The sequence below is a fragment of the Maylandia zebra genome, linkage group LG2, assembly GCF_041146795.1.
Source record: "Maylandia zebra isolate NMK-2024a linkage group LG2, Mzebra_GT3a, whole genome shotgun sequence".
Classification (NCBI taxonomy): Eukaryota; Metazoa; Chordata; class Actinopteri; order Cichliformes; family Cichlidae; genus Maylandia; species Maylandia zebra.
The window spans coordinates 13309631-13377743 of record NC_135168.1 but is presented as its reverse complement, the minus strand read 5'-3'; the positions used below and the strand labels follow the sequence as shown (position 1 = coordinate 13377743).

The window sequence follows — 68113 nt, the reverse complement described above, 5'->3', positions numbered from 1 at the left end:
AAAAAACTAATGAAAATTGCAAAACTATTACAACCCTAGTCCAGATTAAGATGGCGTTGGACATCTTCAGGGCAGAAAAGGGTTGGTGTGACCAAGGTGTGTTTTGGCTTGTTGTATGTACATTTCAAAATGTTACAGCTCTGGATGGACCAGTTACCAGGGCATGGAAGGATGACAGACTTCATTACATGAGGAGAAGGGAAATTTCCGGGATTGAGGATCCTCTGGGATGACGAGGCTGGAGCAACGCTTCAATGAATTGACACATGGGAGTGTGTCAAAAAGGGGGGAGTTGAGTCCGAACATCAAACAATGGTTTTATGAACATTTTATGACTTCATTTGTGTGTTTAATAATTTAGCTATGGTAAAACTTAAGCTTATAATGTGGTAGACTTAGAAATGGTTCATTAATTTTTGATTTTTTTCACACACACATAGATTATGATTAGAATAAGTCCTGAACATATTTTAAACCAAATTTGAATCATTAAAAGAACAATGGATAACAATATTAGATTATCAAGCTTAGGGAGAGAGGTGTTTTGGTTTTCTGTCTCTTGCAGAGAAAGGAGCAGACACCAGACGGGGACTCTGAGATATGAGGACCCTTCACAGCAGAGACAGATGTAGGGACTGCCGAGACAGCAACTGGGGTCAAGTGTTATGACGTTTGGGCTCCTGGAGAAGATGGATCCCACAAACACAGCAATAACCATGAAGGGGTTGGCGAGAACCAGGAACACCATACCAACGAGGTTCGAGAGTCTCTTGGCAAAAAGGGGGACACGGCGGTGATCCCAAAACACACAGATCTTTGGTTGAAATCAGGGCAGAATAATCCCCAGATCTGTGCAACGACTAAAGGGTGGTCTAACCCCGGAGGTCGAAGAAAGAATTTGAGAATCACCCAACTGGAAGATACTGGTAGCTGCAGCAATAAAAATAAAGGTTAAAAGCTCCTTAGACATAGGTTCTAGTCTAAGTACATTTGAAAGGTATAAGGGGGCATTAAAATGGGAGTGGAAAACTGGAACACCAAAATAAAGCTGTGGGAAAATTGGGAGTGATGGGAGTGTCATCTGTAACTGCTGTTATGGTTGTAACTCTAACTTTGCTTGCATCTGAACTGCGTGAACACAGAGGTCATCCCACATATGGTCCACCCGTTAAAGGGGGACAGAGGGCCTCAGGACCAAGAAGACCTGGACCTTGCAATGCTGGAGTGTATGTTATAAGTGATCTCTTTCATAGATCAAAAGGGGGAATTGTGAGATTATTCTGTTATTATATGTTACCTTATATATGTAATCAAAATAGTTGAATTATGTTAACTGCTGTAGATCATATTATACCCTTTAATATAGAGTGTGTGATTAGTATGTAGTGTTAGGTGTCCGCTGTGTGCAGGCAGGAATAGGACCCAAAGTGCAGACTCCGGAGACAGAACTTAAACCAAAAACAGCTTTAATGCTGAACTCAAACATAACATAACTGGAAAAAAGGTCAAAAATAAACTAACACCGGCAGATTGACAAAACACACAGCAAAGAAAACGGTAGATCGCGACACAGACACTAAGAAACACAGGGCTTAAATACACAGAGGGAGCAATCAGGGAATGGGTAACAGGAATGAAACACAGCTGGGGCAAATCAGGCCTAACGAGACAAGGGGAAGCAAAACCAGACACATTAACATCAGACATGGACTTTCAAAGTAAAACAGGAAACATAACACAGACTCACGGGCAGGCACTATAACAAAGGGAACAGAGACGTGGGACCAGGGCAGACACAGACACTGACTGGATGTGGGGATACAGCAGAAAGGGGAGACAGCAACATGGAACACAGACAGAAAACCAGAACACTAAAACTCTAACCAAACCCCACCCAGAGAACCTAAACTAAGAATAATCCTAAAACCCATACAGCAAAGCTAGAATATAATGAAATAACAAAATCAAAGAACCAAAAACACAAAACACTGGGTCAACGACCCAGGGACCCTAACATGTAGTTTTAGTTTGCATTATACTTCTGACTTAAAAGAGTGTGAAAATCATTCGATCTATTTGTTTGACCTGTATTACTCTTTTGAATGTATTACACTGTTTCTTGACATGTTTTACTTCTGAATCATGAAGAGAATGTTGTGTGCAGAGGACCTTGTCCAGATAATAGAAGAAACAGACCACATTCCTTTGGTGAAGAGCAGAAAGACAGGGAGCCGAGGTCATAATTTAGGCGCTGTAAAATAGAATGAATGTGAATGTTTAGGCTTTTACAACCAGGTGGGGGCCACTAGAGAGTATAAAAATCTGTGTAACCCGTCACCATTTTGAGACATGCTGCTGACCCTCTGCAGGCATCGCTCCCCATCATGATGGCTTAAATGCTCATATGTGTTGAATTATATGAAAATAAATGATTGTTGATTGAGCATTTATACACCGAGTATTGTCCTTCCTTCAGCCCAAAGATTCAAAGAATTGGGAGATTTCAACAATACACAGCTACGCATTCACACCAGACATGATGTGTACTGCTGTGAACAGTGTGGCAAACAGTTTACAACAGACGCACAGTTGCAACAACACATGTTTACCCACACTGAGGAGAGACCTTATCAATGTGACCTGTGTGAGAAGACTTTTAAATCTCCACGTCACCTGAGACGACACCAACAGATCCACACCAGAAAGAGACTCTACAAGTGCAGCTACTGTGAGGTATGTATTTATATTGTTATCTTGTCATTTTAGCCTGACTGTTTGGAACAACTCTGCTCATTAAACTGTGTTAGCATGTTAGCAATTCTACTGCATGGAAAAGCAGCTCTGAGTGATTATTCAGATTTTCCTTTCAGTTATGATTTTAGTATTACTGTAGTATTATGTTGGTAGTATTGTAGTTATTGCAGCCCAGTAAACTGAGTGTGTTAACTGAAACAGTCAAATGTAGTTGGACGTCTGCAGAGATGCTCTTTATTTCAGGCGACGTTCAGGATACAAATGTTGAAGGACTGACTTACACTGTCTTTGTGTCTTTGTTTAGAAGCAGAGCGACACAGATGGATCCAGTTCTCAACCCTGTCATCACTGTGGTGGTGGGAAAGACTTTCATTGTGACCTCTGTGGAAAAACTTTCAGTCAGCAAAAGACCCTAAAAGTACATCAATGTAAACACACTGGAGACCAACGGAAATACTGCAAAGAATGTGGGAGAAGCTTCACCACACCAAGTGATTTAAAACGACATGAACTGATTCACAGTGGGGTTAAAAAGCACCTCTGTGATCAGTGTGGGTCATCCTTCACCACTGCATGGAAGCTTAAATCACACAAACGAGTCCACACAGGAGAGAAACCACACAAGTGCAGACACTGTGAGAGAAGCTTCTCACAGTCAAGTAATCGTAACATTCATGAACGTGCACACATGGAAGGAAACTACAGCTGTGACCAGTGTGACAAGAGCTTCAGGAATCTCAGATCATACTCTGCACACAAACGATCCCACGTTACTAATAAACTGTTTCACTGTTACCAATGTGCCCAAACATTCACCTCATTGTCTGCTCTGTGCAAACATCAGCACGATCACTCAGGGCTGAAATCACTCCCATCACTGGATCACAGTGAATCTGAAGACACAGAAAGATCCTCTGGTTTCTGTGTCAGACTCAAAAAGCTTGAGATCAGGCTCCACAGAGTTCAGATAGAATCATTTAAACTTGTGTTGAACTGAACTGGTTGCTGGGCTGAACTTCTACATAATACAGATCTACATGGGATCTTCTTTTCTGTTGTTTTACTGAGTCAGTTTTGTCCTTTTTTCTCTGTCCTGGTTTTGCTCGTCTGTAAATGATTGAAACTCAGTCAAATAGTTCATTGTTCTCCAGCAAAACGTTTTTTGGAAACTCATGTTTAACCTTTAAAACTCTGACATGTTTTAGCACACAAGGCTTCATCGGGGAGTTCACTCATGATTGGACCATGAGAACAAAGGTTTTTAGTTCTTTCAAAGAGAGTCTTGGAGATGTTTGATGTTTCTGTTTTTCTGAAACCACCTGAAAGAAAAACTATTTTTCTTGCTTTATGTAGTGTGGAAGTTTTTAATGTTTCTTCATCTGTGATGTTCTTGAATGTGTTCACGTGAAGATGGTACAAATAAACTGTCCTTTCAGCTTTAGCTCCTAATTTATTCATTATTTATGGATGTAGCACAGCAGCCGTCTCTTGATTAACACATGGAGGGCTCGGGATCTGATGGTGTCGTCTCCCTAATTTGCCCACTCAGTAAATCTCACTCATGGCCAAGAAATTGAAATAAACCTTGTTTCCCTGCTGGATAGTGATCCACTGTAACTCTTCTCCTCCTTCCTGTTTAGGATTTCTGTGGCTGAAGTAAAATTCCCTCCATCCATCACTTATCCCAGCTAACCCAAAGTGAAATAAAGTTTTGCTGGTCTTAAAAAAGCATTACAATAATGGGCATTACCAATGCAAACTGAATGATACAGAAGATGAAAGAAGAGACTTTGATCAGTTAATAAAGCTCATGATCTGGATTCATTGTGGCTGCTACACAGATACTTCTGGGTCACTTCTCTCAGTTAGGAACCTTCCTCACCAAACTGACTGTTGGACCACACCCCTGGTTTCATGAGAAATTGTTTCAGCCATGATTTCTCTTCCTGTATTTCAGAGTAAAGACTGAAGTGACAAATGGAAGCATGTTTAAAAAACACAATGTGAGAGAGACGTTGAGGTCCTTAGAAGTTACCCTGGGTTTTTCTGTCACCCTGCTAGATGTTACACACCTTGTTATTGGACTGATTTCTACTGCTGGACTATTCCTGCGGAGAGTAACAATACTCTTACTAATTAGCTCCCTTTCACACCTTTGGGGATATTTATTTTTGTGTTTGCAGCGCTGTGAGCCAGAACAGCGAGAGAAAAATCTGCAACAGCGACGAGCCGAATGCTTACGTGAATCGCAGCAGCTGCACATGTGCTACGCTGAATTAGAGGATATCTTTGCTCTGGATTTCTATTTCTACTTTTTCATTTCTATATGATTCTTCTTGCATCTAAACAAAGATGATTCAATTTGCTAAATGTTGATGGCTCTTCGTGCTCAGGTGTAAATGAGACGTAATATTTGCTCTTGGTTTGGTTCTCCTGTACAGAACCTTGCAGTACAACAGAAACCTAAAAACATTATTTGTAGTTGTTATTCTTAGTTGTTCTGCTGCCTAAATACCACAGGGTCTGATTATGAAGTTATTGAGCTGCACATACTTTACGACCTGCTTAAGTTCGAGGTCACAGCGTCTGTAGAGCAGCTGGAACATAATGAAGTCTACAAGGTTAAAGTTTTCTCTTCAGTTATTGTTCTTTCTGCTGCTTGGTTTGATGGATCTGAGAGCTTTTGTTTTTATTATTGTTATTATAATTATCATTAATATTTTACTCTCTAGAAGCTTTAAAATAGTGTTTGTGTTTGAAAAAATTGATTTAAGAATTGAACAGAAACATCTGTCCTTCTGAAAATCGCCCAAAGGCACGGAGACAAAGTCAAAGGATGCAACCTGTAACTTTCTCTTCCTTCATGTCAGGACCATCATCCATGATTTATATAAAATGCATATAGCAACAGTAGCACTTTAGTTTGGACTTTATGATTTCTGTAACTGGAAAATATTATTTTGTTTAAAGACAGAAGTGACCGCATAGTTGCAACATCAAAGGGAAATATTAATTAATTAGCATCAAGTATATTTGTTGCTTAAGCGTTTGCACTATAACTTAAGTAGGATTATAACTTTTAAGGAAGGAAAGATTTCAGATATTTAGTTCACTGTTTCAGTTATTTTATATGAAATTAAAACATTTACGTTGGTCAAATATGATGCTCTAAATCAAGTAAAAGTTTGAAAATAAATGATGTATTTTTAAATGCTGCAACAAATGTTCACAAAAAGTAACTATAATTAAAACCAGTTAAACAAAATCAAATGTTTGAATCATGCTTAACCAAATGCCAGGCTGGAGAGCTGAACCTAAAGTATACGTAGAAAGATTTCAACATCTGAGCAGTTTTTAATGTTTTTATCACATATAAATGTCACAGCAGTGGGTCCTGGCCCAATGCTTTGTGTTTTTGGTTTTCTTTGACTCTTGTTTTTCTTGGTTTTTGTTCTTCTTATTTATCAGGCTCTCAGTAATCTTAGTTCTCCCTCCCTCAGTGTTCATTTCAGCCTGTGTTTAGTTTCTGTTCCCGTGTCCCACGTTTCATCGTTTCATGTCGAGTCAGCCCTGTCTCTCTGTTTCCTGTGTCTCCCCAGTCAGCCCCGCCTCCCTCGGGCACTCATGTGTGATACAGAGTAATAAACCTGACTACATTTGCTACACTCTCTTTATTACCTGTTACTTTAAAATTCATACACTAATTATGTCTGCCCATCTCTCTAATGTGAAGGTCAAAGGTCAACATCCCAGTGACATAAGAATAATCCCAAAGGGGCAAAGGCAGCGGTTAATTTAGCACATTTAGCATTAAGGGTACAGCAAGGATATACTTTTACTTATTGTGGCAGGGGTGTGGTCTCTGGCCTGCTGCAGTGGAGGCTGGTGGCGGGACGTTGGACGGCACAGGTGAGGGTGATGGAGCTCATGACTCTCCCCTTTATAGTGACGGAGGAGACTGGCGTGGGGGAAGCGTGTAGTGGAGGAAGCCGAGGAGAGAGCTGGTTTCTGGCTACAAAGACGGCGTCAAACCAGAAAAGATTGCTCGTGGTCAAATAATGTGTCAATCACCTGTGAATCAAACTGTGTGTGGCTCAGTTCATGTCACAGTGTTGTTTAGTATATCTTCACTTGTCTCACTCTCCTTCTGTTCTGTCCATCAGGACGATCCTCAGCGCTTACACAGATCCTCCATCGATGTTTTGGATCCAATCAGTGATCAGTTCTACGAGGAGGCCTGGATGTTCACCAGCGCTCGCTACACCTCCATCTACCAGAAGGTGAGTGTACTCCTTTGTACTCAGATTAACATTTTACTACTTAAAATACATTTTCATATATGAGCTTTCTACTATTTCATGGGCCATTTAATCAATATTAAAATTACAAGCATATCAACAAAGGTGAAGCTGGTTTTTTCCACTTGCTGTCACACAGTCATGGAGGAATACAATAAATACATAATCAGTCATAGATCCTGAACAATGACATTAAAAGAAAGTCTGTGGCTCTAAAAACTAAACAGTATAAAGACATGCTCCAATCTGCTGTTTCTCTCCTACTCCTCTAGGTTTTCCACTGTCGGCCATCCAGCGATGCTGGAGGGCTACCTGGCCAATGCTGGCCTACACAAAGAGGTCCCGGCTCGGAGGAGCTGAAGAAGATCCTTGCCTTCCTCGTCAGTTTCCTCTTCAGTTCCTATCCCAACAAAACCTTCTTGCACCTATTAGCTCCAAAGAGGCTATGGTGCCCGTGGAGGTCTGGACCTGAGGCCTGTGCTCATCACGTGGATAGAAAACACTCTGACACCATTCTGGAGGTCTGATGGGACTCTGACCAAAACACAGATGAAATAAAACTTGTGGCTGGAGCTTTTAAAATTACTTTTTCACCTCATAGATTAATGCTCATGATTGCATGTTAGCAAGACAGCATCTCCCCAAGGTGAAACTCTCAGGAGACATTTACTCTTAAACTGTAATCTGGTTGAGACTACTTGAGGAGATCTTAGTAGCGAGTATGTGGATTTAGTCTCTTCACCAACAGCAGACAGACCCATGCCAAGAAAGCAGACATGTTCTCAAAGAAAGCCGAGAGCAGAGATTGGAAAAAGCTAAAAAGAAAAAGCTGCAGCTTCAGACGACTATCTGCCTGTAAGGCTGAAAAAGTCCAGTTACGCTCTATTTTGGAAAAGCTCCCAGTTTTGGTAACCTGGACTTTTATTACCCCTCTTCTGCTACAGATGTTGACTGTGACCTCAGAGGCCAACTGGACCACACAGCTGCAGCAGGAGGGAGGGAGAGGAGTCTTCATCCAGCTTCAAAGAAAACATCCAGGTAAAGTGACGTGGATCAGCGAATAAAGCCGTCTCCACTTTCAAAGGAGATCCTCTGAGAGAGAGACTCTCTGAGCCATTTTAGCCTCAAATTATAGGACTTTATAGTACAGCAACACTTTTAAAGGACAAAAATAAGATAAACTGTGACTGTAATACAAACAAAGTATTGCATGTGTTTTTAAAAGTGTTCCTCCGATGGGCAGGATATCACTATTAGACTGTCCCACCAGCCAACTTCAACAAGAGACCACAGCAGCATTCAGTGATCAGCACAGATGTTCCTCTAACACTCAGCATCTGATCCCTGTTGGTCTGTGTGCTTCTGCTTTTGCTCAGTTAGAAACCCTGCAGCAACCCGACCCAAAACTGTGTCTTCTTGTTGGCCTCAACGTTGAAGTGTCAAACGTCCAACATCTGGAAAGGAAACCACGCCAGTGTACTGTGATGTTTCACCAACATGTGGCAGACGCTGGTCCTGCCTTTCATGCTGACATCAGCAGAGAGCCCCGCCTACCTCAAAGCCTCCCCTGTCATGTATTGATCAGGATGATTATGAAGATGAGCGAGTGCAAATAAGACTGTAAAAGTCCACGAGCAGAATGTTTGGATGCTTTCTAATGATTCATGAATATCATGAGAGTGTTTGTGTGTTTTGTCTTTTCTTTGCTGACGTTTGTTACTAACAAAGACAATTTACGCTCTGTGTGTGTTTTCATCCTTACCAGCCGCACTCTAACTGCAATGAAGGAAACAAACTGTAGAAATGGTCGACTCAGTGACTTCATAAAATATTGAAGTGGTTCAGGTAGAGCCAGTTTTTAAATGACCATGAACACTGAGCGTATTGTATCTGTACAGCATGTTTTTCTATTAGACAGATTTGTAACAGAGGCCTTGCTCTCAGTAAGTTTGAAATCCTTTTCTGATTTCTTTTGTAATCTCTGATCTTTGTGTATCCTGCTCAGTTTGCATGCTGCCTGTAGGAGTTTCTGTCTTTGTATTTGAAGATAATTCATTGAATATATTCAGCTGCTTCCCTTTGGTGCCTCACACATCACTGAAGTTTTTCAGTGTCCAGTTATTTGTTTTTAATAGCTGTTTGAATTCTCTGTATGTTTGACCCTGTAGACTGTTTAATGGACTGCTCGTCTTCCTGTTTGTAACCACTGCCTGTTTAGGACTAAAGATTTGGATTTTTGACTTTAACACAGCCTCTGCGTGTCGTCCCTTTGTGTCCTCGTCCTCTGTGAATGTGTCACAGATGTTTCCATGATAATAACACAGCTTTCCCACAGTGGCTTGCAGCAGCATTTATTCACAGCACATTTGAGAAAGGTTCAGATTAACTCGATGAGTTTATATTCAGAATGATTCTGACAGTGGGCCACTGTGAATTGTGATCTTTCATCAGGTCAATGTTTAAGTTCAGTATTTCAAAGCAGGAGCTATGAACAGTCATCATGTTGGCATTAGAATTATTATTATTAATCATTATTAATAATGTCGTTACTCATGTATAACTTTGATTAGTATACATGAATTTTATCAATAGTAAAAATAATGAATAATTCATGTATAACTTTTATTGTGTTTTGTATATTAATTATATTTAAATAGAGATGTTGACCCTGTCTCTACAGTAGCATCAGTGTAACAGACATTATTGGTCCAAGCTGTCATAAATGGGGAGCCTGATCCTTTATTATGAAAACATGACGAGTATTTTTCTTGTCAGTTGGGAAGAAGTTGGTCTTTTTTTCCTTCTTTTTGCTCAGTTTGTCTTTTCTTTGATAATTGAAACTCTGATCAAACCTACTCATGTTCACAGCATGTAAAAGCAGCTGACAGTCCGTGGCATTGTTGTTTGTAGAGGTGCAGTGTAGTGGGAGCATAAATCAAAAGAAAACAGTAACATTTATGTAATAAAACATCTGAATGAAAATGAACAGGCCCTTTATGAACTTCAAAGGGATCTGAAAACAACACTTTTTAAAAGAGTATCTTGGGGTGTAGGTGGTCAAAATAGAAAACTGAGCTGAGACTCTAAGTTCAATCCATCCATTGGTTTTTACTTAGGAGGAAGAAATGTCAGGCTGGTGCAGGCTGGTTAGGTGCATGTGGTTATCTTTACCTAAATGAGTTCACTTTGTGGCTGCCAGGTTGGGCAGAAGTACCTGTCCCCTGTTAGGCTTAGCAAGGTTCTCCAGGAGTTTCTCCATGGGTAGAGCTTCTAGCTCCTCCAGCACATCTGTGGCCGTGCAGGCTGCCACTTTCTTGGTTGCTCTTTTTACCCCACTGGTGGATGAGCTGCAATGGTCTCCATTTGTCCCATATGTCTTTACTTCTTCTTCTTCTTTTGCATATTAAACACATTATTCTGTTTCTATGTATTTGCTATGATTTGCTATTTGTTAAGTAACATTGCTTCACTCACTATGCCGGGTTTGTGTGTGGAAGCATTCAGTTGCTGGCAAATCAAACATTCTGCAAATGAAGCTGAATACTCAGTTACATGTTTCTTTACATTTTATTATGTTACAGATTAAGTCATTTGTTCTTACTTTGTTTGTCTTTTCAGTCTTCATGAGGGTCAGGTGTGGGGAAACGCCCGCCCGGCATTTCCTCATTTTAAAGTCCTGCTGATGTCATGTGTGACATCAGCAGGTCAAACCAAGTGGAGGGGTTTGTTTGTCCATAGAGATGCTTCCTTTTGTTTGTTTTAAGGTTTAAATGGATTTGTTGAATGTGTTTCTTTTCATCAATACTGCCATTTAGTTGTGTAAATGTGCATGTTAGAAGTGTGAAGAGGTTTTGTGTTTAGAAATTGTTAGCAGAGCTGCCCTGTGCAGCATTTATGGCATAATACTTTTAAGGGAGAATAAAAAGTCGACACATACATCTCATTCCTGACGGAGGACTCTACCACAACCCCTCTCCAGTCCATTCACAGAGTCATTGCATGATAAGACATGGATAGGATATGGGCGGGGCCTTTTACCGTCATTTTATTAAGGCACAAAGTACAAACACCTGTGGACACATAATCCAACACCCCCACTTGTACACAGGTTGGGGGGAAAAACAATCCTCCAAAAAAAACATCTTATATTCCAAACACGAATCCAGAGAATTTGTCTAACTTAGACTTTGAGACTGGTTTCGTCATCATATCTGCTACCATTGACTCAGTTGGACAGTAATCAATGAGCACTTTTCTTTCATGTACAGCTGACCTTATAAAATGATATTTCACATCAATGTGTTTACGTCTTGTCTGTTCACTGGATTCTTTGACAAAGCGATTGTTCCCTGATTGTCCTCCAAAATCATAGGTATTTCATACTCAAACTCATCAAGATCTTGAATCAAATATAAATACCTCAAAACATGTTTCACTGCTGTCCAATCATCAACAGTTGGCGCATTGAAATGTTGTGACAGTTTGCTGACAACATAGCTTAAATCAGGTCGCGTACAATGGCTCAGATAGATAAGACATCCTACCGCTTCACGATATCTCCTCACATCTGGTAATGTCTCGAATTTATCAGAATGAGTCCATTTCTGTTCACAGGGTGTTAACCGTGGCTTACAGTTTTGCATGTTAAATCTCTTTAAAATGTTCTCAATATATACTTTCTGTGACATTGTGACACATTCTTTTTCTTGAAGAAAATCTATTCCTAGAAAATGGTTAAGTTTCCCCAGATCTTTCATTTGGAATTTAGAAGAGAGCATTTCTTTCACGCCTGAAAGCACATTTTCATTGTTAGCTGCAATGAGTAAATCATCCACCCACACTATGATGATTACCTTTTCACTTTCAGTCTCTTTTGAATACACACAATGATCAGCAATATTTTGTCTAAATCCACAATTGCTTAAATAGTCATGTAAGGTTTGATTCCAGTTACGACCCGATTGCTTCAGCCCATAAAGTGATTTCTTTAGTCTATACACCAGTTTATTAGTCTCACTTGATTCTATCTCAAAACCTTCTGGTTGTTGTATATATATTTCTTCATTTATTGGTGCGTGTAGATAGGCGGTTTTTACATCCAGCTGGTGAACCAACATATCATCCTGAACCACTTTCTGCATCAAAACTCTCACACTCGATAAGTTAGCAGTCGGTGAAAAAGTCTCCTCATAATCAACTCCTTTTGTTTGACTAAAACCTTTAGCCACAAATCGAGCTTTATATCTGTCTGATCCGTCTGAGTTCTTTTTAACGGCATAAACCCATTTACCCCCCACTGCTTTCTTACCCTCTGGTAAAGTGGTTAAAGTAAATGTGTCATTCTCCTTAAGGGATTGGATTTCTTCATTCATCGCTTTTTCCCCATTCTTTTGACTCACTTGACACAATAGCTTCGCTAAATGATGTGGGTATTTCACACAACAATCTGTAGCAATAATCAACACTGGTTTGCATCTGTTCATTTTCACACTCTTTCACATCCGTGATATAATCACTCAAATAATCAGGTCTCTTTCTGATTCTGGATGGATAACGTGTAGCTCCAGCATCTACTTTATCATCAGTTTTAACCTCAGACTCAGTTTGACTGCTTTCACTACCATCCTGAACATCCTCATCCTTCGTCTGTTTGGACCCACCATCTTTTCTGGATTCATAAACCTCATCTTCACACATCTGATCACTCTGTGTTTGTTGATCCATTGTCACGGGATTTAGTATTTTTATCAATCTGTGCTTTTCAACTTTCCCGGTTTTTGGGAAATAGATCAAATATGCTGGACTGTTTTTGTCATATCCCAAGAAAACACCTTTGTCGCATCTTGGATCCAGTTTTCCCCTATTTTGTTTATAAGCATAGCACAATGATCCGAATTTCTTCATTCTAGAAAGAGCAGGTCTTTTTCCAGTTAACATCTTATACGCTGTCTGACCTGTGCGTTTATTAAAACACCGGTTCCGAATCACTCCCGCGGTTTGTACTGCATATGGCCATAAAGACTTTGGCAATTCGCTCTCAACTAACATGCATCTCGCCATGTCAAAAAGTGTACGCCAGTTCCTCTCTGCTGTTCCGTTTTGATGAGGCGAATATGGCGCCGAAGTTTCCTGCCTAATGCCGTGTCTACTTAACAAATCTCTGAACTGTCTACTTGTAAATTCAGTTCCATTATCAGAACGAATGCACTTGATTTTCCCATACGATGCCACCTCTGCAATAAATCTTTCAGTTGCTTGTGTTGTATCACTTTTGTGTTTCAGATTATATACAAATGTTGCACCTGAATAATCATCAACAAACGACAAAACATACTTAAACCCTTCTTTAGAGTTCGGCGTAATCGGACCAGCTAAATCCGTATGTACCAACTCTAATGCTGTCCTGGCCTTTTCATCGGGTTCTCGGTTCCTAGTTTGGATAAACTTCCCTTGTATACAGGCTTCACATTGCATATTTTTGTTGATTTTACCCTTAATTTCCATTCCATCGGCGACATTTTGCAAATTTTGAACATCCTCATAATTACAGTGCCCTAGGATTTCATGCCACGTTTGCATATCAAAACATCCATTACATTTCTCTTCAAACTCTTGCACAGTATTTATAAAGAACAGTCTCTCATGTTCACATATAGGGAATTTTGTTCCATCAACATGTTTAAGAAAACTGTCCCCGTGTTTGAAAACCACAGTGGCTCCGTTACTAGTAGCTGCTTTTACTGACAAAATGTCCTGTGGAAACGATGGAATGTAGAGTGCTTGTTTCAATGTTACCTTGTGGCTGCGTCCTTTACTGTCGATCATACTTATCTCAGCATCTCCTCGCCGCTTTGCAGCTCCTCTGCTCCGCCTTCCGTCAGCCAACTCTACACAATGAGCCTCGGGTCGAAATGTATCATCAAACGTCTTAAAACTCTCGAGCTTCGTAAAGATATGTGACGTCGCTCCCGTATCCACCAGTAGCTGGTTATTCAGCATCTCTTGGCCGCCGTCCGGGACCCTCTGGGGTTCGGAGCCCGTCTTGAACGCGTAGTCCTTCTCCATAACCCCTCTCGCTTCATCCCGTCTCAGCTTCCTTCTACAGGTCGCATCTTTGTGTGTACTACTCCGGCAAAAACTGCACCATACTCTGGATCGGCACGTTCTTGCAGTGTGTCCCTTTAGTCCACATTTAAAACACACAATCTCATTATTCTTTGATCTTCGGTCGTCTGCTCGCCAAAAAGTAGAATCCTGATCTAATTGCACTTTTGTCCTCATTACGTTGTCATCTGTTACAGCCGCACACATTCTCTCGGTTTCTTCATAACTTCTGAGTTTTACTTTAAACTCTGAAAATGTGATTTTTGCTTCGCTCTGTGTAACGTGCACAATCAGGGGTTTAAATGTCTCTGGTAGTCCTTTCATTATCATTGCGATCAGAAGTCCATCAGTTAATGACTCACCCGCATTTTTTAACGCTGTGATAATTGCTTCTGCTCGGATAATATAGTCCGTCACACTTTCATTCCTTTCATTTGTGAGAGAAGTAAGTTCGGTGTACAGACTTATAATCCGTGGCTTGCCCACTCCTGCATAATGACCTCTCAAAATTCTTAGAGCTTTCCGTCTGTCATCAACTGCATCTCTCATAACTAACGATAAACTTTTGTCATCTAGAAAGTGTATCAACTCTGCATATGCTTCTGCATTTTTGTCATCATCTTCACCTTCGGCTTCTCCATCACCCTCAGCCTTCAAGATGACATCTTTCAAACCTTGTAGTCTGAGATGACCAAGGAACTTTGTTTCCCATATCTCATATTTCCTTTCATCTCCATCAAACTGCAAACAGGAATATCGACTACCCGACTCTGCCGTGCGTCTGCTCATGATGCTCAAAATCGCTTACTCACTCAATCGTGCCAAACTTTTAACACCTGCCGGTATCTTGTGGTTTCAGGAAACGCTGCCCTTCCTTTGGCAGTTACAGGACCTCCTCTTTACTACTGTCTGGGCCCATAACCTGTTAGCAGAGCTGCCCTGTGCAGCATTTATGGCATAATACTTTTAAGGGAGAATAAAAAGTCGACACATACATCTCATTCCTGACGGAGGACTCTACCACAACCCCTCTCCAGTCCATTCACAGAGTCATTGCATGATAAGACATGGATAGGATATGGGCGGGGCCTTTTACCGTCATTTTATTAAGGCACAAAGTACAAACACCTGTGGACACATAATCCAACAGAAATGTATAGAAACCAATCATTTACTGACAGCATGTCTGATGGAAATAAGTGCAGATTATGTATGAAGTCTAACTGCACACAGTAACTGTGTTACAATAAGGACTTAACAGCGCCCTCTGCTGGAGTGTTTCAGTACTGCGTTAACTAGAATACACCACCTCCTCCTCACACCACCTGCTACAGCTCTACTCTTCTATGGCTACAGTCATCCACAGCACTGATGTGAGGTCACATGGTTCATATGTAAGGAGCACAGCTGACCTCAGGTCAGTTTAATGACTGTGAGCAGCAGCTGTGTTATTGTCACTGTGACAGGGAGACACTCTCAGACACAGCGCTCATGTCAGCTTGTTCTCATGCAGGAGGATCAGGAGCTCCATGTTTGTCTTTCTGTTTGAATCATGATGTGTTTGTGCCATCAGAGTCTGTCATGAGTACTCAGGGTTTCACAGCAGCTCTTCTGGATGCTGACGAGGACTCCAACCTCATGTTTCACCTCTCTGAGCTTCTGATGTCTGTGAACACTCGTGTTTCTTCTCTGGGCTCATCTGGACAAAAACACCTTTCTGTGTTTGGCTGCAGCCTCATTCTGACTGACAGGAAGTGTGTTATCCATGAGCTGCACTTCTGTCAGGAAGTTTCCTGCTGTGTTTCCTGTCTGTGGACAAACACGAGTGTTCCAGCTGAGGACTTGGTTCCTTCCACCTGTCCATACAGGACATCACGCTGTCTGCAGCTCTGTAAATGCAGCTCCAGGTCCTTCCACGTGCTGCTCTGTATTTGTGCAGTTTGTAGTGTGTCCTGGGAAACGTAGCACACATGGTGTTCTTCTGCTGTTTCCTCCTTTCACTGAGTGTGAAACACTGACGCTGTGCTGTTGTTCACAGAGGGGAGCTGATTCTAGCTGCAGCTGGACTCTGTCATCTAACTGAATGTGTTGGTGCTGATCACGGGGCTCTGAGGGGGGAGCAGCAGGAGGACTCTGGATGCTGACGTCAGTGTATCTGTGGAAGCTCCCACAGCGTGTCTGTCATTCAATATTGTGCTGTATATTGTATCTATGCAAAGATGAACAGACTGTGTGTTCACTGGTCTCTGTGCTGCAGCTCTGATGTCATCATCACTCCCTCCTCCACCCTCAGCAGTCCCAGCATGCTGCTGTGGTGCACCCCACCCTCACTCTACACCTGAGCCACAGACCACACCCTCCACCTCAATATACACCACAGTTTTCGCTGCTGTGGAAATGAGATCAGGAGGAAATCATCATTATTATTATTTAATAAACGCTCACATTAATGTGGGCTTATTTGTTTCATATTAGAAACATTAGTTGAGTGTTTTTAGTATAAAATGGTCAAAGTCCCTCTTTTTGCTCCTCCCCTCACCTGTGGATGGACGGTGCTGTTACCGTGGTGACAGCTTGGATGTGTTTCAGTCCTGCCTGGTTATCACTGCAGGAATCTTTACTTTCACATTTATTACAGGTAATAACTCTGATTTTTCTGTGTATTATGAACCAAATGTATCCTGATACACACAGAGATGGATGAGCAGAGGTCACATGATGAAAAAACAAACATGGAGTCTTTGATTTATTTAGATATTTATTGATGAATGCAAACAAACCTGACACTGAACCATCGTCCAGCAGAACAAACCTGATCACATGACCTGCTGACCCAAACAGTGCAAAGCTCCATGGCAACAACAACAAACAGCCTCACATATGTTAACAGAGGCTGTTAGAAGCACAGAGTCTTTACAGTCTTTCTCCTGTTTGGACACAGATCTCTGCACATCTTCATCACAGTTACTCACAGACGTGCAGAGTGTGTGGATATCAAAGCTAAGTTTCCACCATGTTTGTAGTCTGTACTGGGACTCATGGAGCATCTCTCTATGAGCACTCAGTGCTTTAAACATTGAGTCCCAGTTTAACCAGCAGCCTTCACACCACACATCACACAGACATGGAAACTTCAAACCTCAGACTGAAGACACCATCAGAAATAAACAGATTGTGATGAAGATGAAGAACTGGACCAGTTTGCTGTGGTTTCTTCTGTTCCTGTCAGAAATAAGAGTCTGGCAGCACTTTGCTCTCCTTCCACATGTTTAAGGAGGAAGTGAAGAAGAGCGAGTGAGTCGTCTTCCTCTGTGGGCCCAACATCAGGCAGCAGCCACGTATTTTTAAAAACCCAGCACACTGCTTCAGAAACACTGAGTCCAGGTGACCAGAGTCATGTGATCAGTGAGGTCTTCACTCAGGACGTCACTGCTTCAGGACCTGATTCAGAGGTTTATAAGGACATGGATCATTGGTGCTGATGTTGTGTGAGAGCTGGTGAACCATGGGGAACATAAATAACAACCAGGCCATCAGCAGTTCTACCCCCAGCTCTAACACCTACATAATACACTATACATATAGTTATTGTTAAGGTTCAAATATTGAGGAAGGAGAGTACAAACAACCAGGTCCAGAAGAGCTTGGTCAAACAATTGATTTTAATGAACACACGCGTGGGGGGACCAGCGCCGTACGCAGACAGCGCTGATCTCCGACTAATCAAAGCATAAACAGATATTTTATACCATCGGGGTTTGAATTTAATGACGCCCCTTCAACGTCACACAGATACATACATACATACGTCAAATCAAAACCACAATGACTTTTAACACAGTTTGAAAAGAACATTATCTTCATGGCAGATGTTTCCTGTCAACCTTTTGACTGCCGCTTCTCCAAAACCACAGACCATGCTCTGCAGTAAGATACCACTTCTGCACGCCCGCAGTTGCAAGCAAACATGATTAACCTCTCACCTATAACTGAATGTATCTACTATGTGTGTGTGTCACGACCTCACTTGGCACTCTGTGTCACCTCTCACCTACTAACGCTCGCAGTCAAACAGAGGCCACTCTCACATGTGTCAGCAGTTTACTAAAACTATATATGTAGTATATTGAATAAATGTTTTAATCAAGAACCTCTACTAGAAGCTTAATAAAAGAATATAAAAGTATAAAAGATAATAATGAACAACCTGGTTATTCAAATAGCATCATCCAAACAGCTCCTCAGAATAAGCTGCACTTACACTCTGCTTTTAGTTTCACTTTTGCAAAAGCACGCTCTGCAAACCTGCAGTTTCCTGTCAACACTTTGCACAGAGTGTCCTCAGAATCAACAGAATCAGCCCATACACACTTAAGATTATAACAAGCATTCAAAAGCATTTAAGATCATAGATTCAACTCAACAGTTTAAAGTGGTTATAACTGCACCTGTAGTAAAGGCTAATTGGGTACCAAAATGTTTAAACATCTGAATGCAATATCAATGCTGTAGATTATATTATTAATGCAATGGTAATGATGATGATTACTAACAGTAGCAACAAAATAATTTCCCTGATCTCCACATTATATAGGTTATAGTATGTTATATATAAACGTAGCTGAAGCAGTTTCATTTGTAGCTTCACGCTGCACTTCACATGTTTGTCCACCAGATGGCAGCACAGAGGCCTGTGTTGGAAAGCTTTGAGTAATGAAGCGTTTTCAATCCAAGCTTCAGAAAGCTTCATGTGGTCATCAAGGAAGCAACCAGGAAATATCTGCTGTGTGTAAAAACAGCAACACAAGAATCCAGGATGAAGACAAGAAACTCAAAGCTCACAAAACAGGTGGAGCTAATTTTGTGACGTGTTTCTGTAAAAACACCACAGAAGTGAATCATCAAAGTTTCCATGTGAGCTGATGCTGCAGAGTTTCTGTGAACCTCCTGTGACCCCGCCTCCTCATACAGAGACATCTGATTGCTCTTCAAACTGCATCACGTGGACACATGTGATTGTGTGTTGTAGTATTGATCCCAATGCTGGTATCAGTCCTGGATCAATAACACTGGATGGATGCGTTCAGCATGGAGCCCCTGAGCTGTGTTACAGACAAACATGGAAACTGACAGGTCTGTGTCATTCACAGTCTGTAACACTTCTAAACAACAGAGGCTGACCCAAGTGCCTCAGAGCCAGGCACGCTCACATCACAGCTCTCTAAATAAGCCAGTTTCAAAATAAGAGCTGAAAGCTGTGTTTGCTTGTGTTAGCTTATTATTGTGGAGACTAACATTCAGTGATCATGTGTTCAGACTCATAATGATTACTCTCAGAAATCCTGATCTTTGTATTTACTGTGTGTTGGATCAATAACTGAGATTCATGGTATCACACAGCTGTGCTGCTGCTGATGTCAGCACATCTGGAACAATACGAGGTATCTGCTACCAGACTGAGCAGGACGTGAGACCTGTGGACTGTTTAAAGCTGTCCCTCCACAGCTCACTCAGACCTGATCCACACCTCAGTGATATTCTCTGACTTCCTCAGTAGAGACAGAAACCATTCAGATCTGGGACCATCAGCTGACTGATGATGTCACACAGACTGTGTTTTTCAGGAACAGTGATTCTGATGTGAGCCTGCTAGCTGACAGCAGACCTGATGAAAGCACATGTTCACATCTGTGAGGACAGACTGGACTCTTTGACTGCACCTTGGTTCTCCTCAGAGGTCTGTACAGGAGCATGTCCACCCCCACTGAAGATCTCAGTCACTGTGAAACATAGAAAGCTGCTTGTGTGGCCTCTGCCTCACATGTAGATACAGCTACAGGTTTCTCTGTCAGTCAGACTGAAACAGTGTCCCGATGCTGCATCATTCAGCTCTGTGCCCCAGTCAGCATCACTGGGAGCTACCAGTGTTTCTGCCCTTTTCCTGTAACACTACACTCAGCACAGGCTCAGCTGGTATCCAGTGTTGGACTTTGGCTTCAGCTGCTGTGATAGATCCTCTAACATAGATCAGCTCTGCTACATGTTGTTAGATAAGTGCAGCTGCTGTCATGTCCTGATGTTTCTCTGGCTCAGCAGCTTCTCCATCAGAGGTTCACATGGAGCTGATCCAGTATCTCCAGTAACGGTGTTCTGTGCCTCACTGGTTCATCCTTCTGTCTGTGTGACGTCAGTCAGATGTTGAAATTAAACTCTGTAATCTTCACTGTGTCACAGAGTTCAGTGAGTCCCGTTATTCACAGTATCAATCAGATCATCAGAGAACAGCTGATCAGCAATCAGTGGTGCCAACAGCGCCTCCTGTGGTGAGAGGATGCAATAATGCAATGTAGCATTTTTCCACTCAACACTTGCAGTCATGGAAACTGTCTGTTGGATCTGTGTGACGTTGCTTTCTTGGTTAGAGTTCCTCACAAATGTCCAGATGATTCTTCTAATGAGGCGTCGACCATGTTTGCAGCTCTTTGGAAGAAAACGTCGCCCTTTGCCATCCTTACTTTTCTTTGACTTCTTCAAATGCAGCTGAACTCCAGCTGGTATTTTCTTGGACTTTGCAGCTGTTTCTGGTCATCAGTTCATTCCTGCAAACCTCTGAAGCTGAACAACAATGATGCTGCATTGCTGGCTGATCCCAAAAGGTTGATTCTGTTCATCTGGACGTTTTCAGAAACGTTTGCTCACTGATCAGGTGACTTCTTCAGTCTCAGCTGACTGCAGCTTTACAAGCTTACAAACAGCACATTTGCACAATGACTGAAAGCAGCAGCACCTGATATATATGATACTAATATAATACATATACATATATAATCCATACTAATGATGAAGGAACTGAGCTCACAGTCCATTGTTCATTCAGTGAACTACTCAGTTTATTTTGGGCCTCAGAAATGCTCACTCTGTTTGTACATCACTGTCAGCAATAGACTCATTCTGCTGTGTGGACAGGAACACATGTGACATCACTTCCTGTTTGTTTGTGACTGAAGAGGAAGAAGTTTACAAGGAATCATTTAGAAGAGTTTCAAACATCAACTGATTGAATCCATGAATCTGAAAACGTGTTTGTGAGTGAAAGAGACAGACATGTACAGACTGAACTATCTGTTCAACAGTCAGAGTGTTTCTGTAACAGGAGACACTCTTTACACTCCACTCAGCACAGGGACACTGAGTCACCAGGATACCAGACTGTAAACCCAGGATAAAGAGTTTGAGTGAATGTGGTGTTGAAGGTGTGGAGGTGGATCAGAGTGTCAGAGGAGACTCTGTAGAAGGACAGAGTGCCAGCAGGACAGTCCACATACACTGCTGCTCTGTTAGAGACAGAGGAGGAGGAGGAGGAGATGGATGTTTTTATTTTATTGTGCCTGACAGACTGAGGACCATTATCAGAGCAGATCAGACTCCAGGACTGATCATTGCATCCAAACACACAGTCAGCACTGACTCCTTTCCTTGTGATGCTTCTGTAACTCACTGATATAAAAACCTCTCCTCTCCACTCGACCTCCCAGTAACAGCGACCAGTCAGACCATTTCTACACAGCAGCTGAGGATAAACATCAAATCTGTCTGGATGATCAGGATATGACTGAAGCTCCTTCACACGTGTCACCTTCCTGTTGTTGTCAGACAGTTGGAGCTTTGTGTTCACTGTGTTTGTGTCGATTGTGAGTTGACAGGAATCTGATGGAGAGAACAAACACAATCCAGCTGCAGTTATTGATCCATCATCTGTTCATTGATTGACACTTTGATGATGACTCCTGACATGATGAAGATGGTTGAATGTGTGCTGCTTTGTTTTCATGAATCCCATTAAAAACACACTTACACTTCCTCAGACCTGGTCTCAACCATCGGACTCCAGCAGGCTCCACCCTGAAAGGAGGAGGGGGGTCAGAGCAGCACAGTCAGCATGCACACATGGACATTACATGGCTCTCACACACACACTGTTACACACTGAGCTCAAAGCTCGGCTCCACTGTTTTATTCAAAGAAATCTACATTTATTTATCAGCACATTTAAAAACAGCTTGAGCCAAAGTGCTGCACAGAGTAGAGAGAAAATAGGAAACATACACAGTAATGACTATAAAGACTGGTCAGGATTGAAAGCTACAGAGTACAAATGTGTTTCCAACCGGCTTTTAAAAATGTCCAGTGTTGGTGACGACCTGATGTGAAGGGCGACTGTTCCAGAGTTTGGCTGCAGCCATCGATAAAGCTCACCTCTGTTTTTACGTCTAGTTCTGGTCAGAAGCTGCTTATCTGCAGACCTGAGGGCTCCACTTGGATTCTTTTGTTAAAGAGAGATAAGATGGAGCCAATCCATTCACAGATTTAAAGACAACCAGATCTGGAAGTGGATTCTACCACGTACTGGTAACCAGTGGAAAAAGCTGGTGATGGGTCGTCTAGCACAGACCCACCGCTGGAACCAGACAATTGATGAGGGAGAGAACTGTGACAGCGCCGTTCCTTCACTTGACCTCAGTCGCTCTCGTCTGCTCCCTCGTAACACTGCTCTTTATTGAGCTTACATGAATATGCACAAGTTCATTATGACGTCTTACACAGGTATGAACAAAGAGTACCAGTCTGTGCATAGTGTGTGTGTGTGTGTGTGTGTGCGTGTGTGTGTGTGTGTCTGTGTGTCTGTGTGTCTGTGTGTGTGTCTGTGTGTGTGTGTGTGTGTCTGTGTGTGTGTGTGTGTGTCTGTGTGTGTGTGTCTGTGTGTGTCTGTGTCTGTGTGTGTGTGTGTCTGTGTGTGTCTGTGTGTGTGTGTCTGTGTGTGTCTGTGTGTGTGTGTGTGTGTGTGTGTCTGTGTGTGTCTGTGTGTGTGTGTGTGTGTCTGTGTGTGTGTCTGTGTGTGTCTGTGTGTGTGTCTGTGTGTGTCTGTGTGTCTGTGTGTCTGTGTGTGTGTGTCTGTGTGTGTGTCTGTGTGTGTCTGTGTGTGTGTGTCTGTGTGTGTGTCTGTGTGTGTGTGTGTTCCAGATGTGACCCTGTGACCCCAAAGCTGGTGCTAAGAGTCCAGCGGTCCCCCTAACAAAGGGCTCTTATACTTAACCAGACACAGAGTAGGTGTCCTCCTACATCAGGGGTCTCAAACTCGCGGCCCGCGGGCCAATTGCGGCCCGCAGGACGATAGTTTTTGGCCCCACCTTAACATGAAAATGTAATGTTAGTTTGATAATGTATGACACTTTACAGTGTTGTGGGCGGAGCTGAATTAACCCACCAATCAGGGTGGGATATGGATCTCAGGGGACACCAGCCGGGCTTGATGCAAGCAGGGAAACATTTCTCAATGAGTCAAAGTTCCAGCAGCGTTGCCCTGGAGTGTTTCTTTCTTTCCTGTGCCTGGCTGGCTTCCTCCTTTCTATTGGGCAAACGCCGACATTCGCCCCAGCGCGCTGCGTTCACAACACTTCAAAAAAAGTTGTTTTTTTAAGTTGCTGCCCAGCGGGACATTATACGTATATAGATTTATACACACGTCAGTGGGATTTAAAGTTATTTTTCCACAGAGAGAGATCTCATATTAACTCTCACAGTGATGCGTAGGCGGCGGGATAAAAGAAAGTCATGAACTCAATGCAGCCCAATTTAGTCTGCAGTCACATAGCGACACCTGTTCATCGGCAACAACAGTCCCCGGTAACCCGGACTAATTATAGGGTCGCACCGTAATTTGTGGCTCGATGTTTTTATTTGCATCACTGCGTTTGCATTGCAGCAAACATGAACATTACATATATTTCAATATAATGTAAAAGCAGTGAAAACAACTAACATCAGAAACAGCTGATGTTATTTGTTATATGTCACGGTGTCATTTCCGCTTCTTTCTCCTGTAACAACAGCCCGGCGCCGTGAGCAGTCGCCTTTTTTGCGCTCGCTATCCCTGCACTTTCTACCATCTGCAAACGCCACGGTGTTCGTGTCGTCATGAAAGACATGAACATCGAGCGTAAAAACAAAGGAGACTGCTACCGGCTTTTTATCTGCCGATCGCCGTGCTACGGTTGCAAGAACAAGAAGCAGAAATGACGTTCTCTACGCGTTGAGACGTTCCCCGTCCGTCGGCTAAACGCTTGATTGAAACTTCAATGCGACAGTGACACCAAGTAGAATTATAAATGTCACATAGCCCCAAACATGTCTTTTTCAAAGCCTGCGGTGAAGAGAAAGGTTGGTGATGAGCACCGACAATTTCAGGAAAAGTGGGAAATGCAATATTTCTTTGTTGAGCACAGGGGCACCCCGACCTGTCTTATTTGCACAGAGAAAGTTGCGCTGCACAAGGAATACAATTTGAAACGTCATTACACAACTAGACATGCTGAGCTGGATGCAAAATACCAGGGAGACGAGAGAGCGAACCGGGTTGCCAGTCTTAAAACAGATCTACTGAGGCAGCAAGATTTCTCCAAGAAAGCAACCAAAGAGAATAATGCAGCAGTCGGAGCCACGTGGTTAGTGAGATGATTGCTAAAGCAGGGAAGCCATTCACAGAAGGTGGATTTGTCTAAAAGTGCATATTGCAGGCTGCAAATATAGTCTGTCCGGGAAAGAAAGGTCAGTTTAGCAACATCAGCCTTTCTGCCAACACCGCAGCAGATCGCATTTCTGACCTGTCAAGTGACATTTATGACCAACTGTGTGAGAAAGCCAAATGTTTCAGTGTATACTCAGTCGCTCTTGATGAGACCACAGACATCACCGACACTGCCCAGCTCCCAATGTATGTCCGTGGTGTTGATGACAGTTTTGAAGTGATGGAGGAGCTGCTCACAGTAATTCCAATGCATGGCCAGACCACCGCTCAGCAGATATTTACAAGCTGTGTGATGCCATTGAGAATGTTGGTTTGCCATGGAAGAGGTTTGTTGGAATAACAACAGATGGAGCGCCATCAATGACAGGGAGGAAACATGGACTGGTGGCACAAAACAAACTGGAAGAGGAAGGCGTGGAGGAGGCCATTGCTCTGCACTGCATCATCCATCAGCAGGTCCTTTGCAGCAAATGCCTGAAGTTTGACAATGTGATGTCTATTGTTGTGAAATGCATCAACCAAATCAGATCCAGGGGCTTAAAGCACCGAAGGTTCTGAGCTTTTTTAGAGGAAATGGAGTCAGAATATGGGGATGTGCTCGACTTCACTGAGGTACGTTGGCTCAGCAGGGGAAATGTATTAAAGAGACTTTTTGAGTTGAGAGCAGAAGTGAAGCCTTCATGGAGAAGGATGGAGTTAGTGTTCCTGTGCTAACTGATCCCAAATGGCTCATGGACTCAGCTTTTCTTGTTGATATGACACATGAGCTTAATGTACTGAACAAGACGTTACAAGGCCAGGGGCAACTTGTCAGTGCTGCCTATGACAACGTGAGAGCATTCTCCACAAAACTGGCGCTCTGGAAAGCTCAGCTCTCTCAGACAAACCTTTGCCATTTCCCAGCATGCAAGGCACTCGTGGATGCAGGCACACCATTCAGTGCTGACGAGTATGTTGATGTCATTTTGAGGCTACAGGAGGAATTTGATCACAGATTTGCTGACTTCAAGACACACAGAGCCACCTTTCACATTTTTGCGGACCCCTTCTCCTTTGATGTGCAAGATGCCCCTTCTGTGCTTCAAATGGAGCTCATTGAGCTGCAGTGCAACTCTGAACTCAAAGCAAAGTTCAGGGAGGTGAGTGGAAAAGCAGACAAGCTTGGACAATCTTTGAGAGACTTGAGCCCTAGTTTCCCTCGGCTTTCCCGAATGTTCAAGCGGACCATGTGCCTTTTTGGTAGCACATACTTGTGCCAAAAGCTCTTCTCCACTTTGAACTTCAATAAGTCCAAGTACAGGTCCAGACTTACGGATGATCATCTTCAAGACATACTGAGGGTCGCAACTGCTTCCTCCCTCCGGCCAAATCTGGCTCGGCTATGCGAGAGGAAACGCTGCCAGGTCTCTAGCAGCAAGGAGTAGGCAAGAGAAGCCATGTTCAGAAGAACAGTTCATTTTCTCCAGTGTTCCATTCATGTTCAGAAGAAGGTTATAGAACTGTTAATACAGACATTTCAATCTAAATACAGCAGATATAGAAGACTGAAAAAAACACACAAGTTCACTGACTAAAAATATCTTATTATTATTTTATTTATGTATTACAGATTGATTTATTTTCTTATTAATTCTTAATTTCTTTATTTATTTTTCATATTTTGTGTTAAAAAATAAAAATAAAGAGATTTGAGAAGATTGGAATTTTTTAACCATGCCTTTCTTGTGGAAAACCTAATGCGGCCCAGCCTCACCCAGACTCTGCCTGCAGCGGCCCCCAGCTAAATTGAGTTTGAGACCCCTGTCCTACACCATAAATCAGTAAGAGAGGGTACGACCTCTCTCACGGCCCCAAGTGGTGTGTGCATGCCAGAGCACTCTGGAAGGCACACAGAGTCTTTACAGACTACTAAGGATCAAACCTCTATCATCATGCAATCGATTATACAACTCTAAGCATATATGAGTAAATATTTCTAAGCATAAATGACAATCAACAATATAAACCTTACAGCTGGTTTTAATAACAGAATTCATTTGTTTCTCAAACGAGAAAGAGCTATCGAGAAACACTCCTAAATCTTTAGTTCTTAACTTTTCCAGTGGGCCAAGGTCAACATTATCTGCTAATGCTAAATAGGCTGCCGTTATTAACTAATGCTAATTTGACATGAATTAGCATTATGCACTAATGCTAACACTTACTTTTTTTAAAAATGTGAGTAGCTAATGCTAACACTATTTCCCTTAACTTTATAACAATGTGAACGGCTAATGCTAACACTCTTTTTCCTAGCATTATAACATCTGAGCTGCTAATGCTAAGTAGGCTGCCATTAGCACCTACGTCTAATTTAAGGCAAATACGCATTAGAACCTAATGCTCATATCGTTTTCCTTTGCTTTATAACAATGTGAGCAGCTACTGCTAAATAGCATTAGCTAATAACAGCAGTCTAATTTAATGCAAGTTAGCCTCATTTGCATTACAACGATGTGAGGAGTTAACGCTAAGTATGCTGCCATTAGTGGCTAATTCTAATTAGGGGTGAATAAATATTACCAGCTAATGCTAATATCGTATTCTCTTCCCTTTTAACAATGTGAGCAGCTAGTGCTAGGTAGGCTGATGCTAGCAGCTAATGCTAAAGCTAATTTAATGTGAATTAGCATCACATTAGTGAGGAGTTAATGCTAAGTAGACTGCCATTAGCAGGTAATGCTAATTTTAGGTGAATAGGAATTGGCAGATAATGCTAATACCATATTTTCTTGCTTTATAACAATGTGACCAGCTAATGCTATGTAGGTTGCCGTTATTAGCTAATACTAATTTGAGGTGAATTAGCATTATCCCCTTATGCTAACAATGTTTTTTCTTACTTTTTAACAATACAAGTAGCTAATGTGAACACTTTTTTTTTTTTATTGAATTCTAATTTTTCCCTTGCGATGTGAAGAGTTAATGCTAAATAGGATGCCATTAGTGGCTAATTCTAATTTTAGATGAGAAAGCATTAGAAGCTAATGCTAATACCATATTTTCTTGCTTTATATCAATATTAGTAGGTAATGCTAAGTACGTAGCCATTATTAGCTAATGCTAATTTAGGTGAATTAGCATTATCCATTAATGCTAACACTGTTTTTGCCAACTCTTTTCCCTTGCATTATAACAATATGAGCAGCTAATGCTAAGAAGGCTGCCATTATTAGGTAATGCTAATTATTATGTGTGTTAGCATTATCCGCTGCTGCTAGCAATGTTTTATCTTACCTTTTAACAATATCAGCAGCTAATGCTAACACTACTTTAATTTCAGTTAAACCTACTTAGCATTAATTAACTTCATTTAGCATTAAGAAGTTTTTGCTATAGGCTACCATTAGTGGCTAATGCTAATTTTAGGTAAATAGAAATTGGCAGCTAATGCTAATACCATATTTTCTTGCCTTATAACAATGTGACCAGCTAATGCTAAGCAGGTGCCATTATTAGCTAATACTAATTTGAGATGAATTAGCATTATCCGCTTATGCTAACAATGTTTTTTCTTACTTTTTAACAATACGCCATTAGTGGCTAATTCTAATTTTAGATGAAAAAGGATTAACAGCTAATGCTCATACTGTTTGCTTTGTAAGAATGACAGCAGCTAATGATATGAAGTCTACCGTTATTAACTAATGCTAATTTGATGAGAATTAGCATTATCCGATAATGGTAACTCTTTTCCCCTGCATTATAACAATGTCAGGAGTTAATGCTAAGTAGACTGCCATTAGGGGCTAACTCTAATTAGGGGTGAATAATTATTAGCAGCTAATACTAATACCGTTTTCTCTTTTTCCTTATAACAACTTGAGCAGCTAATGCTAATTTGATGCGAATTAGCATTATATTAGTGAGCAGTTAATGCTAAGTAGGCTGCCATTATTAACTAATACTACGTTGACGTGAATTAGCATTATGCGCTACTGCTAATACTGTTTTCTCTTACTTATTAAAAATGATAGTAGCTAATACTAATACTCTTTTCCGTTGGGTAACAACAAAGTGAGGAATTAATGCTAAGTTGGCTGCTTTTAGCGGCTTATTCTAATTAGGGGTGAATAATTATTAGCAGCAAATGCTAATACCGTTTTCTCTTTCCTTATAACAATATGAGCAGTTAATGCTAATTTGATGTAAATTAGCATTATATTAGTGAGGAGTTAATGCTAAGTAGGCTGCCATTAGCAGCTAAAGGTAATTTGAGGTGAATAAGCACTAGTAGCTAATGCCAATACCCTTTTCTCTTGTGTTATAATGATGTGAAACGTTAATATTGTTCTCAAACAACAGAATGAGAATGAAATATTGATTCTAACAGGGCCCATAAACAGCATTAGCTTAGCAGCATTAGCTTATCAGAGTCTCCATCATGGTCACACAAATCCTTAGCGGAGCAAAGTGGCCTACTTAGCAATAGCTGCTGTAGAAAGCAAAGGGAAAACAGTATTAGCATTAGCTGCTAAATGTGCACTTGAGAACAAATCTATTGTGAATTCAGCCGTGAATGTAGTGTTTCCAGTAAGCTTCCATTTCCAAATGTTAGCTGCTCCTGTCTGCCTCTTTGTCACACACACAGACTGAAATGATTCACAGCCTTGTTTCATCCTTCTGTCAGTGTCACTGACTGTCACTGTGACTGTGGACATACAGCATGGGAAACACACACATGGCTGATACTTGTATCTAAAGTTACAAAATGTTGTCTCTGTCCAAATATTACCTAACTGTAAGTCTACTTTTAATGAAACTCTCAACATGACTTATCAGTTATCATTAATGTTCCTGCAAACAGACTCCTTGAAGACCCCCTACATAAATATCCATGTACTATCCAGCTAGACTAGTGTGTCTGTCCCTGAAAATATTCCTGCATGTGTGATTGTTCATGTCTCATCTGCAGGAAACAAACAGGAAGTGAGTGAAAGACACAGGAAATGATTCCAGCTCTTCCTCCTATATCAGACATTCTCTCCATACCTGAGAGTGTCCAGTCTCCAGCCTGGATCCTTCAGTCCAGCCGACAGAAGCTTCATTCCTGAGGGACCTGGATGATTGTAGCTCAGGTCCAGCTCTCTCAGATGGGAGGGGTTGGAGGTCAGAGCTGAGGCCAGAGAAGTACAGCCTTCCTCTGTGATCAGACAGCCTGACAGACTGCAGACACACAAAACAACAATCCATCTGTTATCCATCTCTATAGCAGCATAACTAAGTGATGGTTCAGGGTCACCTGATCCAGCTCTAACTATAAGTTTTATCAAAAAGGAAAGTTTGAAGCTGATCGTCAAAGTAGAGAGGGTGTCTGTCTCCTGAACTCAAACTGGGAGCTGCTTCCACACCCAGTCCAACATAGCCAGGCTTTCTTTGCTGCTTTGACAAAACCTCAAATCCCAGTCAGAGATGGTGAGCATCATCACAGTGATGATCATTTCTCTGTTAACCCAGGCTTTCTGCTTCAGGATCTGTGCACGCTCACAGAACAAGGAGACCTTTAAACATCATTTCACTAAATGGATGGACTGAGCTCAGCCTACAGATGAACTGGATAAATAAAGATTTGACCTCAGTGTGCTCAGTGTTCCTGTCTATTCCTAACATATTCCTAACATGATAGCTGCACTTTAGAGCTCTAAAACTGGAACTGACACATATTTAAACTCCACATGTTACTCAGTACATTCAGTTCTGACACTCGCCCACAGTCCAACAAAGGAAACATGGAGATCACATCAGTTTGTCACCAAAGTCTAATTATTCCAGAGGGCAGTGTTGATACAACTAAAGTTATTTTTAAGCAAAGTTGAGTTTTTTATTGTCGCAGTACTTCATGTCTGAAGTATCACTTAAATGCATTACACGCTGTTGATGGCAGCAAACAAACCACCCAAACAAACAGAGGTGGGAGGCTTGGGCAGACTACGTAGGATCAGCTTGTGGGAGGAGTCAGGATAAAACCAAAGAAAGACAAGCTAACAAACACCACAGTGAAGTGAGTAGCTACAAACTGCAGGCCGATTAGTGTTGTTGAAGAAGTCGGTCTGAGGAACGTTCTTAGGATCAACAAATGACGGCATGTATGAGCCTCCCTCAAGACGCACCATCACAAGAAGAACACATGAGCTGTAGAAAAAGGAGAGACTATGAAAGCCACGGCGTTACAACGTGCACCAGCTGTTGGTCTCTCTGGAGACTACTGGGCGTGGCTGGGTAACCATGGTTACTTGGGAGTTACAGTACATGATATTAATGAAGAGTGGGAGCTGCGTTCTATAGCAAACAATTTGTTATGAGGTAATCAGCTGATCTTAGTTTAACCGGAAGCCCTTCACAATAATTGCAATGCCTTTATTTTGTACAACTACCATCAGTTCGTCTGTACTGATGGTAACTTAAAGTCACACTAATGTCGTTTAGTTTCTATAGTTTATGTAGTGGAAGTATACTACAGTACCCTGATCACTGATAGGACAGATTTATGTAGATATACACCTTTGTGTTTAACATTACTGCATTATAGTGCTGTGATCTTTGTCCTTATATATGGCTATATTAGCTATACTGATGTACGTACATATAACTGGATATGTAACTTATCTATTCATCTTATTTGTCATGTATTTGTATTGTGTACTTCCTTTTTGTAAGAAACCACACACATGATCACAGCCGCAAGAATCAATCAGTGAAAGAATAAAGTGTCTCAAACCAAACCTTAAGCTCTTTATTCCACATGCTGGGATCATTTGGCCTTCAGTGGTGTTCTGGCTGACACACTGGAGTGAACGGGGTGCTAAAGAGTGAATCGGACACACCAGTGTCATCTCTGATATCTCCACTACATTTAATCGTCCTTCAGCTTGTGGCTGCCGTTAGCCGGTGTGCTAGTTAGCTGGTGTGCTAGTTAGCCGGTTCGCTAGTCAGCTGGTGTGCTGACCAGCGAACCAGTAGGTTACAAGATGAGCTTGTCTGTCTGATGAGCCAGCTCTCTCTGTCTTGGTCATTTTGTCCTTGGGCAAAACCTAACCTACCACTACAACTGTAGCTTACCTCCACCAGTGTGTGAATGTGAGAGTGAATGAATACAGGGAGTGCAGAATTATTAGGCAAATGAGTATTTTGTCCACATCATCCTCTTCATGCATGTTGTCTTACTCCAAGCTGTATAGGCTCGAAAGCCTACTACCAATTAAGCATATTAGGTGATGTGCATCTCTGTAATGAGAAGGGGTGTGGTCTAATGACATCAACACCCTATATCAGGTGTGCATAATTATTAGGTAACGTCCTTTCCTTTGGCAAAATGGGTCAAAAGAAGGACTTGACAGGCTCAGAAAAGTCAAAAACAGTGAGATATCTTGCAGAGGGATGCAGCAGTCTCAAAATTGCAAAGCTTCTGAAGCGTGATCATCGAACAATCAAGCGTTTCATTCAAAATAGTCAACAGGGTCGCAAGAAGCGTGTGGAAAAACCAAGGCACAAAATAACTGCCCATGAACTGAGAAAAGTCAAGCATGCAGCTGCCAAGATGCCACTTGCCACCAGTTTGGCCATATTTTGGAGCTGCAACATCACTGGAGTGCCCAAAAGCACAAGGTGTGCAATACTCAGAGACATGGCCAAGGTAAGAAAGGCTGAAAGACGACCACCACTGAACAAGACACACAAGCTGAAACGTCAAGACTGGGCCAAGAAATATCTCAAGACTGGTTTTTCTAAGGTTTTATGGACTGATGAAATGAGAGTGAGTCTTGATGGGCCAGATGGATGGGCCCGTGGCTGGATTGGTAAAGGGCAGAGAGCTCCAGTCCCACTCAGACGCCAGCAAGGTGGAGGTGGAGTACTGGTTTGGGCTGGTATCATCAAAGATGAGCTTGTGGGGCCTTTTCGGGTTGAGGATGGAGTCAAGCTCAACTCCCAGTCCTACTGCCAGTTTCTGGAAGACACCTTCTTCAAGCAGTGGTACAGGAAGAAGTCTGCATCCTTCAAGAAAAACATGATTTTCATGCAGGACAATGCTCCATCACACGCGTCCAAGTACTCCACAGCGTGGCTGGCAAGAAAGGGTATAAAAGAAGAAAAACTAATGACATGGCCACCTTGTTCACCTGATCTGAACCCCATTGAGAACCTGTGGTCCATCATCAAATGTGAGATTTACAAGGAGGGAAAACAGTACACCTCTCTGAACAGTGTCTGGGAGGCTGTGGTTGCTGCTGCACGCAATGTTGATGGTGAACAGATCAAAACACTGACAGAATCCATGGATGGCAGGCTTTTGAGTGTCCTTGCAAAGAAAGGTGGCTATATTGGTCGCTGATTTGTTTTTGTTTTGTTTTTGAATGTCTGAAATGTATATTTGTGAATGTGGAGATGTTATATTGGTGTCACTGGTAAAAAGAAATAATTGAAATGGGTATATATTTGTTTTTTGTTAAGTTGCCTAATAATTCTGCACAGTAATAGTCACCTGCACACACAGATATCCCCCTAAAATAGCTCAAACTAAAAACAAACTAAAAACTACTTCCAAAAACATTCAGCTTTGATATTAATGAGTTTTTTGGGTTCATTGAGAACATGGTTGTTGTTCCATAATAAAATTATTCCTCAAAAATACAACTTGCCTAATAATTCTGCACTCCCTGTAGTGGGATTGTAAAGGGTCTTTGAGGGTCTCGAAAAGCGCTATATAAATGCAATCCATTATTATTATTAAGAGCATCTTTAGGCCTGACTGTGCTCATCCTTCCTCCAACCTCTCCTTACCAAAGATAACAACTACATCAGTATTAGCTCAATAACAATTTCTGCAATTCAATTGTGGACATTCATTTTTAAACCTTGTGTAAAACGATAAAACCTCAAAGTCTGAGCATTATTCTTTGTGCAAACAGCTCTTGCAGGTTCCCCCGGACTTAGGTTATTTTTATTATTTAATTACTTTCCTTTAAGCAGCTGTTCAGGCTACTAAACTCATCCCAGAAATAACAAGTGACACCATTAATAGTAGAGGTGGGAATCACCATACAACTCGCGATACGATATTATCACAATACTTAACGCACGATACGATATTATTGCGATTTTTTAAAATATTTTGCGATATTTAAATTCTGCACATAAAGGTAAACTTTATCAATATTCATTTTATCTAATATCAAAGTCTCACACTCAGTCTTTCTCTCATTTCAGTCAGTTTTATTGTTGACAAACTGAACGGTTTGTATTACAGTCTAGTCCAACTTAACTGAATGCAACCATCTGGTACAATTATAGCTATTCTGAACTATGCAATTTATGAAAACTATGCAGCCCCTTCAGCAACTGAAGAATTTGAAAGTAAATTTAAAAAAATATATAATTTTACATTAAATAAAAAAGTTTCAAACTTAATTAAAATTAAACATGTCTTAAATTAAAATAAGTAAACTGTCATGTTTATTGCTGCCAAAAAAAAAGTTAAACACATTTGGACAGTGAAGGAATGTCAGGATTGTTGCTCAGAAAAAGGATCAACATGCTCTGAAGTCAACATGCTCTGACTCCAGAGCATGTTGACTTCAGAGAAAAAATTGTTTGTAACAAAATATCGATTTCTGCTGTCCCTGTATCGATACATTATTAGCAAACAAAATATCACGATACTACACAGTATCGATTTTTTCCCCCACCCCTAATTAATAGTGGAGCTAACTTTAACAGGTGAAACTGATTTGACCTATAAGGCTACTGCAGTTACTTCTTATCAGGTTTAGTAGGGAAGACATCTGGATGAGGTAGTTAGTAGTATGTAGTTAGTACCGGGCGAGTCCCCTCCCCCACATCGGCACCAGAACCCTGTATTATCTACAGGGTAAGACTGCCTGTTTTATCAAACTATGGCCATTACTACTGTGATCATTTGCAGCCCAGTGTGCCGCTCTCTCTGCTGGGATGAACCACTGGAGCTCACCCAGTCATCCCTTTCTTTCTCTCAAGAAGAAGTGAAATAAATATATTTATTATGTTACGAGTCTAATATTCTTTAAATCAAACTGTAATGAATAAATCAAGCAAGAAGATTTGGTGGCTCCACGTGTTGTAGAAGAAAAGATGAACATCTCATTTTGAGAAATCAGCCTTTAAAATTAAGTACTGTGAATAAAAAACAAACAGCGAGCCAATCAGCAGTCGCCAATATCCTCCTAATTTCATTCACAAAGAAATCAAATATATATATTATGGGCCCAAAGGAGCCTAAATCTTTAAATTAGGCAGTGCATGAAGTATTTTTTTAAATAAACAGAGACATGACTATAACAACTTTTAGTAATTCAGAGTCCAATTATCCACTCAAATGTAAATAAAAGTTCACTTGACAGCTGTAAAAGTTACCTGTTTATACAATAATATAAATCACATTTCAAATGATCATCTGTGGAAAAGTTTGAATCCTGACCTGAGAGTTTCCACTGCACACTGTGAACTCTTTAGTCCAGCGGACAGAAGCTTCACTCCTGAATCCTGCAGGTCAGAGTTACTCAGGTCCAGCTCTCTCAGACTGGAGGACTGGGAGCTGAGGACTGAGGACAGAGCTTCACAGCTTCTCTCTGACAGGTTACAGCCACTCAGTCTGAAAAATAAAAGACAATCTATAAAACAAGTACTCATGTAGAGTTTGTTAATACATTTCACAACATTAAATGTTGACTTTCTATTTTTAAAGGAAACATAAACATACTAAGATACAACATCATATGTATGAACTTTAATTAATAATTCTAAAAACCAAATGTTTTCTGATCTGACCTCAGAGTATTCAGTTTACAGTTTAAACGTTGTAGTCCAGCAGACAGAAGCTTCACTCCTGAATCCTGCAGCTTTCTGATACTCAGGTCCAGCTCTGTCAGACTAGAGGACTGCGAGCTGAGAACTGAGGACAGAGCTTCACAGTTTTCCTCTGAGAGTTCACAGATGTTAAGTCTGAAGATAAAAACATGAATAAAGATTGTTGTTAAAGTGTAATCAGGGTGCAATAGCTTATTGTCTTGTGCTGAGCAGGTTAGTAAAACTTCCGTTTAACTTTGAAATGAATAAAAATGCTATGAAACAAGGATAACTGGATAAAGACATAAACAAAAACAAACATCAAACACATAAACAAACAGAACTAAACATAATACAAATTGATCTGACCTCAGAACATTCAGTTTGGCATGTGGACTCTCCACTGCAGCAGACAGAAGCTTTACTGCTGAAGCCTTCAGGCTGTTGGTACTCAGGTCCAGCTCTCTCAGACTACAGGACTGGGAGCTGACCACTGACAGCAAATTTTCACAGCCTTCCTCTGAGACGTTACAGCTGCTCAGTCTGAGAGAGAAAGGGAAAAACCACAACAAAAAAAACAAAGAATATATGTGATCAAATTAAATTTGTTTATATGTTGAACCCTTTTTTTTTTTTAATTTATTTAAACCTATGAGACTATGAGTGCTACCAGTCCAGTGCACATGATTGGTACCTTGATGGTACCTTGCTCAGGGGTACCACAAGGTAGCTATTCGGTGGATTCGACCCCTGACCTTATGATCATGGGGCGACCACTCTGCCTACTGAGCTAATAATTCTGTGTACACTGTCATACAATATTAACTAAAACAATTATTTTAGAAAATTTTAGTAATTCAATAATCATGCTCATTACCTGTGTATTGTGAATAACACTTGATTTTAAACACTAGCTGTATAAAACTCCTCCTGTTAAAGGTGTGTATAAAGGAGATGAGCTGAAATGCAGACTTCATGGAGAATGTTTGCTGTCAGCATATATCAAAGACAAAGCAGAGATCCATCCAGTCTCTTCCACTAAGCCCACAGAGGGACAGACAACCACTCTCACTCACACCTGCATGAAGTTTAGATCACCAGGTAACCTAACTGCATGTCTGTGGACAGTGGGAAGAAACTGTAGAGGACCCAGAGTGAACCCACTGTAATTCTGTGATAACACTGGTTATGGAAGCCTTACAGTTACATATGGTTACTGACAAGAAACACGACCTTAGAGGCAATTTCAGTAATGAAGACCGAGTTTCTCCCTCCATACAGGATGAAAACATGACAGCACGGCAGAGATTTATATTTAAAAAGGGAGGGTGTGCACTGAAAGTGAGATACAAACTTGAACTTAAATTATGAACATCAGAAAAAGATGTAGGTGAAGTCTGGCAGGTGAAGTTTGTGCTTTAGAATAAAACAACCAAACTCCTGGAGTTGGAGACAAATGAACAAGCTGAGGATAATAAACCTGTCAGAGGGGCTGAAGCATCAGAGCTCATGTTCTTATAGGCTGGGTCTGGATTGTCCTTTGATAAGAGTTACAGAACAAAGTGTGTTTTAGAAATGCTGGAGTGAAACATTAAAACTACCATATATTTACTGAGTGACTGATGATCATTTAATTTACTATTTTAAAAAAATGTTACAGTGTTCTTTGAACTCAGCATTTCTGATTTATTTCCCATGATTTTAACAATGAAGCGATGACAACAGATTTACTCACAGAGCTTTGTTGGAGGCTTTGACCACTGGCAGCATTCTCAGAAGAGCCTCCTCTGAAGCAGAGTATTTCTTGAAGTCAAACTCATCCAGATCTTCTTCTGATGACAGTAAGATGAAGGTCAGAGCTGAGCACTGAGCAGGAGACAGTTTACCTGTGGAGAGACTTCCTGAAGTCCTGTATTGTTGGATCTCCTCCACTAGAGAACGATCATTCAGTTCATTCAGACAGTGGATCAGATTGATGCTTTTCTCTGCAGACAGATTCTCACTGAGCTTCTCCTTGATGTACTGGACTGTTTCCTGATTGGTCAGTGAGCTACTTCCTGTTTGTGTCATCAGGGCTCGTAGGAGAGTCTGATTGGTCTGCAGTGAAAGACCCAGGAGGAAGCGGAGGAACAAGTCCAGGTGTCCATTTGGACTCTGTAAGGCCTTGTTCACAGCACTCTGGTAGAAGTGTTTCTTTGCAGATTCTCCTGTTTCAGACTTCTTGGAGGTTGTTTGTTGTTGTTCCAGCAGATTGAGTCCAGAGTTGATGAAGGTCAGATGGACATGAAGAGCAGCCAGAAACTCCTGAACACTCAGATGGATGAAGCAGAACACCTTGTCCTGGTACAGTCCGCTCTCCTCTTTAAAGATCTGTGTGAACACTCCTGAGTACACTGAGGCTGCTCTGATATCGATGCCACACTCTGTCAGGTCTGATTCATAGAAGATCAGGTTTCCTTTCTGCAGCTGATCAAAAGCCAGTTTTCCCAGAGACTCCATCATCTTCCTGCTCTCTGGACTCCAGTGTGGATCTGTCTCAGCTCCTCCATCATACTTGACCTTCTTCACTTTGGCCTGAACCACCAGGAAGTGGATGTACATCTCAGTCAGGGTCTTGGGCAGCTGTCCTCCCTCTCTGGTTTCCAGCACATCCTCCAGAACTGTAGCAGTGATCCAGCAGAAGACTGGGATGTGACACATGATGTGGAGGCTTCGTGATGTCTTGATGTGGGAGATGATCCTGCTGGCCTGCTCCTCATCTCTGAATCTCTTCCTGAAGTACTCCTCCTTCTGTGGGTCAGTGAACCCTCTGACCTCTGTCACCATGCCAACACAGTCAGGAGGGATCTGATTGGCTGCTGCAGGTCGTGTGGTTATCCAGAGGCGAGCAGAGGGAAGCAGTTTCCCCCTGATGAGGTTTATCAGCAGCACATCCACTGAGGTGGACTTTCTAGGGTCAGTTAGGATTGTAGTTTTGTGGAAGTCCAGAGGAAGTCGACACTCATCCAGACCATCAAAGATGAACACAACCTGGAAGTCTTCAAAGCTGCAGATTCCTGCTTCTTTGGTTTCAGTAAAGAAGTGATGAACAAGTCCCACCAAGCTGAACTTTTCCTCTTTCAGCACATTCAGCTCTCTGAAAGTGAATGGAAATATGAACTGGATGTCCTGGTTGGCTTTGTCTTCAGCCCAGTCCAGGCTGTATTTCTGTGTTAAGACTGTTTTCCCAATGCCAGCCACTCCCTTTGTAAGCACTGTTCTGATTGGTTCATCTCTTCCAGGTGAGTCTTTAAAGATGTCTTCTTGTCTGATGGTTGTTTCTGGTCTGTGTGGTTTCCTGGATGCTGTTTCAATCTGTCTGACCTCATGTTCATCATTGACCTCTGCAGTCCCTCCCTCTGTGATGTAGAGCTCTGTGTAGATCTGATTCAGGAGGGTTGGGTTTCCTGCTTTAGCGATGCCCTCAAACACACACTGGAACTTCTTCTTCAGGGTGGATTTAAGGTTACGATGACAAACTGCAGCTTGAAGTTCTGAATGAGAAGAAAAATAAACACTCAATTCCAAAAAGAACTAATCTTTAAAACATGTTGCTCCATCTTCTATCTCTGGAAAATGTTCATTTATCCAGCAGCTTAAATCTTTAGATAAATCCTCTTACGTCTCTGCAGACGGTCAGCCAGCTCCTCCTGCTTCATTCTCCTCAGGAAGTCCACTGTGATCTTCACAAATGCCTCTCTGCTGCTGCTCCTCTGACTCTCTAAGCATTCTGGGTAATCTGGACTCAGAACCTTCTGGATCTTCTTCAGCTCGTTCTTCACAAAAGTGATGATGTTGTCCTCCAGCAGCTGGAACAGAATATTTATGAATGAGCCAATCAGACTGAAATCATGGAGCCAAACATCAGATCCATGTTGGACACACTGACGATCCACTGGTCTACAAAGAGCAGCATGGAGATGACTGTGAACAGAACAGATGTAACAGTAGTTGTTGTACATGTACAGACCATAAATATGGAGTCCAGCTGTGTTTGATGCTGCTGGGCAGACTGACCACTGGGAACCTCTGAGCTCTGCTGCTCCACTCTGTGGAGGAACCATGAAGGATTAGATCAACACAGGATAAAGATCCAGGAGTTTCTGCTCAAATAACTTCATCTGAATCAAGTCTGTCAAGTTTTAAACTCTCAGATTGTGAACATATCAGTAATTTTCAGTCTGTTTTCATGGACGTCCTTTCAGTGGTGATGTCAGGGATGATTTTGAAGAAGCTCATTAAACTGAACCATCAGCAGATCACTGCTCCAAAACCAGAACATGATCCGAGTCTCCCTCCACCACCAGAACACCAGCTTTACTAACGTGGTAGATCAGTGTAGTACAGATCAATAACTGATGAGTCATTTGATCAAAATCACTGAGTGCTTCACGTCTGACCCTCTGATGCTTCTGTAGACATTTTGCATATTTAATGAATGTCTGACAGTTTTACATTCATTCTATGAACACAGTGGAAATGTTGTGTTATAGTCTCCATGTTGTTTCCAGCATCATAAATTCTTAAGTTCAGAAAATTAGATTCTTTCTTCACAGCTGAAAAACAACAACATTTATTCGCTATTGAAATCTGCATCGTCCACTCCAAAGGTCACAATCTGAAGGTAACATCTGGTTTTGTTCCCTGTGGTTAACTCTGAGCATCAGTATGGTGGGATTTATCCACTACATCCACACCACTGTGGTTCAGTGTTGTCCTGATGGAGTAACAGCAGCCAGTATGATCCAGGCTTTAGCTGCTGGGTCTCTGTGTGACCTCTCAGACTGTTTAACAGATCAGACACAAAGAGAATCAGAGCAGCTCTGTTCTTTAAAGACAAACATGAACCCACTCAGGTCACACTTTCCCCACAGATATGAGCATCACTGTCCTCAAACAGCAAATGACCAAGTCGAACATTTGGATCTTTTCTCTTTCATTGTTTTCTTTTTAATGAATCTTTGTAACAATCTGAGGATGTTTCAGGTCATATTTATCCAGGAAACACAAACATGTAAAGGAGTCATCACAGCTCTCTGACCTCGTTGCTCCAGGTTCACCACTGAAGTCTGGAGGGAAATCTTTGGACCGGTCACTCCTCACAGACGGACAGCTGGACCCTGCAGACTGTGACCTCTGACCTCTGCAGACACAAACATGATTGAAGCAGCTGTGATCACACAGACTGCAGATAATGCAGCCGTTTCCTGTCAGTAACATCCTCTTAGATTAGAGTTCAGCTTTTTACAGGAAAACTGGACAAAACTGATTTTTGTTACAAACTCATTTTCATTTCCTCTCAGCTCACAAACACAGTCAGACAATCAACCAGAGTCAACACTGATTATAATGTCAGTGCAGAATTATTTCTGTTACTCAGTGAGTTCAGCTCTCTGACCTCGTTGCTCCAGGTTCACCACTGAAGTCTGGATTATGATCTTTGGACCCGTCACTCCTCACAGACGGACAGCTGGACCCTGCAGACTCTGCTCTGTCCTCCTCTTCCTCCATCATCATCTTCAGTCAGTCTGAGAGGTAAACCACAAACACTCAGTGAGTTCACATTAACAGGAGGAACTGAGTTACAGTCGCTGACCTCTGACCTGTCATGTGACCATGAAACCAGGTCAATATGTCTGTAGGTTCAGTCATCCAGGTCATGTGATCTAAGGAGCTTGGAGAGAAAAGAGACGTCTTTAAGTTTCTGGAAGACGTTTCATCTGAGAAGCTTCTTCAGCTCTAAAACCAAACGGTGGAGAGTCCCAGATATTTAAACCTGAGAGGGAAAGAAAGCATGTCGCTGACCCACCACTGATGTTATTTCAAGGAGGAAACTGAGAGCCTTTGCACCAGGAGCACAAACATCAGCTCCAGCAATGATCCACTGATGTGTTTTTATTCCATGTATGAATGTTGTTATTGACAGAGATGACGTTTGTGTGTCAGTGATGCAGTGACTGTTGTTGTTACCTGTACAGGCTGGTTAGACTCTATGAAACAGATCATACAGATCTCTGCATGTTAGAAGAGACTATTAAAGGTCATGAATGAGACAAAGGCAGGGAGGCGTCCTTTACAGCTAAACAGCAGAGTGAGAGAACAGCCAGCACCTCTACATTTATCACATTATACAGCACATGTATGATACTGACAGGGATGAGAAGAATTTAGTGATTCTGATCCCATCATTGATATTACTTATTGATTCTCAGTAGCTCTGCTCTGACAGTCACCACCATCACTGAGCAGCATATCAAAGACATTTGTGCACATTAACTGCATGTTGTGGCTCAAATGTTTGTGCATGTTGGAGGCATTTCCTCTTTGTTGTGATCAGTGTTGGTCATTACTCAAAACAGTCATTATTACACATATTACACAGAACACTTTGATTAAAAGTAATGGAGTACGTTACTTCATTACTCCTCATAACATTACTTTGATGTTACTGTGTAAAATGAACAAATGAGCATGTAACAACATAAAGCTGAGGTACAGCCCCACACACCAACACAGATCCTGATGAGGTCACGTGATGTTTCTCTGAGTGTTTATGAACACAAATCAAAGATGAAACAGCACAAAGACACTTCAAAGTGATTCTACTGTAGAAACATGAACAGGTAGAAACCTGCAGCCTGACTGCTCATCACTTTGTTACCTGTTCAAGTTCAGCAGCAGCAGCTCACTTTATCACGGTGCTGGTCTGGGGTCAGTGTTTACTCAGCTTTAACTCACTCTGGGTTCTTGGCTAGCTTAGCGTTAGCTTAGCGTTAGCATGCTGTGTGCTAGCTTAGCGTCAGAGCTCTGCAGGTGTCTCGTGTGTAAACATTAATCACAGTGACAGTAAAGGAGGTAAAGGGCTGTGACGTCATCACGTACGCTGCGTCCTCTGTGGGCTCTGAGTGAACTCAAAGTACAAACTACAAGTACACAAACACGAACGTAGCTCAGAGTGGCGGACACACTCGGCCTCGTTGGTCCAGCTGTGAGTCCGTTACCGTGAACTATGGAGCGGCAGATTTGTGCTGAACTAAGCTGCACACAGCTGATGTTAGCCAGGAAACATTACACACTGACTTTAATGGAGAGACCGGAAATACAAACACACACAGTTTGTTGTGTGAAGAAATCAAACACGAGCTGAACAAACAGTAAAGTTCCTAAAGACAAACTGTTAAAGGAGGAAACAAAGCAAACTTACAGTTTCTTCACACCAACAACAAGCTCCACTCCACACCTGGACACTAAACACGGACACACAGGTGAGCTGCTTCCTGGAAGGAGGCGGGGCTCCACCTGAAACTCAGCACAGGTGGGAGGGGCTCAGCTCTGTGTGTGCTGATGTGTTAACTTTAAAAATATGCCGTCTGACTGCTCAGACTGAGTCAGAGTAAAGTTCACATGCTGACGTGTGGAGACATGAAACCTTGTTGTAGCTGCAGGTGTGAACACACTGATCCCAGATCAGCTCTGCTGTATTTGTAACATGAACATTTCTGCTGCAAAGCTTCAAATGTTCAGCATGTTTCTCTGTTTCCAGTCTATAGATCCAGTCACACTTTCTACCTTCACCTGTGCAGTAAAGACTGAGAGCAGAGCTGAAACCAAGCGTCCAATCAGGGAGCAGCATCAACACCTGAGCTTCATTCAGACTCTGTTATTGAAGATGTTGTTGGTACAAAGTTCATCTGCTGCTCACATGAATCCATGAAAGATTTATTTCACTGAATGTTTCTTCAAAGCTCATTTCAACCTGTTGAAGTCATGAATGAAAGTGCAGACTGAGAGTGGATCACATGATGTTTGAGGTGTGTCATGTGACATGTTCAGTATTGTCACACATGTCTAGATTGTCCCTGATATCATAACTGCTCAAACACTGATGATTATATTTGAAGAATTATTCCTGATGGCAGCAAAGTTTGAATGGAGCTCTCTGTCTGTGCTGATTTGTCGCCCTCTGGAGGTCAAAGCACAAACTGCATGATGTCACTGTAACCACCACAGAGACAGGAAGTGTTTTTATGACTGAAACACTGAAATGATGCTAACGGCTGTCGTTAGGCTCACTGACAGCAGTGCTGATGTGTTCATGTCAAACACTGGCTCAGGTCAGACTCCTTCATCCTTCTCCAGCGTGAGGCCGCCCTCAGACCCACAGGAGCTCTGACCTTTGACCTCCTGACCCTAACCATTTTAGTCTTGTTGCATCTGCAAATCCATCCAAACTGTAGCCGAGCAAAAGAAGCTGGAAGCTGTTCTATGAATGATGTTGTTGAAGGAGCTTGGAAAGAAAAGCGTCTGGACTTCTTTAAGATAGATAAGATAAGATAAGATAACTCTTTATTGTCATTGCACAGTCATACATAGTACAGTAGTACAATGAAATTGGAAAAACTGTCCTACGTCGGCACTACATATAACACAACACGACAACGTAACAAACAACACAACACAGTATATTAACTTAGTATAAAAAAGAAGAATAAGTGTATGTGTATTGCACACTGTTATTATTGCACATTAATTATTATTGCACCTTGTTATAAATATAAATATTATTGTTATCGTTTTAAACATTGTTACCTCCCCCTAAAAAGTCCAGGGAGGTATCCAGTCAGGTCAGCTATTTACATTGATCAGGGCTATTGCCCTGTTGTAAAAGCTGTCCTTGAGTCTATTTGTTCGGGACCTCAGCAGCCTGAACCTCCTGCCAGACGGCAGCAGCTTAAACACCCGGTGTCCTGGGTGTGTGCAGTCCCGTAGGATGCTGCGTGCCCTCTTGAGACAGCGAGTGCTGTACAGGTCCTTCAGGGAGGGAAGAGGATGTCCAATGATTTTTTTGGGCCATGTTGATGACCCTCTGGAGTGCCTTTCTGTGTGCTGTGGTGCAGCTGGAGAACCACACACCGATGCAATATGTCAGCACACTTTCAATGGAGCAGCGGTAGAAGACGGTCAGCAGCTCCTTCTTCAGGTCCATTTTTCTGAGGATTCTCAGAAAGTGGAGACGCTGTTGGGCCTTCTTTAAGACCGCAGAGGTGTTAGAGCTCCATTGGAGGTCTGTGTCTATGTGCACACCCAGAAACTTGAAACTGGAGACCCTTTCCACGCACTCCCCGTTGATGCTGACAGGCTGCAGCTCGGACTTCCTCCTTCTGAAGTCAACTACCAGTTCTTTTGTTTTGGTGGTATTGAGGTCCAGGTTGTTGTCTGCACACCAATCTGACAGCCTCTGAACTTCAGCTCTGTATGCAGTCTCATCTCCCCCTGAGATGAGCCCCACCACAGTGGTATCATCTGCAAACTTGATGACTGTGTTGTCTGGGTGGGAACTAACACAGTCATGTGTGTACAGAGTGTACAGTAGGGGACTCAGTACACAGCCTTGTGGAGAGCCGGTGTTGAGGCTGAGGGCTGAGGAAAGATGAGGCCCCACTCTAACTCTCTGTACACGGTCTGAGAGGAAGTCTCTGATCCAGCGGCAGGTGGTGGAAGGAAGTCCAATTTCCAGCAGTTTATCTATTAGTCTGTCCGGGAGTATCGTATTGAAAGCAGAGCTAAAGTCAACAAAGAGCAGCCTGGCGTAACGGCCCTGCACTTCCAGGTGAGAGATGGTGGTGTGGAGCGTTGTAGCAATGGCATCTTCAGTTGATCTGTTAGCTCTGTATGCAAACTGGAGCGGGTCGAGTGTGGGTGGCAGGCAGGACATGATGTGACGTCGGACCAGTTTCTCAAAGCACTTCATTATAACAGGTGTTAGAGCAACTGGTCGGTAGTCGTTGAGGCTGCTAATGTTAGTACGCTTTGGCAGTGGGACAATTGTGGCTGACTTTAGGCACGGCGGGATGCAGGACTGGGACAGTGAAGTGTTGAAGATCTTAGTGAAGACCCCAGCCAGCTGGTCTGCACACTCTTTTAGGACCTTTGCGGTTACCCCATCTGGTCCGGTGGCCTTCCTGGGGTTCACTGCCCTCAGTGTGCGCCTCACCTCATATTCCTGCACTATGAGGCTTGGGCTGCTGCTGTCCGATGTTTTTGCTGCTGCTGCCTCTGGTCCCTTCACCTCAAAGCGTGCGAAGAAGTGGTTCAGCTCCTCTGCAAGCTCCGCGTTACCCTCAGTCAACGTGGTATTGCCAGGTTTGTAGTTGGTTAAGTGCTGAACTCCCTGCCATACCTGTCGTGAGTTGTTGGTGGTGAAGTGGTCTTCGATCCTTCTCTTGTACGCTGCCTTGGCCTCTCTGATGCCTCTTTTCAACTGAGATCTGGCTGCACTGTAATGCATACCATCACCGGATCTAAAAGCAGCGTCACGTTGCTTCAGCAGGACCTGGACCTCTTTAGTCATCCAGGGTTTCTGGTTGGAATACACCCAGAGACGTTTGTCCACAGTGACACTGTTGACACAGAAGTTAATATATGAGAGCACTGATGTTGTGTGCTCTTCAAGGTCCTGATGTTCGAACACGCTCCAGTCCGTGTTTTCAAAACAGTCCTGCAGCTGATGTGATGCACCTTCTGGCCAGGTTTTCACAGTTTTTGTGACTGGGGGGGCTCTTCTCCTAATGGGAGTGTATGCAGGGATCAACAGCATGGACATGTGGTCTGACAAACCTAGATGTGGTAGAGGGGTTGCTCTGTAGCCTTTTTGGATGTTGCTGTAGGCTTTATCCAATGCGTTTTCCCCCCTCGTTGCACATTTAATATGCTGTTCAAATCTGGGGAATACTGACCTTAAATCAGCATGGTTGAAGTCCCCAGCTATAATGTGCACTGCGTTTGGATGGGAGTTCTGCTGGTTGCTTATTGTCTTGTGCAGCTCCTCCATGGCAGAGTTAGCATTAGCATCGGGTGGTACATACACGGCCGTTACCATGACAACAGTAAACTCGCGAGGTATGTAGACGGGTCTGCACTTCACAGTCAAGTATTCCAAATCCGGGGAACAGTGGCTGTCTACAGTCTTTGTGTTTTTGCACCAGCTGTCATTGGTGTAGATGCATAAACCCCCTCCTTTGATCTTACCGGAGTGGCCGTTCCTGTCGTGACGGTGAACCGTGTGGCCTGCTAGCTCAATAGCCGAGTCCGGAATTGATGGCTGCAGCCAAGTCTCTGTGAGTAATATTATGCTGCTGTCCCGTACACACTTATTGACTGCAATTTGTAATCTCAGTTCGTCGATTTTGTTGGTTATGGACCTGACGTTGGAGAGGAAAATACTCGGAAGCGGTGGCTTAAATGGCTGTTTCTTTAGCCGAGCTAGTGGGCCCGCCCTGCAGCCACGCTTTTGCCTCCTTTGTTTACGTTTCCTCTTTGTCTTGCCGCTGGGAAGAACCAACCACGGAGACCCTGGAGCTCTTATTATGTCCTCCGGAATGCTGTGAAAGTGGTGGTAGTCCGATGTAATGCTCCTTGCACAGCGTAATCCCAAACTCAAAAGGTCCTGACGACTGTAGGTGGACTCTACTCGATGTATAATGATAAAAAGCACACACATCCACACAGATACACGTAGAGAAAGTAAAAAACAAAACACCGAACGTGAGGAGCAGTGAGCCGCTGCGTCTGTGCGCGCCGCCATCTCTGAAGAAGTTTAAGTTGCTTGAAGAGGGACATGGACGTCTTAACGCCCACTTACATCCTGGGACATTTGATCACAGGAAATCACATGATGGGGTGGGGCTAGATCTCACAATGGGTTCACCCAAAACCTTGGCTGATTGTGACCCACACCCGTTCTCACACCGTGGCTCGTGTGATTAGGTAGAGGATCAACAGGGGCTCCGTGTCCCTGAATTTAAACTGAATCTAAACACACCGTGCACAATGCCAAGTTAGATAATGGTTAAAAGAACAAGATAAGAATAAATAAAAAGATAAAATAAGGATAAAAAATAACTTAAAAAAATAAAATAAAAAGATAAATAACTGCAAATAAGTACAAATAAGTAACTGAAGACACGTGTGGTCTGCAGATGTCGATGTACATGGATGTACATGGAGTTTAATGTGCAAAATGAACTTAGTGTGCAAAGTGACCTGATGTGCAAACTGCAGTTTGAGGTCGGTCAGCTGTTCAGGAGTCTGATAGCAGTGGGGAAGATGGAGTTGTTGAGTCTGGATGTTCTACATTTCACACTTCTGAACCTTCGTCTCGAGGGCAGAGGTGTGTCTCTCCTCTGGACTCTGTGATGGTAGCTGCTCTGCAGAGAGGGCAGCGGGGTCCTGATGATCTTCTCCACAGTTGTTATCACTCTCTGCAGGCGTTTGCGGTTTGCAGTAGTGCTGCCGTACCATGCAGTGATGCAGCTGGTCAGGCTGCTCTCCACAGTGCAGCTGTAGAACCTGCTGAGGATCTTGGCCAACATACCAAATTTCCTCAGCCTCCTCAGGAAATACAGCAGCTGCTGAGCCTTCTTGACCAGCTGTGTGAGTTTGAGTCCCTCACTGACTCAAACTCCTTCAGTGACACTTGCAGCCTTGCAGATTAGTTTGCTGATCCTGATGCATCTCTGGAGCTGATGCTGTCCCCCAGCAGACAACAACAACATAGATGCTCTCACTAGTCCACTTTACCCTCTAATCACATCTCTGACATCTGCAGGTTGCTCCATAGAGACTCTTGTGCAATGCCAGGTGTTTGTGTTTGTCTGTAGGTACACATTAGATATGACCATAGACGCACACACACAAGTGAACACAGCAGCACAGATGGTTTCCACCTGCTTCCCTCTTTCTTCACACAACTGTGAGGATGATGAAGAGGTTTCAGGACGAGGTGGTCAGCAAGCACAGGATAAAGCAGGGCCATGAAACTCTCTGGTGCAGCAGATGTTTAATCAGACTCAGCTTTAGGCTTCTTTTCCCACCTGGCAGCAAAGTAACAGCTTCACTAATGTGAACAGTCACAATGTTAAACGTTTCTATATCTTCATATATTTTTATCTGTTGATGCTGCAGAATAAAGTCTGTTAACAGAGTGCAGGATGTGTAGAGCAGGTCCAGCTCTCCCTTTACTGTGTCCACTTTCATCAGCCCCTGTGAAGTGACACAGAGTGCATGTGTGTCTGTCAGCTGTTGTTTGTTGTGAAGGATGGAACAAATGAACACACACTTTTAGAGAAATCTGAAAAAGCAACACGTGCTTGGGCTCCTTCTGTGCTCGTCTTCATTAATGCTGATCTTTCTTTCCTGTTTGTTCTTTGGCACAAGCTTCAGTCTTTTCTCCCAGGGCTCCTTCACACTTAGAAACACACCTACATTCATTTATACACAAACATCATGAAACAAAGGCTTTGTAAAAGAGGACATGAGATCCTCTCTGAACAGCACATTCATATCAAACACAGGACTGAACAGGATATACTGAGTCTGTGCTGTTTTCATTGTTACTTGCTGAGTATTTTTCCAGTGTTTGAAATGTGACTCAAGTCTGATTCTTCTACTGTGTGTGAACTCTAAGCAGCTGCATTAAACAGCTGCTTTTCAAACCAGGCTCAATCCTATGACTCTGTGAATGTAAACTTTTGTCACCTGCATGAATAACAATCCTTGATCTAGTCAGGACTGCAGTGCTCCTGTGATCCCAGCTTATAGATGGAGGCTAGCATGAGAGGCTCAGCAGCTAAAGCAGCACACCTGGGTCTCCCAGCCTATTAAAAGCAGCCCTTTGCTTCACCTGCTTCACTAAACATTATTATTATTATTTAAGCAGAGTGGTGTGATTGATGTAGGCATTGCTGTGTGACAGGAGGACTTTTCTTGAAACAGCTCGTGTGACGTGAGCTGACGTAAAAACAGTGATGTTAGCTTGATTCTCTTGGCTAAAACAATTTTAAAAAGAGGCTCAATCATGCAAATCTGCCAATAGAAGCCAAAGTTACAGCCCCTCAGAGTTTAAAGAGAAAAGGCCCGTTTCCAACACTCGGTTGTGCAAAGGGAAACAGGCCCACAGTGCCTGAGTGTGTGGGTAATTCTTCAAATAATATTCAAAAGCAAACATTTTTAAGCATGTAAATAAAATTCAATCATTTCTGCTCTTCAATACCTAAGAAATGAAAACTGGCAGATGGTCCCAAAATGTGAAACGCCTGGCTATCTGTGCATTTAGTGCTGCAAGTTTTCAGTGTTTACCTTCAGAAGCATAAATCTCTGCACAGATAATGTTCATATGTGGATTCCTGGTTTTCTGCAGTTAATTGTGACCCAAAGCGTATTTTTAAAGTGGTTCCAGGCAATAAAGTCTAAAAATAAATACATCTACTTCCTTTTTCTGTGTTCCAGCCTCAGTGACTCTGACACAGTGCTGTAATATTTACACCTCTGATGAAAACAGAGTTTGTAGTTGCAGAGAAATACTCGACTCATTTTGGGCATTTACGAGCAGGAACCTCAGAAAGCCCCTCGCTGCTTCACTGGTTAAGAAGCAAAGCAAACATTAGTTCACAGTGATGTTAATTAAGGCCCAAAGTTTAGGAACGAACGTCAGCACTTCACTAATGAATGTAATGCTGATTCATGTGCTTGTTTTGTAATGTGCATGTTGTGCGTTGCTGTTTCCCATATTCTTTGGCACTGATAGATGAAGAGTCTCAGGCAGGACCGAGGCTGCCAGCTGCTGACAGTGAGCAGGGAGAGAGCAGCAGAAGCTGGGCAAGAGCAGGGCACCTTCAGCCCCCTTCATCAGTCAGAAATCATTTGGGTGTCTGTGTGAAATGTCTGATTTTTTAAAATCTTTTTGTAGACATATTTATTAAATGTTTAACAATTATATAGAAGAAAGACAATGTAAAGAACAAAACATGACAAAACAAAAATGAGTTGAAGTTATGAACTGTTTCTGAGAGACAAATAACACCAGGATCCTTTTTGTGTAGCTGACAGCTGGTAACTGTGCAGGGGCGGGTCTAGCAAAGTGTTGCCAGGGGGGCAGGTAGGGCATTAACAGGGAGAGGGGGGCACAAAGAAATACTTTTCTTTCTTATTCTCATTTAAAATGTCGAGCTTTTAATAAATAATTATCTGAATCTTACAACAAACGTTTTCATCTGATGTAAAATGTATAGAAATCCATTATTGTACATAGTCATTTTTTAGGGTCCCATCATAATTTCTTCAGAAGTAAGTACTGCATATGATGCCAGTGTTTCCCACATTTTCTAGATTCTGCACCAGTACTGTGTGTAAAATGCATCAAAAAGTCCGTTTGATTCTTTCTCAGCTGTCTTTCTGTCTCCTTTCACTTTTTAAAGGTTGCCATGTTAGAAAACATATTTTGCCCTGCCGTGCTGTTTATTGATGTGGCAAATGAATGGTTTATGAAAACATATCTAAATCTGTCATCAGTAATCAGCAATGATCATGTCTCACCTCTAGTCTCTGTCTTAATGTCAGGTTTCCACCGTGTGTTGTAGATGTTCAGGAGGTTAACTCGACCAACAGTCTACTTCCTGTTTAGAATACCAGGACAGGGAGGATGGTGCAGGTTTAAGTTTATTAGACTGATGCATGTATACCAACAAGACAGCGTCCATCACTGTGACAACAGCGTTTGTTTTCATTCAAAGGCTTTATGGTTTTTCCTTTAATACCTGGGGGGCCGGTCTCCAGTCAAAATGCCCGGGACCATTTTTTGTCCCAGTCCAGCCCTGGTGTCAGATCTGCATGCAGTGTCAATGAGACGATCAACAACAGATCAGACAAAACACTCAGGCGGACACTCCTCTGTAGAAGGAAACATGGAAAGTGTGAGGTAATCAGTGCACAACATCACTTTGTATTTCAGGCTGTTTTTATATAGAACTTCAGCACCAATGTAAAAGTTCTGGTTTGAGGAAGATGAAGAACATTTTCAGGAAGGATGCCGTCTGCAAGCAGAGCTGCTTGAACCTCAGCGCTGAGGTCCAGACTACTTCCTGTGAAGCCACGTGATGTAAATCTGCTGCTGTAACTTCACAGTTTACTGAAGCTAAATGCAACGTTACCATATAATCTGTTTTCAACAAAGGTTTCACTCCGTCCGGTGTTGATGGAATGATTCAGGCCGTACTCGTCAGGCTTCCCGTCGACCACACGCATTTCAGTCACAAACCCCGTGACTGACAACAAGGGAAACAGCAGAAGAAAAGATGTGAAAAATACTGGATGATGATGATGGAGGATTAACCGCGGTGGCTAAACTGTTTCCTGTCTTTGTGGGCGTACTCACAGGGAAGTTTCCAGGCACGTCAGTCTTGGTGGCTAAAGTCTCCATTTTCCAACATGTATCGCTACAGGTGCAAAGACACAACATTAATCATCAGTGTAAATATTTTAATGCTGTCCAAACGGTGTTTGCTTTGTCTGTCCTCTCGCACTCACAGAGGAAACGAGGACGCCACCTTCAACCCATCTTCAGTTGGCTCAACCATGGCCGGACTTCCTGTTGGCTTTGTGACAGCAAACCACTTGAAATGAGAGCAAACTGCAGTCAAGCACCACTTACAGCAACCTGTGGACACGCAAATGGAAAGCACTGAGAATCATACAGAAGCATAAGAGCTGTTTATTGTAACACGTGTGTGTGTGTGTGTGTGTGTGTGTGTGTGTGTGTGTGTGTGTGTGTGTGTGTGTGTGTGTGTTTGTGTGTGTGTGTGTGCACGTTAATAATACACTGATGTATGTTAGTTTGATTTATGCTATATCTGAGAAAACAATTGCAGAATTTTACATCAAAGTTTCCAAAGCTGATGTTTTGTTGTTCACTCTGTTTTATATTCATATAGTTTGTTGTTTTTAAATCAGTGGACAAAATAAATATTATCACACAAAATCCAGGGTGAAACATAACCAAATAACCTAAATGGTGAAGTCATTATAGAAGTACATGTTGCAAAGGTCAGCCTCCTGTATAGACTGCTAAACTGTCTGGGGGGGCCCTGCCTGTCCTCGTTGGATAAGCTCCACCCCTTTTCCATAAGACGGAGACATTTGTATGAAAATAGATGGGCAGTAAAATAAAAAATAAAAAATATTATGGATGACTCTGTAAATCAAAGTCCGCCTGAGGCAGAAGCAGAAACCATGAGGAGCACAGCACCACTCGCAGAAGGGCACGAAGTGAAGCCATAGCTGCTGAAGAGTGAAGATGTGATGATGGAGGAGATCACAGATGAAGATCTGCTGCCTGCTGACTCTTTATATAGAAGAGTGAGACTATCTCCCCACCAGCAGCTGCACTTATACAAACCCCAGGTGCTGGGATGGCTTTGAACATGTGACATTTTCTGCAAACACATGGACAGTTTCATAACCACAAAGATTATTCCTGCAGCGGCAGAATCGTATCCACTGTGTGAGAGGTGAACGTCAGACAGTTCTTAGAAAATGTAGTTTCTCTTTAAGCTTTTAACGTCTCTTTTACCCCCATTTGTCTAAAACTACTTGACAGCCCTTCATGTCAGAGGTTTATTACCTGTGCAGGATGGAGCACATGGTCTCAGTCAGGCTGGACACGATCACTCCTACAGGAAGTAAATGTGATTTTATTTCACCTGTGAAATGATGAAAAACAGCAGAATAGCTCACGCTAACAAACGGGTGTTGAAATGTTTCATTTTCTGCTGTTTCACAGGTCAAAAAGGGCGTCGAAGCAAACTGAAGCTGAGCTGCTGCTGCTGTTGTAGTGCAGCATCTGCTGTGTGCTTCATCAGAGAACCTTCTGTACACAGCAGACAGAGGCTGCTGCCACTGAAGTCCATCTGCTAGAGAGCTTTAAACACTGGTTATTGAAGTGGCTTTGATGATACTGATACACAGTCTTTGCTGCTGTCACAGGACAGGGATCCACCAGGGAGTAGTTGTCAGGATAAAGAGCCTTCGCTTCTCTAAATATAAACTGGATACTTGTAGGAAACTTTGGGAAGCAGCATTTTTCCTCATATCGTCTAAACTGAAGTTAGCTCAGGTGCTTCTTCCATACTTGCTCTGCAGAAAGCCAAAGAGTTTGGAGCTCTGCAAACATTTGCAGCACAGCTGGATGTTTGTAACTTTGGTCACCTCTGTATCATCCCTCAGATTCTTTCTGCACAGCTTTGAAACCATGACAGCACGAGTGATGCTGAGGAGACGTCCAGTTTAAACAGACCTTTATTCCTGGAACACAAACACATGAAGTGATGCTGCTAAAGAAGAACATTTAATCGCACTAATGAATCAAGCATCTGTTTGTCTGTCAGTCTGTCAACAGTTCCTCTGATCGACTTCAGACTTGGTGGGTATTTTGTTTTTGCAGCGGTCAAAGTCGATCAGCGTGTTGCTTTGTCTGCTGTAAATCTGCCTGTACAAAGGGAAACATGCATGTTTTAGATGCAAACTCACAACATGGCTGCATTTTTGTGATTATGTGTATTTTATATTGATTTATTCTATTATGTTTTGTATATGAATCTTTACAAGTGTGTCGATACAAAGGCTTGATTAAAACAAAGGTCTCAGCTGTGCTGTTAGGGATGCTCTCATATTTGTTTCAAATGTAATAAATCAAAGGATTTCAGGCTTTTCATCCTTTTTATTTGTTTGGTTCTAACAGCAGCTGGATAAAAACATGCAGGTGATGAATATAATTGTGTGATATTATGAGCATTGTGAATAAAGAAAGAGCAGAGATAGTAAAAAGGAAACAGGTGATGGACGTGAGATTTTCAGAACAAAAGCTCCTCAGTGAGACGATCACCTGGACACAAGGTCAGGCAGCTGGGACTCATCTAGAGAGCAAAATGGAAAAGTGATCCGTGCAGAACATCACTGTTGATTGCAGTTATTTACATCAGACTTCTTCTCTGAGATAAGAGCACCGTTTGTGGGAAAGATGACAGTATTTCCAGGCTGGATGCTGTTTGCAGGGAGAACTGAATGAAAGTCTCCTGCACCTCAGCGCTGAGGTCCACACCTGTGAACACAGATGAGGTCAATCTGCTGCAGCACGTAGAGCTTTACTGATCAGCAGGTTCAAAGGATTCAGCAGAGCGTAGAGTCAGAGCTAGCATAGAGTTTAACAAAGGTTTTCCAAGCTTCAGTATTTCCAAATATTTTCCAAATATACTAATCAATTGTCATATAACTAACAACATCTGTTTTATCATCTCTAACACCCTGGAGGACAACGGGGAGAGTTTAGACGCTCTCCAAGATTACATCGACCGCTGTTTTCAAGATTTAGTAATGCATAAGGCCCAGAGTGCATCTTCCCCGGCCAAAATCGAGACGCCGTCATCGAAGAGAAGTCGCCAGGCAGACTCCCCCGGTACAACATCGCCTGCCGGCAAAGACATCGCAGAAATCCTGGAGTCCATCGACAAGCGATTGTCCAGTTTCGATGCGAGGCTGTCCCTGGTGGAGATCTTACACCGGGAATTTAAATCTCTGAGAGAATCCCTGGAATTCAGCCAGCGGCAGGTGGAAACGCTTGCCGCTGAAAATGCCACGCTACGGGAGTCGGTTAAATCTCTCACCGATAACGTGACCCAGCTAAACATTGAAAATAAAAAAATAAAAGAGTCCGTTATCGATTTACAAGCCCGTAGCATGAGAGATAATCTTGTGTTTTCTGGTATTCCAGAAACTGCCGGAGAGGACGCAGAGGCAACGGTGAAAAGCTTCATTAAAATCCACCTGAAGCTGCCGGAGGACACCGTAAAGAACATCGACTTCGATAGAGTACATCGCTTGGGGGGCGTGAGGTCGCGGACCGGGAGACCACGGCCTATTGTGGCCAAATTCAGCCAATTCAAACAAAAGGAACAGGTGAAGAGTCGCGGCAGAGAGCTGAAAGGAACGGACTTCAGCGTGAATGACCAGTTCCCCAAAGAGATCCTGGAACGACGCAAGGTCCTGTTCCCAGTTCGACGTAGCTTTATCCAGAAAGGCTCCCGTGCTGTCATCGCTGTGGACCGGCTCTACGTGGACGGACAGCTGTACCGCGACCCCGGCACCACACCGTGGTTATACTGACTGCACTCCAGATAAGAACCCGCTACACTCTTTTCTTATTCATTCACACTTTCTCCTTTAAAATGTGTTTAACCTAGTAATATCAGTAGGATGTCATAGCAGATATAATACCGTCACCCTCCGTCATTGCTTTAATTGGAATGTTTCCGTTTCGTTTCCTTTTTTTTGTTGTCGCTCACAGTTCATGTGGTTTCTTTCTTTCTCTTGTCTTTCACTGCTGTGATCACCTACTTCCCCACTCACCTACAAACAACACCCTCTATTTCTCCATATTTTCACAACACGATCACGCAAACACATCAGCTCAACGGCAGCACATTCACAACAGCCTCACAGCACGCACAGACTTGCAGGACACATAAGCAAGCCACGCTTGTTCATATTAGTGAATATTCACACACATAGTCAGACTTATGGAGTCTCTCACCACACTTCTTTTTCTCTTTCTATTTACAAACAAGGGATGTTTCCATATTCTCTCCACCTGTCTAAACGAAACACCCAGCATACATCATTAAACATACACGCACAATTAAGGGCATGCTGAGGTTTGTCACATGGAATGTAAATGGAGCTGGCACCAGAGGAAAGAGGTTAAAAATATTTAACCAGCTTAAAAAACTACAGGCAGATGTTGTTTTATTACAAGAAACTCACAAACCTGTCACAGGTTTAAACGAACTTAAAACACCTGAGTTTCCTAACGCGTTTGCAGCCGGTTATAATTCTAGACAACGGGGAGTAGCAATTTTAATACATAAAAATGTTAATTTTACAGTACTCGATACAGTTATAGATCCAGAGGGTAGATTTCTAATTATTAAACTATCAATATTGAACAAAAAACTATGTATTGTTAGTATATATGGTCCAAATGTTGATGAACCCTCATTCTTCCACGGTTTTTTTAGTGCACTCTCTGAACACCTTGATTGCACACTCATTCTTGGCGGTGACCTCAACCTTGGACTAAATGAAGAAATGGATAGGCTCAACACAACAGGAACTCAGCGCAATTGGCAGTCCACAAATATAATCAAACAGTATATGAACGACTTTGGTCTTTGCGATGCATGGCGCTCTCTTCACCCCACCAGTAAGGAATATACTTTTTTCTCGCATGTTCATCACTCTTACTCTCGTCTGGATTATTTTTTGGTCAGCAGCTCACTGCTGTGTGACATTTCAGACACTGAGATTCATCCTATAGCTGTCAGCGATCATGCTCCTGTATCTTTAACACTAATGCACAAGAATAATACTACGCCAAGTAAAAACTGGAGATTTAATATATCACTACTTAAAGATGAAGACTTTATTAAATACTTTAAAAAGGAATGGACTTCATATTTAGACTTTAATGACACTCCCGGAATATCTGCTTCTGTTCTATGGGAAGCAGGGAAAGCTGTGATGAGAGGTAAAATAATTTCTTTCTCATCACACAAAAAGAAAGAAGAAAACAAAAATATTCAGGAATTAGAAAAAAACATCAAATCACTAGAAGAAGCCTACGCGTGCGACCAAGATCAGGAAACATTGAACAAAATATGCAAAACAAAACTAGAATTAAATGAAATTATTAATAAAAAAACACAATTCCTTATACAAAGACTTCGCTTGCAGAATTTTGAACACAGTAACAAATCAGGTCGATTTCTAACTAACCAGCTAAAAATAAATAAAGAAAAAACAACTATATGTGCTGCTAAAGATTTATCGGGGAACACAATATATGATCCTGGAAGAATAAACAACATTTTTAGGGATTTCTATGAAACTTTATACTCACCACAAATAAACCCATCTAAAAATGAAATTGATCTGTTTCTTGACAACGTAACTCTTCCAAAATTACTAGACAGTCAAGCAATGGAATTGGATTCGCCACTGACGCCAAGTGAACTCCAGGAAGCCCTGATAAGTATGCCCAATAATAAGGCTCCAGGTCCAGACGGCTTCCCTGCAGAATTCTACAAAGAATTCTGGACAATTTTGGCACCAGTATTCCACGGCATGTTGCAGGAAATCGAGGAAAATGGCAGACTACCACCAAATATGAATTCTGCCAACATTAGTCTCCTGCTAAAACCAGGCAAAGACCCTTTATTTCCCTCAAGCTATCGTCCAATTTCTCTTTTAAATGTAGACCTTAAAATAATCTGCAAAGCTCTCTCAAAGAGATTAGAGAAAATGACCCCCCTCTTAATTCATCCTGACCAAACTGGTTTCATAAAAGGTCGGCACTCCTCAACAAACACTCGTAGATTACTTAATTTAATAGACTACTCATACGATAAAAACATCGAAGCCATAATATTATCTCTAGATGCAGAAAAAGCATTTGACAGAGTTAATTGGAAATTTTTATTCGCAACTTTACACAAATTTGGTTTTGGAAACTCTTTCATAAACTGGATAAGAATATTATACAATTCCCCAACGGCTCGTATCAGAACAAATGACCAGACATCCTCCAGCTTCTATCTCCTGAGGGGCACCAGACAGGGATGCCCACTCTCCCCCTCACTTTTTGCAATTTTTATCGAACCTCTAGCAGCAGCATTTAGACAGGCTACAACAATTAAGGGCATAAAATGTAAGAACATAGAACATAAAATCAGTCTCTATGCGGATGATGTGTTGCTTTTTCTGCAAAACACACAAACCAACCTCTCTGAGGTAATTACTTTAATAAACTGGTTTTCAAGAGTTTCAGATTATTCAATTAACTGGCCAAAATCTACAGTTCTCCCCATTAACTGCTCCTTCCATAATTCTTCCTCTGCCCCACTGCAATCCGGAAATATTAAATATTTAGGTATTAATGTCTCTCCTAAGCTTTCAGACTTAACTAAACTAAACCACATCCCACTTCTAAAGAAAGTAGAAGGCGATCTGACTAGATGGAAATCTTTACCCATATCACTCATGGGAAGGGTCGCCACTATAAAAATGATGATCTTGCCAAAAATAAATTACTTATTTTTGATGATCCCTAACAAACCATCACAAGATTGGTTCAGATCTCTGGATTCATATATTTCCAAATTCCTTTGGAAAGATAAACCCCCGCGTATTAGCTTAAAAACGCTACAAAGAACCAAGGATAGAGGAGGATTAGATCTGCCTAATTTTCACCAATACTTCTTAGCCAACAGGCTTCAGTTCATCTCAGAATGGTTAAAACATACCTTCTTAGTTGAGCCCTGGCTAGATGTTGAACAGGCACTATGCAAGGATCTAGAGATTTCAGACCTACCATTTATTAGCTCAAACATCAAAAGACATGAATGCTTTAAAAGTATCAACATCAGCTTTTCTCTAACAGCATGGTGGGAGTTTCTAAAAATAACGGAGTCTTCATTAATCCCATGCAAACGTACACCTATCTGGAATAACCCTGACATATTACAAAACAATAATATGATTAATTTCCCAGAATGGAGTTGTAAAGGAATTAAATACTTAGAACATATATTAGAGGGAACAGAATTTATTCCATTTGACAGACTAGTTGAACAATATGGGATCAACAAGACAAGGTTTTTAGAATATCAACAAATTAAATCCATAGTAAAAAAGAAATTTAACCTCAGTCAAGTTGAATTACAAACACCACTAAGTGCGGCACATTTTCTTACTCTTAAATCCCCCAAATTATTATCTAAAATATACAGAACACTTTCTAAATTAGATGAATCAATATCCCTTCCTACTGCAAAGTGGGAAGCAGATTTATCAGTCAACCTAGACCAAAACTTCTGGTCTCAGATTTGCTTAAAAACTTTTAAATTAATTAAAAATCCCAGTCTGCAATTAATACAATACAAAATACTTCATAGAGTGCACTATACAGGTCATCGGATGTTTAAGATGGGCTTTACATCTTCCAACAACTGCTCACACTGTCAAGGCAATACACCAGACAATTACATCCACGCTCTTTGGTTCTGTCCACCAGTGCAAAAGTTTTGGCGCGAGATATGTGAAGACTTATCAAAATGTCTGAAATGTAACATTCCAACTTCCCCCTTAGTGTGTTTGTTGGGCAGCTTAGATAATGTCACTTCAGAAAAGAATATAGCCCATATGATCTTCACTGCCCTATGCATAGCCAAGAAAACAGTCCTCATGAACTGGAAAAATAAAAATAATCTTAATTCTAACCAATATAGAAATTATCTATTAGATTACATTAGTCTTGACACAGCCTCTGCCACCACATCAGATCAATTGCTCTGGGCCCCTTTTATCAGCTCCATCACCTAGTGGGGGTGGGGGGTCATAGTTTGGTCCCGCCTTCACTGTTGTGATTGGTGAGGGGGTAGGGACAGGCTTAGGGCGTCGGGGGGTTCCCCGGAGGCATCTTCCTTGGGGGGCTCAACCCGGGGTAGCGGTCACGTCCGGTTGAGGGCTCTGTTGGCTCTCAGGTGACTGTTTCCTCGCGGCTGCGTGCAGCGGGGCTAGGGGAGGGTCTGTGCTGACGGACGTGGGTTACTGACCTGGCAACCTGGCTGCCCCTGGGTGGGTCCGGGATGGGCGTGAGGTTCTGGGGGTGCTCCGTCTCTGGGCGGGGGCCCGGGCCGGGCCTCGGGGGCTCGGGTCCTGGTTGGTGTGTTGCCGGGGTTGTGGGCGGGTGGGTGCATGGGGGCCCGGCCCTGGAGCAGGGTGCCACCGGTGCATCGAGCCGCCTGGGGGGCTCTTCAACTGGTGGGGGGGATGGTCACATCTGGCAGGAGCTTTCTTCTCTCAGGAACTCTCTGCAGGAGGGGGAGATACAGGAGAGGTGGAGGAAGATCTCAGCCTGGGCGTTTACCGTCTTATGTAGTCTGGAAGATGTGTGGTTGGTGGGGTGGGTGCAGTTTTCTCTGTGGTGGGGTTGGGTGGACTGTCCAGGGCTCTGTGGAGCCGGGGGGCGCTACTGCACTGGGCCCCGGTCTGATGGGCCTGGGCCCCCCTTCCCTGGCGGGTCGCGGAGGGTGGGAGTGCCTACTGGGGTCAGCGGGGGAGCTGGCCCCAGGGAGGGGTTACCTGCCCCTCCCTTCCTTCCCTCCCCATCTCCAGCTGCCTCCCTCTTCCCGCTCCTCCACAACCACCCACACATGCAGGGCCTTGGAGTGGGGGTATGTCACCAGGGTGCAGAGGAGGCTACCCCCCCCCCTGTCCCCTTCTGGCTGCCTCTGCCTCAAATTTATCCCACAACTTAGACATTCACATTATTCACACTCTCATTACACATACATATAGGATCTTGGGGGTGGGCACAATCACGGAGTCCAAATCACCATCAGGGTGTATACCTCACCCCTGACGTCGTTGCCCACCTCTCAATTTTAAATACACTTAGTCATTGAGGGCTAGCAGGAGGGACCATGCGCTTACCTGCTGCTCCTTGGCAGGTAGCTCCATGCCCTCCTGGGTTTTAATTGCACCTTAGAACACATATGCATCAACACTACAATGAGCGGGTGGAGGGAGGTTTGGAGTCTTCTCCCACCCCCATTCTCTGCGGCCTGCTGGAGCGGGGGGGCTAGTAGGAGGAGTTGGCCGTCCGACTGCGGTCTGGGGTGTGGGGCCTCCCTGCTGCTGCGGAGTCGGGGTGGTCTGCCTCTCCCCACCGCAGGGAAAAGGGTAACACCACCTGGGTCTGGGTGCAATTCCCCCCTCCAGGGGCAAGGGTACCTAGACCCGGTTTGTAGAGTACGCTTGGGGAGTGTGATTGTGTGTACAGCGTCTCTTTATGTCTGTCTCCACGTTGGTTGAGTGTGGAGTGAGTGCATATGAGAGCATGAGGGTGGGAATGGATGTTTGTGTCTGTGTGTGCCTGTATGTCTGTGTCTATATGTCAGGTTGGGTATCAGACGCCACCTCTCTGGGGACACCTCAGGCCCACCAAGGTTTGGAGGCCTATCTCCACCCACCACCACTTCCCCTGCCGGTGGCGGACTCCCTCAGGTGTCGGTGTGTTGGTGGTTCTTTGTGTCTGGGGGTGGGCGTCCGGGTACACACCGGCTCACTCCTTGGCGGCCGCTTGTCGGGGCCTGGGGCCTGGGGCTCGCTCGGGCCCCTTTGGAGGTGGGGTGCCCCCGGCCTCTCGGCCTAGGGCTCGGTCACTCAGGCGCAGCTGGGGGCCGGCGGAGCTCACGGGCGCGTCACTGCAACCCCCCCTGGCTTCTGCTCCGCGGCTGCTGAGTGAGCCCTCATCTGGGACTCTCCTCAGCTCTTACTGGAACAGTGGCGCGGCTGCCCCTCTGTTGGTCTTCCATGGTCTCTTGTGTTCTGGGGGCCTCTGGATGTCTGGAGTTTTGATCTCCTCCATACCCGCTTCACACCCTGGAGGATGGGGCTGTGGCCCCCCCACACTCCCTAGCAGATCATTACATGGAGAAACCTTTGGAATGCAAGCATGCTGATCCACACAGGTATGCACACATGGGTATTCACAGACGCGGACTAAAGCTTTCTTGGCTGCTGCCTCAAAGCACACTGTGCGCTGTCTATCTTGCGTGCTGCACAATATCGTTTATTACTTAGTAAATACTGATATCTATGACTAGCTAGTTTATTGTGATGGTGCTTTGTTTTCTCTATTATTATGTTGCTCTTTGTTGTTTGCTGTCTCCTCTGTTTGTTTGTTTGTTTGTTTGTTTGTTTTTTCTCCATACAGGTGACCCAGGAGTTTTTTTTTTTTTTTGTCTCTCTTCCCCCCCCTTCTCACCGTCTCTTCTCCCCTTGGGTTTTCTTTCTTTCTCTCCCCCTCTCTCTCTCATTCATTCCCCCTGTCCTATTTATTAAAAAAAAAAAAAAAAAAAAAAAAAAAAAATGACAAAGGATGAACTGAAGCTCTGCCATCACGTAATGTCGCATACTGCTGTTTCTGATGTCATTTAAAAAAAAAAAAAAAAAAAAAAAAAAAAAAAGGGATACTCGTCATACTTCACCTCAACCACGTCACTGAGAGACCCCAGCCTGACACAGCAGCAGAGATGATGAAAGCAGAAACAGCAAACAGATGCTTCAGTTGTGTTTCTCTCTGTGTGTGCGCTCACGCCCACTTGTGTGTGTGAACTTTCCACGTACCTCAGCTTGTTTCTCCAACATGAGCCATCAGGGCTGAAAAACATCACTAACACATGAATTCTTTCTCTTTTTGTTATCACCTGTGATCATGTGTCTCATGTTTCTGTCATTCACCAGTTCTTGTATAGTTACGTGTAACTAGACTTCTGTGGGACGTAAATGATTGTTTTGTATGCAGATCTGTACAAAGGATGTAAACACTTGATTACAAAGGAGATCTCAGCTGTGTTGTTATGGATGGACTTCAACGTATTTGTTAAAAAAGAGAATAAAGCAAAGTGTTTTAGCTGTTTGGGAGTTTTTGTTTGATTCGATTCAGTTTTATTTCTATGGAGTCAAATAATAACAAAGGCTCTAGAACAGCCCTGAGTTTGTCCAGGTGACACTCCTCTGAAGAACAAAGACAAAGAGGAAGAAGGGGATTCGTTTTCAAGTCTTGTTTCTTTCAAAATAAAAGCTGAAATGTTTTGGAAGCATGATAATATTTCAGCCAGGATGCCGTCTCCAAGGAGACCTGCACCTCAGCGCTGAGCTCCACATCACGCCCTGTGAAAGCACAGATATAAATCTGCTGCAGTGAGAAGAACTTTACCCAACACAAGTGTAGAAGTAGACATTTGACTTTACCTACAACCTGTTAACAACAAAGCTTTCATTGCCTCTGTTGTTGATGTCATGTAGGACTAATCATACTTCACATCAGCCATGCACACGTCAGAGGATCTCCAGGCTTTCAGTAATAAAGCCAAGCAGATGATGTGAACATAGCAATAGTAAAACATGCATCATAATCAGCTGTATGTGTCGACTATGTGGCACCTCAGTCTTGTTGGCATGAAGAAAAGTTGTGTAACATGTAGCATAAGGGCTGCAAAGACATCATGTAGACAGCAGTCGTCTGTTAGTCGTAACGTATCTCCTGTTAAAGAGTTAAATGTGCGTTCTCCATCTCTGTCCTCTCACAGCTCGCCGTACACCAACTCCAGCTGTGGTAACCATGGCTGTGCCCATCAACACGCTGAAGCTGAGACGCCACCCGTCACTATGGCGACTCCAATAGGGTTACCTGTCAGCTGTGGACGCATGAAAGGAAAACAGCAGAAACACAGACATGTTTACTGGAACATTTCCTATTGACAGCTTTATGGAAAAGTGGGTTTAAACACTTTTCTATGTTTTATTTTGTTTATTTATGGATTTATTGTGAAAGGAATTTCAAAGGTTTAATTTGACCTTTCCCCTGTTTTTCATACAGACTGGAGACGAATGGATGGTGCTTTCTTTGTTTGTCTAAAGATAATGAATAAAACTCTACACACATCTTAAACCACCCTCCTTTCTATATATTTTGTTATATAAATGGAAAGTATATAAGACACAAACTGAGCTTATATGATACTAAGGACCCTGGAGGTCAGTCCACCTTTATAATTCAGCACAGCCTGGAGTCTCTTAGTCACGCTTGTTTGTGTTTTCTGTGAGGAAGTTTTCAGCAGCAGCTCTTTTCTTGGATGTTGGTTCCCTTTGTTTCCATCCTCTGTTAAGATGTTTCAGTAATGTTGAGGTCTGGGGAGGCCAATCCATGGCTGACGTCCTGTGATGCTGCATTAGCAGTTTGTTCATAGTGAAAAATGAAGCCACTGCCAATCAGACATTTGCACAGTGGATCAACTTCTGATGGTACTGTCCTGAATTCCACACCTATAATATGTTTGCACATCCTGATGAATATGTGCAGCTGATTTTCAGTCCAGTTCCTGTGTGACAGACGCCAGTCTTTCTGCCTGTGTCCTTCCTTAACAATAGAGCCATCCTTCCACTGAGACTGTTTCTGATGAGGCTTCACTGAGCAGTAGATGGATCCCTCAGCTCATCTAATCGTCCTCTTTCTAACACATGACTGTCAGAAACTGTTAATCTGCTGCAGCTCTTTAACTCCTCCACTTCTTTTTTTGTAATCTCTTAGTTTCCTCATCTTTTAAGGTGGCACTGCACACCAGATCCAAAGTCAACATGCTGTTATATAATGGAGTTGAACCTGTAATGGAGTTTGATTTAAACCAATCAGCAATTAAGTGAATGATGATGAGCAAAGATGGTGGAGGTGGTGGATGAAGACCCGGACAGCTGTGGTTGGCTCCTCGTATAGAGCAGAGTGAGGTTGTGTTTGCACATTATTATAAAACCATGTTCACCATATATTTTAGCTGCAGACAATAACATGATTTCTTTGCTGTGGTGATTTTATTCCACTTTGGTAAAATGGAAAACCATCATTTCTTGCTGTAATTCACACATTATTCCAAGAGCCTCAACACAAGCCTTGTAGTCCGACCATATATAGACAAATCAATAGTTGTGTTTGTAACAGCTCATGAACATGAATCGTTCCACATTACTTTAAAATCATTGTAAACTAAACTGGAATAAATGAGTGTTTATATATAGTTTTGTCTCAAACAATGAAGAAGGTTCAGAAACAGCTGATGATTTTACAGAAACATGATGCAAACATGAAAATGGACACATGATTTTTTATTAACAGAAACTGTTTATGTTTCACTGTGCATGACGTCATCAACACTGACACCAGGGGGCGCTCATCAGCAGCCTGAGGAAGTGTGATAATGGGGGGAGACGCAGTGTTGTGTGTACTGCAGTCGGACAGAAGGAAAAACTTCCTCCTGAAAACATTTTCATCCTTCCCAAAAGTGTTTGAGTCAAATGTTACAAATATATAAATACAATAAAACACAGGGTCTTACATAAAATTAGTGATGCAGTTGTGCACTGAGCACCTTTCCAATGTTCCTTCCTCAGATGAGTCCAGCTGCTGAACACATTAACATCTGTATGTAATTGTAGCTGAGAACCAACCTGAGCACTGCTGGGAAAATACAAAGGCAACCATCAAAGTGCTGTATTATCTTATTTATTCTGAATGTTGACTTAGATCCACACCACGATTTATGAAACTATAGAACTAAAATAACAACAATCGTCTGCTTCTTTAAAATTTCTTTCATTACATCAAACCAGTGAAAACTGAGAAAAACAAAGAGCTGTTAGCATGTTCAGACCAACTTTGAGACAGAGACTGTAAAGTTCTGCACCTTAAATCCTGCCTGTGTTCCTGCAAATGATTCACACTGAAAGTATCTTAGTTTAGTATTGAGTGAGCCACAAAGCAGCCTGATAGCTTTAAAACAGGAAAAGTAAATGAAATTGACAGTTTCAGTGTAGCTGGATCTATTATTGGGGGGTCATGGCCCCCGTAACCCCGCCTGGTCCTGAGGTCAAATCCACCATCTTTGTTTCAGAGCTTCATGTTCTCCCGTGTTTGTGTGCGTCCTCTCCGGTACTCCGGCTTCCTCCCACAGTCCAAACACATGCAGTTAGTGGGGTCAGGTTAGCTGTGAGTGGTTGTGTCTCTGTGTTATTCCACCTTAATCAATGACTTCCTGTTAGCATGAAGTGCTTCTGTAGGACTGATGTCATTTTCATGGTTGGATCATTTAAATGAAGCTGGACTCAGATGCAGTAAATAAGCTGATTGATCATTAATGAATAAAGCTGGTCAAACACATCACGTGGACACATGTGATTGTGTGTTGTAGTATTGATCCCAATGCTGGTATCAGTCCTGGATCAATAACACTGGATGGATGCGTTCAGCATGGAGCCCTGAGCTGTGTTACAGACAAACATGGAAACTGACAGGTCTGTGTCATTCACAGTCTGTAACACTTCTAAACAACAGAGGCTGACCCAAGTGCCTCAGAGCCAGGCACGCTCACATCACAGCTCTCTAAATAAGCCAGTTTCAAAATAAGAGCTGAAAGCTGTGTTTGCTTGTGTTAGCTTATTATTGTGGAGACTAACATTCAGTGATCATGTGTTCAGACTCATAATGATTACTCTCAGAAATCCTGATCTTTGTATTTACTGTGTGTTGGATCAATAACTGAGATTCATGGTATCACACAGCTGTGCTGCTGCTGATGTCAGCACATCTGGAACAATACGAGGTATCTGCTACCAGACTGAGCAGGACGTGAGACCTGTGGACTGTTTAAAGCTGTCCCTCCACAGCTCACTCAGACCTGATCCACACCTCAGTGATATTCTCTGACTTCCTCAGTAGAGACAGAAACCATTCAGATCTGGGACCATCAGCTGACTGATGATGTCACACAGACTGTGTTTTTCAGGAACAGTGATTCTGATGTGAGCCTGCTAGCTGACAGCAGACCTGATGAAAGCACATGTTCACATCTGTGAGGACAGACTGGACTCTTTTGACTGCACCTTGGTTCTCCTCAGAGGTCTGTACAGGAGCATGTCCACCCCCACTGAAGATCTCAGTCACTGTGAAACATAGAAAGCTGCTTGTGTGGCCTCTGCCTCACATGTAGATACAGCTACAGGTTTCTCTGTCAGTCAGACTGAAACAGTGTCCTGATGCTGCATCATTCAGCTCTGTGCCCCAGTCAGCATCACTGGGAGCTACCAGTGTTTCTGCCCTTTTCCTGTAACACTACACTCAGCACAGGCTCAGCTGGTATCCAGTGTTGGACTTTGGCTTCAGCTGCTGTGATAGATCCTCTAACATAGATCAGCTCTGCTACATGTTGTTAGATAAGTGCAGCTGCTGTCATGTCCTGATGTTTCTCTGGCTCAGCAGCTTCTCCATCAGAGGTTCACATGGAGCTGATCCAGTATCTCCAGTAACTGTGTTCTGTGCCTCACTGGTTCATCCTTCTGTCTGTGTGACGTCAGTCAGATGTTGAAGTTAAACTCTGTAATCTTCACTGTGTCACAGAGTTCAGTGAGTCCCGTTATTCACAGTATCGATCAGATCATCAGAGAACAGCTGATCAGCAATCAGTGGTGCCAACAGCGCCTCCTGTGGTGAGAGGATGCAATAATGCAATGTAGCATTTTTCCACTCAACACTTGCAGTCATGGAAACTGTCTGTTGGATCTGTGTGACGTTGCTTTCTTGGTTAGAGTTCCTCACAAATGTCCAGATGATTCTTCTAATGAGGCGTCGACCATGTTTGCAGCTCTTTGGAAGAAAACGTCGCCCTTTGCCATCCTTACTTTTCTTTGACTTCTTCAAATGCAGCTGAACTCCAGCTGGTATTTTCTTGGACTTTGCAGCTGTTTCTGGTCATCAGTTCATTCCTGCAAACCTCTGAAGCTGAACAACAATGATGCTGCATTGCTGGCTGATCCCAAAAGGTTGATTCTGTTCATCTGGACGTTTTCAGAAACGTTTGCTCACTGATCAGGTGACTTCTTCAGTCTCAGCTGACTGCAGCTTTACAAGCTTACAAACAGCACATTTGCACAATGACTGAAAGCAGCAGCACCTGATATATATGATACTAATATAATA

The 68113-nt window shown here is 42.6% G+C and overlaps 2 protein-coding genes and 1 long non-coding RNA gene across 3 annotated transcripts; 1 reads left to right on the top strand and 2 right to left on the bottom strand.

Moving 5' to 3' along the window:
- Nucleotides 1-3217: 3217 nt before the first annotated feature.
- Nucleotides 3218-9094, top strand: LOC143412333 (uncharacterized). The gene is made up of 5 exons (XM_076889196.1): nucleotides 3218-3245; nucleotides 6918-7034; nucleotides 7325-7573; nucleotides 7997-8090; nucleotides 8433-9094. The coding sequence occupies exons 2-5, from the start codon at nucleotides 6996-6998 to the stop codon at nucleotides 8666-8668; spliced, it is 618 nt and encodes a 205-aa protein (XP_076745311.1). The 5' UTR covers nucleotides 3218-3245; nucleotides 6918-6995; the 3' UTR covers nucleotides 8669-9094.
- An 18796-nt stretch (nucleotides 9095-27890) lies between these two features.
- Nucleotides 27891-39511, bottom strand: LOC143413434 (protein NLRC3-like). The gene is made up of 7 exons (XM_076876513.1): nucleotides 39482-39511; nucleotides 39260-39446; nucleotides 37334-39131; nucleotides 35968-36141; nucleotides 35581-35754; nucleotides 35231-35404; nucleotides 27891-29946 (listed from the first exon to the last, which is right to left on the bottom strand). The coding sequence occupies exons 1-7, from the start codon at nucleotides 39509-39511 to the stop codon at nucleotides 29754-29756; spliced, it is 2730 nt and encodes a 909-aa protein (XP_076732628.1). The 3' UTR covers nucleotides 27891-29753.
- A 1112-nt stretch (nucleotides 39512-40623) lies between these two features.
- Nucleotides 40624-42905, bottom strand: LOC112431444 (uncharacterized). The gene is made up of 3 exons (XR_013100580.1): nucleotides 42842-42905; nucleotides 41036-41165; nucleotides 40624-40780 (listed from the first exon to the last, which is right to left on the bottom strand). It is a non-coding gene; the product is annotated as an uncharacterized LOC112431444 (long non-coding RNA).
- Between the last annotated feature and the right edge of the window lie 25208 nt (nucleotides 42906-68113).

What these genes read in the sequence shown, in the direction of transcription:
- LOC143412333 (XM_076889196.1), top strand. Translation starts at nt 6,996, where the DNA reads ATGTTCACCAGCGCTCGCTACACCTCCATCTACCAGAAG. An exon ending in ACACCTCCATCTACCAGAAG is followed by an intron (nt 7,035 to 7,324) that starts GTGAGTGTACTC and finishes CTACTCCTCTAG; the next exon opens with GTTTTCCACTGTCGGCCATC. An exon ending in GCTTCAAAGAAAACATCCAG is followed by an intron (nt 8,091 to 8,432) that starts GTAAAGTGACGT and finishes TTGCTCAGTTAG; the next exon opens with AAACCCTGCAGCAACCCGAC.
- LOC143413434 (XM_076876513.1), bottom strand. Translation starts at nt 39,511, where the DNA reads ATGGATCTGATGTTTGGCTCCATGATTTCA. An exon ending in GGCTGACCGTCTGCAGAGAC is followed by an intron (nt 39,132 to 39,259) that starts GTAAGAGGATTT and finishes CTTCTCATTCAG; the next exon opens with AACTTCAAGCTGCAGTTTGT. An exon ending in GCCAAACTGAATGTTCTGAG is followed by an intron (nt 35,755 to 35,967) that starts GTCAGATCAATT and finishes TTTTATCTTCAG; the next exon opens with ACTTAACATCTGTGAACTCT.